The sequence below is a fragment of the Dromiciops gliroides genome, chromosome 1 (assembly GCF_019393635.1).
Source record: "Dromiciops gliroides isolate mDroGli1 chromosome 1, mDroGli1.pri, whole genome shotgun sequence".
NCBI classification, from domain to species: Eukaryota; Metazoa; Chordata; class Mammalia; order Microbiotheria; family Microbiotheriidae; genus Dromiciops; species Dromiciops gliroides.
In genome coordinates, this window is record NC_057861.1 from 71,469,838 (window position 1) to 71,539,752 (window position 69,915).

A 69,915-nucleotide genomic window follows, 5' to 3' on the forward strand; every position below is an offset into this window, starting at 1 on the left:
TTATAAATTGGTGGTGTAAGAAGAAGGCATGGCTGTGGGCTGGAAAGGGTTCTGAGGTCAGAGGGTAAAGAGAGAGAGAGAGAGAGAGAGAGAGAGAGAGAGAGAGAGAGAGAGAGAGAGAGAGAGAGAGAGAGAACACAGAGATGTCTGACTCCTACCATCTATCTCTTTGTTCTGCTTTTTATCTTTGCCACTGTCTTTATCTCTTGTCTCTTTGTGCCCTATCTCTGTCTCCCTTCTCTGTCTCTTCTTGGGAGGGACCTCAGGGGTCATACTGTCCAGCCTCTCTCGAACCTGCCTGTCAGTGATACCACACCTAGATCCTGATAAGAGAATTTCCACAGTCCATTCAGGTATATGTTGGGGATTCCTTTAGATCCCTGCATCGAAGTCTTCTCTCCTCCCACCCACCCCCCTCCACAATGCCCCGGTTGTGCCCAACACAGGAAGTGCCTCCTGCCCCAGCTCCAAAATTCAGCCTAGCCCTGAGGAGGAGAGGATCAGTGCTTGGGGAGGGAAGGGGGGAAATGGAGAGTAAGTCAATCCTGTCACTGAGGTGCGAGCGCCCTCTTGTGGGCCACTGTAGACACGCAGCCCCGGGGTATAAGCGCCTCCTTGTGGGCTACTGTAGACACGCAGCCGCAGGGGGTGTAAGCGCCTCCTCGTGGGCCCCAGTAGACACACTGGCCGCTTTGTAAATGCCCTGCGGCCGGTTGGACCCACAGGGGGTCCCAGGCAGACACTCCCTCTCGCTCCACCGGCCGCCGCCTTTGCGGTCTGGTGGGAAAAGTCCCTGGGTGTGAGCACCTCTTTTGGATCTCCATAAACACTCAGTTTTTAGGTCGTGGTTGTCCTGAGGCAGGAGAATAGCCAAGATGACCTTTCTCAAATGACTCCGGAGAGGCGAGAAAAGACAGGTGGCTCATCCTAAAGCTGTCAGACTGCCCGGCTCCAAGATGGCGGAGACAGGAGGCAGGGAGGGGTGGGGCTTAGTTGAATCTCGTGCTCCAGTCAGTCAACCGGCAGCGCGTGGGGGCGGGGCCAGGCCCCGCTGAGGGGGAGGCGGGGCAGCGGCGCTCTAGGATCGCCGAGCGAATGCGCCTCTCGCTGGTGGCGGACCCGGCGGCCGTGGCGGCAGCGACCGGGGCGGCCTGACCTCCTTGACCGGAGCCGGAGCCGGAGCCGGAGCCGGAGCCGGAACCGGAACCATGAGTGTGGACAAGGCCGAGCTGTGCGGGTCTCTACTCACCTGGGTAAGGGGCGGGGCGGTGAGGAACAGGTGTAGGACCCTCCTCCTTCTAGCCCCCCAGAGACCCTCCCCCAACAATCCCCTACTACCGCCCCCCACTTTCCCTCCCCCACATACCCCCAAACCCTTTGCCCAGAGACGCCTTCCCCCCAGAGACCCCCACATTCCCTTAACCTCCCCCCCAGAGACCCTCCCCCACTTACCCCCATACTCTTCCTTCAGAGATAACCCTCTCCCATGTAACCCACCAGAGAGACCCTCCCCCAGAGACCCCCCACAAGTCCTCAACCTCCCCCCAGAGACCCTCCCCCACATACCCCCAGACCCTTCCCCAGGGATATCTTCCTCCATGTAACCCCCAGACATCTCCCAGAGAGACCTTTCCCCAGAGATCCTCCCTTCACATACCCCGCCAGAGAACCTTCTTTTAGAGATCCTTCCCCCACATATCCTCCCAGAGGTCCTTCCCCCACATATCCCACCCAAGAATCCTTCCCCATACAGCCCCTCAGAAAAGCAGAGGTTTACAAATGCTTCCAAAGATCCTCCCCTCATTTATCTCCTACAGAGATCCTCCCCCAGAGACCCCCCCTCCCCTACCTCCACAAAGACCCTCCCCCGTCAGAGCTAGTCTCTAGGAGACCTTCCCTTTCCACCTGGGTGCTCCTCACAAAGAATATCACTCTTTCCCTCCCAGAATACTCCTAGAGCCACAGAGCCCCTTTTCATAAGGACGCTCACATCCAACCCTTTTTAACCCTGAGACTCAACCCTATGACTGAGACCTACCTATTCTGGTCCCAAGACCCATTCAGCAAACACTAACTGAATACCCATGATCCCTGTGCTCCTAGGTGGGGATACCATGGCGAAAGCAGATCAAGTTTTAAGTCCCCAGGGCTCTTACATTTGGGGAGGGGAGGGGGACAGCGGGAGAAAAGTTATGGCACATATATGAATTCATGAGGAGGCAGAGGGTTGTAACTGGGAGAGATTCAACCTAAAGGGGAGAGCTCTGCTGGACTTTCCCTGGGAGTGGCCAGGCTCCACCCTACCTGAGCTTCAGGAAGGGTGGTGGCACACAGGTAAAGGGCCTGGTTGGCACTGCCCTGCCACGTGGTATAAGGGGCTTAGAGAGGGCAAGATAGTAAAATGGCTTGGCCCTGGCTCGTGATGAAGGGCTGTCACATGAGCAGAGTAACCTGGGAGACTCCACCTTTCTAGGTGTGCTAGGAGGTTTGGTCCCACAGGTGAGAGGCCCCGCCTCTCAGTGGGAAGAGAGAGAGAAAGAGGAAACCAGCAGGTCCCACTCCTGGGAGTTGGGAGCTGGATCGGCCCCTTCTCGGCTGCCTACAGGTTGCAGCTGAAAGGGCCTTGAAGTTCTGACCTGCTGTTTCCCTCTCCTTCAGCTACAGACTTTCAGGGTGGCCCAGCCCTGTTCTTCCCCCCAGGACCTGAGCAGTGGACTGGCAGTGGCCCATGTGCTACATCAGATGTAAGTTGAGGGGGCCCTAGGACTCTTCAGCCTTCCTCAGAGAACCCAGACCATCTCCAATCCTCCTTGGCCCCCTCTTCCCTTCAGACAGCAGCCCCACCGAGGCTCCCTCAGCTCTTCTAGCTTCATTAAATGGCATAAACATTTACAGTCTACACCACTCCTTTGTCCCCACTGGCATTTCTTCTGACCCAGCTTCCCTAGCATCCTCCCCTACTCTAGCCTGTCACCCCCAATTTCTCTCCAGAGACCCTTCCTGGTTCAATGAGACCTGGCTTCTTCGAATCAGAGATGATTCTGACCACAACTGGCGACTGAAGGTGACTAGGCATCAGACACATGAGCTGCATGGGGGTTGGACTGACAGTTGAAAGCTATATGATGCATGCCAAGAAAGATAACTTGGACAGTTCACAATAGAAGGGTGGTGGTATGTCTGTACAGGTGCTCCCAGGACAGATGGATGCTGGGTGTGCTGGACAGAAGGCATCGGCCTGCCCAAAATGGGGGCCTGCAAAGAGGACAGGGCTGGCAGCTGGGTGATGCACTAGATAGGACATGAGACCTGGAGTCAGCAAGACCTCACTCTTGTCTCATACATTTACCAGTTGTGTGACCTTGGGCAAGTCACTTAAACTGTCAGGGCCTCTGTTTCCTTCTCTATAAAAAGGGGGCTGATAATAGCACTTACCTCCCAGGGTTGCTGAGAGGGTCAAATGAGACCACATCTGTGAAGGGCTTTGCTAAGTTTATTAAAGCACTATGTAAGTGGTAGCCATTAGAATGTAGAGAACCATTCTGGAGGAATCGGGGAATGATGGGACAGATCTGTTATGGTCCTGGAGTGGGGATGGTGGTAGGTAGCTGACTGGATGAGGAAGGGAGCCACATAGTGGTGGGGTAGACAGATGACCATGGGTGGGGATGGGCATGGGGAATGTGTGGAACGTTGTAGTAAAATGATGAGGCAAAACAGATAATCCACTGTCCCAGGCATGAACAGATGATTGGTGTAATGTGGACAGATGACGGGATGGATTTGTAACATGTGTCTGGGGAATGTGTGGGTCCAGGCCCACACAGATGATGGCAGAGGTCAAAAGGATGTCGGGGAAGAGAGATAGACAAATGATGAATGGACGGATGGTGTCTAGGGGAGGACCAGGGGGCTGGGTAGATGCTAACTTGGTACACAAGTGAAGAGAGTAGGGGCCAGACTGATGAGTAGGGGGTGGGGAGGTTGGGGGGATAAGGGTGGCAGGCTAGGCCAGAAGGAGGGTATCTGGGCCCTCAAATTCCACTTCCTTCCACAGGTCAGCAACCTGAAGAAAGTGTTGCAGGGCCTTGTGGAGTATTCTCAGGATGTGAGTAAGCATTAGTGGGCAAGGGAGGAAGAGTCCCTGGCAGTCACAGTCTGGGGATCAGACCATGGAAGAGGGGTGTTGGTGGAAATCCCTAAATTCCTGATGTACCCTACCCCTCCCAGATCCTTGGACACCAGGTATCCGACCAACACTTGCCAGATGTGAACCTGATCGGGGAATTCTCTGATCCCGCTGAGCTGGGGAAGCTGCTCCAGTTGGTGCTGAGCTGTGCCATCAGCTGTGAGAAGAAACAAGGTGTGGCCAGGACTTTGGAAGAGGAGCCTGGGGCTTGGGGGTTTGGGGGTGGGATTGAAAAGGGGGAGCTCGGATCACCCCTCCCAGGGGCTGCCAGGAATGGAGGGATGGTCTCAGCAGCCGAACCCCTGATCCACAGAACACATCCAGAGGATCATGACCTTGGAGGAATCGGTCCAGCACGTGGTTATGACAGCCATTCAGGAGGTGAGGAGGCCAGGGGGGGCAGGCGAGTACCCCGATATAGCCAACATCGCCTCAGTCTGCTGCCAGAGAAGTCTTAGGGACCATTTCCTAGGCTTATCCGTTTCCCTTTTGTTCCCCCCACCCCAGCTCATGAGCAAAGATCCTGCAGACCCCATGACGGCAGAGACCTATGGGAATTTTGACAGCCAGGTAGGGGATAGGGGAGGGAGACTCTTGCGTCCTTCCTTAGATCAGAAGCCCAAGTCCCTGCTCTTCCTGCTCTGACCTGACCTAACTGCTTCCAGTCCAGAAGATACTACTTCTTGAGTGAAGAGCCAGAGGAGGCTGAGCAGCTTCGGCAGCGTTGCCATGACCTGGAACAGCAGGTGGGAGCTAGCTCCGCTTGGGCTCCCAGCCCAGATCAGCCTTCTCCTGGGCAGCCTGGCAGTGGGAGGAGGGGGAGAGGAGTGGGGGGAGGGAGCAAGAAGGAAGGGAGGGAGGGAGGGTTAGGGAGGGTGGGTGGGAGGAAGCAAGGAGAGGGGGGGAGTGGGGAGAGGAGGGAGAAAGGCCATGCCGTCAGGAAGCCTGCGGCCAACCCAGACAGGCCCCCCACAGACTCCTCCTCTGGGGCCTCTCATGCATCTCTGGTCTGTGCTGTTCCCTTTCTTTGATCCCAGCTGACCCTTCTTGTGGAGGAGAAGCAGAGCCTGGCACAGGAGAACCGAGCCCTGAGGGACAGGGGGGCACAGCTGGAGGGACCAGAGGCGGCTGGGCTCACCTCCAAGAGGCTTTTGCTGCTTCAGTCACAGCTAGAACAACTACAGGAGGAAAATTTCAGGTGTGAAGGCCTTGGCACCAGGCCTCAGGGATGGGCCATGCCCCGGGCACCAGCAGGAAGAGCCACCAACCTGATTGCCTATGGTCTGAGGGGCATCAGAGGAAATTGATGGCTAGGTCATAGAAAGGAGCCTGGGAAAGGGCCATGTCAATCAGTGTCTTCGGTGTGCTGTGCTGGGCACCACATTAAGAGTTGTGGGTTCACAGAAAGGCCAGAGACAGACCCTGCCCCTGAGAAGCTCAGGTGGATGCCCATCCAAACAAGCTGCAGGCAGGACTGGTTGGAGATAATCAGCAGGGCAGAGGCATCGGCATGGAAGGGGTCTGCTCTAATGTGTCTGCCCCTCTGCCCACAGGCTTGAGAGCTTGAAGGAGGATGAGCGTCTGCGCTGTGTGGAGCTGGAGAGAGAGGTGGCTGAGCTCCAGCAGCGGAACCAGGCACTGACCAGCCTGGCCCAGGAGGCCCAGACCCTAAAGGATGAGATGGATGAGCTCAGGTAAGTAGCACCAGCTCAGGGGGTTGATCCTAAACCAGGTGGATCCCTATTTGCCACACACCTGACCTCTCCTGACTGGGCATAGCCCCATGAAAAGTGGCAATCAGGGCCTGCCCCTGGCCCTCGAGAGCCCCCTGGCATCTGGTGCTCCCAGCTGAACTGTGGCCCCATAGGCAGTCATCTGAACGAGCAAGCCGGCTGGAGGCCACACTGAGCGGGTGCCAACGTCGTCTCGGGGAGCTAGGGGAGCTTCGGCGGCAGGTGCGGCTACTGGAGGAGCGCAATGCGGGCCACGCCGATCGGACAAGGCAGCTGGAGGAGGAGCTGCGGCGGGCAGGGACCCTCAGAGCCCAGCTGGAGGGCCACCGGAGACAGGTGGGGACGGGGTGTGGGTCTGAAGGGAGCAGGTGGTGGCTATGGTCCAGGCCCAGCTCATTCATCACCCGTTTTGTTCCTGCTCTCCCACTGCCCCCACCTCCAGGTGCAAGAATTACAGAGTCAGCGACAGGAGGAGGCCCTGAAGGCTGAGAAATGGCTGTTTGAGTGCCGGACACTGGAAGAGAAATACGAGGCTGTGGTCAAAGAGAAAGAGGTGGGTGACTCTCCAGTGGGCCTGAGCCCAGGGCCCCTTCCCAGGTTGGGATGCAAAGGATGGAGTCAGGAAACCTTCCCCTCACTGCCTCCCTGTCCCTCTTCTGAGCCTCAATTTGGCCTTCCGAGATCTCTTCCAACTTTGTCAGCCTCTTCAGTCTTTGCAGTAGAGCTGACCCTGGCTCTTTGTTCCCTGACACCACCCCCCCCACTTCCAGCGGCTGATTGAGGAGCGGGACTCCCTGCGGGAGGCACATGAGGAGCTGTGCTGTGTCCAGGTGCAGCAGCGGGGCCTCAGCCAGGCAGGTAAGTGATCTCCAGGGCCTCGTTGGACCAGGGGGCTTGGGGCCATTGAAATGCCAACTCGACTTTGTATCTTTCCCCTCAGATGTCCAGCTGCAGCAGATGTCGTCGCCTGTGGAGAATCTGGCAGCAGAAATCCTTCCAGCTGAGCTCAGGTGCTGATAGCTCCTCCTTTGGCCTCTGGCCAACTGGGCCCACAATCCTTGGGCCGGTCACAGCCTCGTGTCTCTTCTATCTTCCTTTCTGTTCCAGCCCTGCACCCCCAGACTCCTTCCCAGCCATCCACATCTGCCCCCTCTCTCAAGCTCCCGGCCTTCTCTCACTGTCCTAAACCCTAGGGATCTCTGCCTCCCTTGATGGGGCTGAGCCAAAAGACAGGACCCCATCTGACCGACCTTTGGGGCCTGGCCCTGCAGGGAGACCGTCCTTCGCTTGCAGCGGGAAAACAGGCGACTATGCCAGCAGGAGGCCGCTGACCGTGGCCGCACCGAGGAGCTGCAGGGGCAGCTGGAGGAGGCCAACCGGGCCCGGCACAGGCTCGAGACCCAGCACAGGTGGGGGCGCCGAGACTGAAGACCGAGAGAGGTGAGGCCTAGCCAGGGCCGGGACGCCCTGAGTCCTGTGTCTCCTCACCCCCAGGCTGAATCAGCAACAGTTGGCAGAGCTTCGGGCACAAGTAGAAGAATTACAGAAGGCGTTACAGGAACAGGGGGGCAAAGCTGAGGATGTGAGTAGTCTGCCCCCACCACAGGAGCTCTGCCTTGAGGCAGGGGAGGGGAGGGAGCATCTGCAGGCTGGCAGCATGCACAGCCCAGCCTGCCAGGCCTTTACCCCTCTTCTAATCTTCCTTTCTCTCCTCCTGCTGCCTGTCTGCTCTCTAGGCTATTGTAAGTAGGGGGTAGGGGACAGAGAGGGTTGTGGGACTGGGTGCAGGAGACAAAGCACATAGCCCAGCCTCACCCCTCCTCTTGTCTCTGTCCTCAGTCCTCCCTGCTGAAGAGGAAGTTGGAGGAGCACCTGTAAGTCCCAGGACCAGGGTTGGGTGGGCTTGGAGGGACAAGCCAAGGGTGGAGGCCAAAGGTGGCAGTCAGGCTGGGGTGCAGGTAGAACAGGAATGTTGGGATGCTGGGGAGAAGGTTGGAGGGGCCTTAAATTCCAGGCCAAGAGACTGTATGCCAAGCAAGAAATCTAGGTCTGGAGCTCAGGAGACAGGTTACGATTGAAGAGCTGGGTCTGATGGGTGTAGGTAGGCGGCTAGGTGGTATAGTGGATAGAGCGTTGGACCTGGAGTCAGGAAGATCTGAATTCAGATCTGGTTTCAGACACGTAGTAGTCGTGTGACCTTGGGCAAGTCATTTAGCATCTATTTGCCTCAGTTTCCTCAATTGTAAAATGGGGACCATAATAGCTGTCTCCCTTGAAGGGTTATTGTGAGGCTCAAAGGAGATCATGTTTGTAACGTTCTTAACATGATGCCTGGCACATGGGCAGCCCTAGATAAATACTGTTGATGATGATCAGAGGGAGAAGCATGGCAGGCTAGATGGGCCAGGCCGGAGGGAGGGGGAGACCAGAAAGGCCAGTGCCAAGGCAAGGACGAGCATCTTGCTGGGGCCCAGCATGATTCCTGGGCCTGTGGCTAGGGAGAAGCTGCACGAGGCACACTCGGAGCTGCAGAGAAAGCGGGAATACATCGATGAATTGCAGCCGCCAGCAGACAGCAGCAGTAAGAAGGCCTGAGAGGGGGCTGAGGGAGGGGCCCAGGAGGGGGCCCGGCGGATCCCTGAGCTCCTGTATTTCTGCAGCAGCGAGGCGCATCGAGGAGCTACAGAGGAGCCTGCAGAAGAAGGAGGCCGACATGCGAGCCATGGAGGAGCGCTACCGGCGGTACATGGAAAAGGCTCGGACAGTGAGGACCCGGAGCCTGGCGAGGCCTCACCCCAACCCCATTTAGAATCACAGGCCCAAAGCTGACAGGGCCCTTAGCCCATCACCCTTCTCTTATAAAGGAAGAAACCAAGGGCCAGAGTGGGGGAAGTCCTATGCCCTGGCAGAGCCAAAGTTCAAGCCCAAGACTCCTAACGAAATTCGGAGATCTGAGCTCTCATGGCACTACCCTGCCTTTCCCCCAAGTCCCTCCCACCTAGGCTGGGCTCCCTGGGACAGTCCACAGTGTCTTTTCTCATCCCCCCTCCCAAGGTCATTCAGACACTGGAGCCTAAGCAGCGGCCCCCAGGGCCTCCTCCTCTGGAGATTCAAGCCCTGAGGACCCAGCTCCAGGAGAAAGACCTAAGGATCCGACACCTTGAGGTGGTTACCTTCCTGGAGCCTCCTGACATCCTCCTCCTCCTCTCCTGGGGTGTGGGTGGGGGCACCTGGTTACCATGACTGGGAATGAGCAGGAGACTGGGCCCTATCATTTCCCAACCAAACCTCTCCCTCAGACCGACTTTGAGAAGAGCCGGAGTCAGCGGGAACAGGAGGAAAAGCTGATCATCAGCGCCTGGTACAATATGGTGAGTGGACGCCCATCCGTCCATGCCCTGCTGCTTCCTGTCCTCTCCCCAGAGCTCCCATCTCTGCTTCTCCTTCCTCAAATGACCCCTGATCTCTTCTTTCTGCATTCCCCTTTCTTCCAGGGCATGGCCCTGCAGCAACGGGCTGTAGGGGAGGATCGACAGCCAGGCCCAGCCTATGCCCAATCCTTCCTGGCCCAGCAGCGACTGGCCACCAACACACGCCGGGGACCCTTGGCTCGTGCCCAGGCTGGCCCTGCCCGATCTGGAGACAAGCACTGACCTTTGCGTCGACACTCCTCCATTCTTCTGGGCAGCAGAGGTTTAAACCTGTGCTGTTCCCTTCTCCATGCACACACTACAAGGGGTTGCCCTTATTGCACATACCCATCTCTAGGGCAAGGGAACTCTAGCCCTGACCTGTGACCTCGGCCCTTTTCCTTAACCCAGGTTTTAGTTTTTAAGATGTTTTCCTAAGGATCCCTCCCCATTTTTAATGTCTGGTTCTCAGGGCAGAGAGGAGTTGGACTTCTGTGTTCCCAGTACTGCCAAGCTGGGCCCCACCTTCTCTTTTTAAAAATGTGATTTGGGAGGGGGATAAATCTTCTCAGTCTGAGATGAGGAATTAAAGCATTCAATCCTAAATCCACCAGACTGGCTACTTCCCTGTGTCAGTCAACTTGCATCGAAGGGAAGGTCCCCAGGGCTGGTTCCCATGAGCTCATTCCCCCTTAGGTGGAAGGGGTGGGGTGGGATTGGAGTTAGGGGATAGATTAGAGTCCTCTGCTTTTAGGATCCCAGGACTTGGCTGGGTCTAGAACTTAACAGATAAAGAAACACTCAGAGGCCTAAGTGATTGCCATAGGTAGCAGAGGTATTCAGTAGCATAGCTAGCATTCTGGGCCCAGGTGCTTCTGGGTGCTGAGAGGGAGAGTTTTTAGGTGTTGCCCTGGGGCATGGAGCATGGGGTGTGAAGGATGGTTCTTAGAGGTGTGGCCATTAGTGGCATTTTTTTTTAATCCTGCTCCAGAATGCAGGATAACATCTCCTGGGCTATTGTATTGGGGAAGGGGCGGGGTGACTGGTGTCTTGGGCCAATAGTCCCATCTCTCTGTGGCCGGCCATCCATTCGCCAATGCTTAGCATGCTGGTCAGTCAGTGAGCAACAAGGCTCAGGCCAAGCTCTCCTCCTCTTCTCCAATTGGGCTAGGCAGCCAGGGAGGCAATGGCGCAGGATTTGGGGTTGGGCCTCGGGCTGTGGGGACCACCACCGCAGAGGGAGGGGGCTCCAGCGAGGAAGAGGCAGGAGCAGCAGGTATGGCAAGCTCTGTGTCCGAGGGTGGGTCCAGGAGGGGACCGGTGACCAAGTCATCATGGCCACAGTCTGGGCAAGGACAGCCAGCTGAGGCTGAAGCCTCAGACACAACACTGTTCTTCCTCCGAAGTAAGGAGAGTCGTCTGCCCAAGATCGTGGAAGGGCCAGGACCAAGGCCCGGGCCAGAGCCGCCTGCCAGCAGTCGGTGCAAGAAGTCCGCTGGTACCGATGGGACTTCCCCCAGTTGTCCCTCCAAGCCATCTCGCTGGAATTGCATGTCCTCTTTAGCCAGCCTGCGAGGACCAGGGTGTGGGGTAAATGGTGGCCAGCAGATGGCTCCGAATAGCAAATGCCCTCTCTAGCTGCTTCTCCCCATCCAGATCTTCCCCCAGCCCAACCCTTCAATCTCTTACTCAAGCATACTCCCCTGCCCATTTCCCATTGGGGGGCGGGGGAGGAACTGAGCCCTAGAGAGCCATGAGGTCCATCCCACAAGCAGTAGGAACAGACAGGACTAGAATTGGGGTGTCCTGATGCCCATTATATACCCCTCTTTCCTCCCTACCATCCCCCCCAGCTCACGTGATGTCAAAGGTGGAGCCTTGGAAGGAGGGCTGGTGCATCATAAATGCAGTGGCTGCTGTGTAGGGCGCCCGGGCATCAGCTGCATCCCAGTACAGGTCCTTCTCTAACAGTGGCAGGTCATCATACATGTCATCCACTGCCAGCATTGAAACCTGGAGTGGGGAGGATGGGATACATCTGTGGGATCAGGGCAGGGGCCGCTGTCCATTCTGCAGAGGAAGAGGATCTTCCAGGAGGGATGGTCAAAGCTGGCCTGGGACAAGGGGGGAGTCAAGAATGATGAAGAGAGGGGCAGCTAGGTGGATTCAGGAGGACCTGAGTTCAAATCCGGATTCAGACCCTTGACACTTACCAGCTGTGTGACCCTGGGCAAGTCACTTAACCCCAATTGCCTCACCAAAAAAAAAAAAAAGAATGATGAAGAGGCTTTTGGATAAAATGGATGGGTGATCCCAGGGAATTAATTTTGGAGAGAGAATGGGGCCCCACCTGGAAATTCCTGTCGATTAAAAAGTTGGTCTCAAAGTCGTCATCGTCCTCCCCAAAGGGGTTTATGAGCTGCTCAGCCACCTGTGGAATGGAGGGTGGGCACTGGAAGTGAGGACTCTTCTGCAGAAGGGTCTGTCCAAGGCCCCTGGATTCCTGTGCTTTGAGTGGGTGCCTTCCTTCCGGCTCCCACCCCCAGCCAATTCCCCGAGACCTTGGTTCTTCCCAAGCCTTTCCCTGTTTCCTCTGTCTTGTAGGTTTTACCTTGAGCCAGCCAACATAGAAAAAGAATTGGAGCAGGGTGAAGACGGGAATGCACAGGTCCATGTCATGATTCTTGTATCCCTTGGTTGGGTCCAGGAACTGGCGTCCAATAAGACAAGCCAGAAAGAAGCTGTATACTGCAATTGTCACCACCTAGAGGCAGGGGAGCTCAGGTTGACAGGGGGTGGGGGGTGGAGGGGAGGCACATCATCAAGGGGCCATCAACTGAGCACGACTGAGCCTTGGAAGAGCCTTCCCACAGCCCTTACTCCTTCCCTCCAACTCTTTCTCACATTCCCAGTGCCTAAGAGGCTGCTCAACATCTCAATGAGTGAGAGGAAAAACTGGATCACAGGGGATACCTGAGTGTAGACAAGGGGCACGCTGATCCAGTCATAGTGAAACAGCATTCCACACTTGGCCCGGAACTGTTCCAGTTTCTGTGATAGAGGGTATAGAGTCAGGGAGCAGCCAGGGGGATCCCCTAAGGAGCCATGCTGAGAAAAACCTAGACTTTATGATGGTGGGATGGGGGAACAGTCCCTTGGGTGATCGACAACGCCTCTCTCCCAGTCTGGGGTGGAGGGACATGTGGCCCAACTCAGTCCCTGTTGCCCCCTACCTCCATAAGAAGCTTGAAAGTGCTGCTGTCTCGGATCCGACCCTCTTTGCGGGCTTGGGCAGCAAGGTTGGCAAACCAGATAAACGGTATCCAATATTTATTGTAGGATGAATTCAGGCTCTCAAATTTTTTCCGTTCCTCACGGGTCATAAACCCTGGAAGACCAGAAGATCACCTCTGAGCCAGGCTGCTAGGTTCCCCATCCCCCTCTTTTGCAAAATGAGGCAAAGGCTCGACCACCCAGGGCCAATGCCCTCCCCTAGAGACCCCAGTGTTCCTAGGAAAAAGCTCACCAGCCTCGACCACGTGGTCCATGGTGGGGAAGCGTTTGAAGACGGCAGTGCTGACAGATCGGAGGATGAGTACAGCAGACAGGCTTGCATACCGCATTAGTGTGCGCCGGTACAGTCGACCCCGCTCATCCCGTCCATGCACAGAGCCAGATATGGTACACATGAGGGCATCTGGTAGAGGCATACATGTATATTGGCTCCACCACCGATTCACTACCAGTGTCACATAAAACCCTGTGTGGGTGGGAAGAATAAGGTTAATGGTTGACTGGGTCATGGTTGGCAGTAGGTTATAAGGTTATGAAATCAAGGCTACCAGGGACAGGAGATAAATATGATGTGGAGGGCGAGTGTCGGGGAAGAAGGCAGGTATATCAAGGATTCCAGGTTTATACAGAGCTGAGGTTGAACTCTTAAGACATCCAGAGACATTCATAAAAGAAGCTCCAGTAACTCATGCCATCCCACCCTGCTTTCCAAGACCATCTCCTTGCTCTGGCCTCACTTTATTTATTTGTTTGTTTATTGATTTGGTAGGGAAATGAGGGTCAAGTGACTTGCCCAGGGTCACACGGCTAGTAAGTGTCAAGTGTCCTAGGCCGAATTTGAATTCAGGTCTTCCTGAATCCAAGGGCCCTCACTTTATCCACTGCACCACCTAGCTGCCCCCCTGGCCTCACTTTAAAACTGTGACCCTGGGGGCAGCTAGATGGCACAGTGGATAAAGCACTGGCCCTGGATTCAGGAGGACCTGAGTTCAAATCCGGCCTCAGACACTTGAGACTTACTAGCTGTGTGACCTTGGCCAAGTCATTTAACCCTCATTGCCCCCCAAAAAAGAAAAAAAATTTGTGACCCTCTACTCAAGTCCTTTGCCCCTTGTTCTGTGGTCCTTTGTTTCTTTCCAAACCCCCACCCTAGATTACTCCCACCATCTGATAGAGCCACTCCTAGAGGATGCTCTGTAATCTCAACTGGGCCTTTCACCTTTCCCTGATGTACTCTATTCTTCCCTTACAAATCTCTCCCTGGGGGGCAGCTAGGTGTTGCAGTGGATAGAGCACTGGCCCTGGAGTCAGGAGTACCTGAGTTCAAATCTGGCCTCAGACACTTAACAGTTACTAGCTGTGTGACCCTGGGCAAGTCACTTAACCCCAATTGCCTCACTAAAAAAAAAAAAAAAACAAATTTCTCCCTGGCACCTACCCTACCACCACTCCCCTTAGCTGCCTCTCCTCAACTCATACTTCCCAGAATAGACTTGGTTATCCATCCAGAGCTCTCTTCTCCCCACCTCTACACTTCAAATCACCAGAAAGGCTTACCATTCTCTCCTCCTTCGTTCCATTCTCAAAGGAGGAGGTGGACCTTTTCCTTACAAAGGACAAAGCCTCTCCTTGTGTCTTTAATCCTATCCACTCCCATCTATTGCAGGGAGTTTGTCTCTTCAATCAGCTAACTCCTCTCCCTAATTTTCAGTCACTTCATCCACTGATTGCTTTGTTGCCTACAAACATGCCTGGCTCTTTCCTATCTTAAAAAAACAAAACAAAACAAAACCCCCAAACCTTCACCTGATCCTACCATTCTTTCAGGCTAAAGCCCTGTCTCTCGCCTCCCTTTCACAACCTCTACTTTCTCTCTTCTCTGGCTCCATTAACCCTTTACAATCTACCTTCCTGCTCCCTTCCCTTCAAAGTCACCAATGGGTCTTGTTCTTTTTTTTTTTTTTTTGGTGGGGCAGTGGGGGTTAAGTGACTTGCCCAAGGTCACAACAGCTAGTAAGTGTCAAGTGTCTGAGGCCAGATTTGAACTCAGGAACTCCTGAACCCAGGGCTGGTGCTTTATCCACTGTGCCACCTAGCCGTCCCCATCAATGGGTCTTGTTAATTGCCAAATCCAGTGGCCTTTTTTCAATCCCCATTTTCCTTCAGCTGTTGCCAATTGATGATTACTCCCTCTTTTTTGACACTCTTCTCTCCAGGTTTTCGGGACACCCCCTCTCTCCTGATTCTCCTCCTACCTATCTGTGACCAATCTTTCTCAGTCTCCTTTGCTGGATCCTCAGCCAGATCGTGTCTTCTAACCATAATTGTCCACCAGGGTTCTGCCTGGATCCTCTTGCTCCCCGGTCATCTTATCAACTCCCATGAATTTAATTATCATCTTTGTGCTGACGATTCTCAAATCTACCTTTCCTGTCCCAATCTCCCTGCTGACCTCCAATTCCCCATCTCTAACTGTCCTTCAGACATTTTGAACCAGACCTCCTATAAACATCTTCAACTCAATATGTCCAAAATAGAACTCCTTATCTTTCCCCCTAATCTCCCACTCCACCACCTTTCCTATTACTGTTTTTTGTTTTTGGTGAGGCAATTGGGGTTAAGTGACTTGCCCAGGGTCACACAGCTAGCAAGTGTCAAGTGTCTGAAACTGGATTTGAACTCAGGTCCTTCTGAATCCAGGGCAGGTGCTCTATCCACTGCACCACCTAGCTGCCCTTCCCTATTACTGTTGAGAGTGACACCAACTTCCCAGTGCTCCAGGCATGAAGGCTAGGTGTCATCCTTGATTCCTCTCCTCTCCTCTGACACTGACACCATTCTGGTGCAAGCCCTCATTCCTTCACACGTGAACTATTGCAATAGCTTGTTGGGTCTTCCTGCCTCAAGTTTCTTCTCCCTTCAGTCCATCCTCCAATCAGCTATCAAACTGACCTTCCCAAATCTCAAGTCTGACCTTGTCACCCTTCTATTCAATAAACTCCAGTGGCTCCCTAACACATCAAGGATCAAATACAAAATGCTTGGTTTAGCATTCAAAGCCTCTCATAAGCTATTCTCTTCTTATCTTTCCAGTCTTCTTACACTTTCTCCAACATGTATTCTTGTATTGAGGGACAATGGCCTCCTGTAGTTAAATGAACAAGACTCCAAGCATTTTCTCTTACCACCCCCCATGCCTGAAATGCTCTCCCTAATCTCTTGTCTCCAGGCTTTCTTTAGATTCCAACTGAAATCTCACCTTTTGCAGGAAGCCTTCCCTAACCTCCCAATTCTAGCTAGACCCTTCCCTCTCAATTCTTTATCTATCCTGTATATGTCTTCTTTGTACATATTTGTTTGCTTGTTGTCTCCCCCATTAGATTGTAAACTCCTTGAGGGCAAGGGCTGTCTTTTGCTTCTTTTGGTATCCCTAACTCTTAGCATAGTGCCTGGCACACTGTAGGCTCTTAATTAATGTTTATTGACTGACAGTCAATCTCCTAGGGGAAAAAAATGATATCTGCTCTGTTCCCACTTCTCAAGATTATAAACCCTTTTAATTGCCACATACAATGACCTTTTCTTAGTCCTTATCTTGTTATTTTGGTTGATTTTTTTTTGCAGAGTAATGAGGGTTAAGTGACTAGCCCAGGGTCACACAGCTAGCAAGTGTCAAGTGTTTGAGGCTGGATTTGAACTCAGGTCCTCCTGAATCCAGGGCCGGTGCTTTATCTACTGAGCCACTTAGCTGCCCCTCTTAGTCCTTATCTTTCTTGACATCTCTCTACAATTTGAAAATATGAACCACCCTTTCCAGGCCAGAGATCTTTTTGATCTTCTATACCCCTTTTGTAGTTTAGTGAAACCTATGGTCCCCTTCTCAAATTAATGTTTGGGGAGCTGCTAGGTGGCATAGTGGATAAAGCACCGACCCTGGATTCAGGAGGACCTGAGTTCAAATCCGGTCTCAGATACTCATTTGACACTTACTAGCTGTGTGACCACTTAACCCTCATTAGCGCCCCCCCCAAAAAAAGTTTGCACCTTGAGTTTTCATGACAGTGCCCTCTCCTAGTTCTTTTCCTACCTTCCTGGCCACTTCAGAGTCTCCTTTGCTATTTCACATTCATGGTCCCTTATACCTGGGTGTACACTGCCCCAGAGCTCTGTGCTAGACTCTGCTTTCTCTACACTGTCTTGAGGTTCAACCACCATCTCTATGTAAATGTCTCCTCCATCTACCTGTCTATTAAAAGCCCAATTTCATGGGGCAGCTAGGTGTCATAGTGGATAAAACACCAGTCCTGGAATCAGGAGTACCTGAGTTCAAATCCAGCCTCAGACACTTAACACTTACTAGCTGTGTGACCCTGGGCAAGTCACTTAACCCCAATTGCCTCACTAAAAAAAAAAAAAGCCTAATTCTATGTTTTCCATAGGCATCTCAAGCTTAACAATTGCAAAAGAAAACAAATTTTCAAGCCCCCAAACCCCTCCTTCTATTTGTTGGTGACACCACCATCTTTCCGGGCACCCAGGTTCCCAAATTTAGAGTCATCCTAGAGTCTTCGCTATTCCTCATCTCTTATATTCAACCAGTTGCCAAATCTTTTTTTTCTTTTTTTGCAGGGCAATGAGGGTTAACTGACTTGCCCAGGGTCACACAGCTAGTAAGTATCAAGTGTCTGAGGCTGGATTTGAACTCAGGTCCTCCTGAATCCAGGGCCTGGGCTTTATCTACTATGCCACCTAGCTGCCCCCAAGTTAGCAAATCTTATTGCTTCTGCCTCCATGCTATATTTCTTTTTTGTTGTTTTGTTTTTTTGGGGGGGTTTTGGGTTTTTTTGCAAGGCAATGAGGTTTAAGTGACTTGCCCAGGGTCACACAGCTAGTAAGTGTCAAGTGTCTGAGGCTAGATTTGAACTCAGATCCTCCTGAATCCAGGACTGGTGTTTTATCCACTATGCCACCTAGCTGCCCCCCTCCATGATATATTTCACATTCATTCCCAGCTCTACTTATCTAGAAAGCCATTGTCATAATTGAAGACCTCATCATTCCTTGCCTGACTGCAATAGCTTCTCAATTACCAATTATATCATGCCTCCCCTCCTCTCCAGTCTATCCTCTTGCCAAATGGTCATTCCTAATGCACAGGTTCCCCACCACACACACACACACACACACACACACACACACGGGTTCTTTCTTGCCTCTGGAATAGAATATAAATTCCTCTGTTTGGCATTTAAAATCCTTCACCAGGGACAGCTAGGTGGTGCAGTGGGTAGAGCACCAGCCCTGGAGTCAGGAGGACCTGTGTTCAAATCCGGCCTCAGACACTTAACACTTACTAGCTGTGTGACCCTGGGCAAGTCACTTAACCCCAATTGCCTCACAAAAACAAAACAAACCCTTCACTGTCTGGGTTCCAGACTACTTTTCCAGGGATGTTTCACCTTGCTGTCTTTCAAGCACTTTGCAGTCCATGAAAACTGACCTATTTGTTGTTCTTTTGAGCAAGATACTCCATTTCCCATTTCTGGAGCTTACGCTGACTAGTTCCCTTGTGCTGATTATCTGCCTTGCCTAGAATGTCCTCCTTTCTCACCTTCAGCCTTTCAGACTCTCTGGCCCTCTTCAAAGCTCAGCCCAAGTGCATTATTGATCCATCCGGATGCTAGGGTTCTCCTCCCTATTATTTTTGTATCTACTTTATAAAGGTGGGTTTTTTCCTATTTATTTTGGTGTGTACATGTTCATCCCTTCCTCCAATAGAATGTGAGCCCCGTCAAGGCAGGGGTTGTTTCATTTTGGTATTTTTGCCTGGCAGAGTATCCATGCACTTGATAAATTCTTGTTGACTGAATGAATCTTGAGTCTGAATTGTGAAAAAGGGTTGGTTTGGGGGTTAGAGGTGTCTCTAGCACTGGCTGAGGGTTGTGAAAGGTCTAGGCTAGGACGGGGTTCAGCATAAATGATTAGGATGAGGTTGAGGGGCTGAAGTTAAGGGCTCCAGACTATAGAATGTGAAGATTCCAAGAGGAGCCATGTCCTGGATGGGACAAGTTGGGGGGCTTGGGGGAGGTCTAGGGATTGCCTAGGAATAGGGAATTTTTGAGTTCCAGGTATTAGAGGGTGGTTGGGCTGAGGTGTAAAGAAAGCTTTTGATTGGCCCTGAGGTTGGGGTTGAAATTAGAGGTAGGGAATTCATACCTAGCACAAAAGAGACAGGGATGAGGTTGGCATACTGGTCGCAGTATATGACCAGTCTCTCGAAGTACGGCCTCTGATTTTCAGTCAGGATAAAGCTGGGTGGGGTGAAGCATGGAAAGTTAGAGACGAATCGATCCCTGACGACCACTTTCCCTCCCAAGTGACCCTTTCTTCTCACCTGAGGCCCTCATCTCTCGGAGAGTTTCCACCTCCACTCCACTCCCCCACCCTACCGCTACCCCATCCCACCCCCTTGACCCAAGACCGGACCTCACCGGTAGATGGCGCTCAGTGCCAGGTACCCCCCGAGGAAAACCAGCACCTCTCGATAAAGCAGTTTGTAAATGCTTCCTCGCCAAAGCAGCAGCAGCTTGGAGAACCCCCCGAAGCGAGCATTTGCTACGCGGGCTGTGTATGTGACTGTCATGCCGGGAGTCGGGTTGGGGCTGAAGATCGAGAAAGGGGACGCGTGAGGGCCACTCAGCTGAATAGGTCATTCAGATCCCTAGACTCCCTGCCTTGAGTTCCTCCTCCCCAGTGATCCCACCCACAGTCAGGATTGCCTTCCTTGCTCTTCCAGCGTCCCACGGGTCGCTTCGCAGAAGTGAATTTCCTGAATCCCACCTGAGCCAAGAAGGAGGAAGACAGATAGTGCCCCCACCCCACCCCGCCCTGGCCAGGACCGTCCGATCCCGTCCCTTGGATGCCCATCCTTCGGACTCCGACCTTTTCTTTGTCCCCAGGGCTGGTCCTCGGGGCCAAGGTCTCCGTATCTCGTCCTCGTTCCCTGTTCCCGGCCTTCCAACCCACAGTGACACTAACCTCTTTGGTGTTCCTCAAATTAAACATGCCATTTCTCGATTCGGGGCATTTTCTGCTATCCCCCATGCCTGGGGGACTCTCTCCCTCCTTACCTCCTCTTCCTCCTAATTTCCCTGCTTTCCTTCAGGTCTCAGCTAAAATCCTGCCTGCCTTCTGGAAGCCTTTCCCGCCCCCGCCCCCGCCTTCCTTCAGTTGATTTTCTTCAGTTTATCTTTTAAATATATTGTCCGTCCATAGCTGTTTACATGTTGTCCCCCTCCAATTTACTGTAAGCTATTCGAGAACCGGAGTTTTTACTGTTCTTTGTGTCCCAGCGCTTAACCCTATACCTGACAAGTGCCGTCCGCAGAACTTGGACTTTCTAATGTGCAGCCGCTGGCAAAAACCTCCCAGGTCCCCGGGACCTATTCCCAGACCCCACCCCCCACCCCCACTCTTCCCGCCGTCCAGGTTTTCCTGCCTTGTTCTAGTTCTTCACTTCCAGGTGTCCCGCCCCTTCGGTTCCCGAGCCCCATCTCTCCTCGTGGGTTCCTGTTCTCAGGAAATCTAGGTCCCTGTTCGGCGACCCCACCTTCTCAGTCATTCACCGATTGTCAGGAGTCGCTGAAAGGCAGCGCAGTCAGAAGAAAGTCCAGGGCAAGAGAGCTGGGTTTCGGAACCGACCTGCCCTAAACTCGCCTATGGAGTGAGCGCGATGCAGCGGAGTCCGGAATTTGGCGTTAGCGGATCTGAGTTCTAATCCCAGTCCTGTAACTTACTTGACCTGCGTGACATTGAGCAAGTCATTTATCGTCTCTGTGACTCAGTTTACTCTTCTTTATAGCAAGCAGATTGGTCTAGAGGACTTCATGTCCTCTCTTCATGTCCTCAATCGCTCTGACCCTCATTGAAGCCTGTTTCCCGGTCTCACTGGGCGATAGAAGAACTAGCTAGTTAGTAGATAGCTATCCAAGACTCCAGTTCGTAACTGACTAAGCCTAACCTAAAAGATACCAGCCTCAAATGAGGCGTCCCGGGATCCCCAGTTCCCTGTTCGGAAGCCCCCGAATCTGCACCCCAGCTCACCAGTGGTAGGAACAAGAGCAGCGGAGAACTGAGCTAGGAGACAGGAGCACAGAAAGGACAGGGGTTGTGCCCCAGGCTAAGGCCTGGGGAGTGTGAGGGGGGCTCCTCCCTGTACCACCGGCCCCGCCTTGCCCCGCCCCTTGGCTACTGGGGGTGGGGAAGGGCACACAAACACACACACACACGCTCATCCACCCACCAAGGACATTACCTTCCTTCCCTTCCCCCTCCCTCACTCCACCTCCCCCCCAGCCCAGTCGTCCCAGGACTCGGACCCTCCCATCCGTCCCTCTCGTTGTGCTGGTAGACTCTCTACTTTCGGCATTCCTTTGGAGACGCTTCCTAGTGTGGCCCCCCCCAACCCTCCCACCCCTCAGCCCTCACCCCAGTGCATCCTTGGCGTCTCGTTTGCAATTAAATTCTAAGGGGTGGTGCGGGAGGCAATCCCTGTACAGATCCCGCCTCGTGTCCCAGCTGCTACGGGACCCCAGGGAGCAATGAGCCCCGCCTCCTCTTGCTTCCCTCCTTCCTTTTTCGATCTGGTCACCCAAGGAGAGGAAGGGGCTGACGCTGGGCTCGCAATTATCGCTACGTTCCATACGCAGACACAGAAAATCACACAATGCCGTAGGTAACAGCGCTCGCGTGCACTCTCTCTCTCTCTCTCTCTCTCTCTCTCTCTCTCTCTCTCTCACACACACACACACACACACACACACACACACACACACACCCCACACACACAGACATGGCGTAGAGCCGAGGTGGTCTGCTCCCGTCCCAGGTGAAACGGAGCTATGCTCTTCCATTGGTCTCTTCTCTTCTCCCCTGATCAAGTCCTTAATCAGCTTCTCCCACGACCCCTCGGTTTTTCCATCAATAAACATGGGTGGGTGGGAAACAGAATTGTTTCCCGGTTCACTGGGCAAGACGTGGCAGGGATTTCAGGATATCCCGTGTACTAAATAAGGCACACAGTCAATAAAGTGTACTGAATGGCTGGCTTCGAAGCCTTGCAGATGCTGCAGGTTCAGATACCTGAGCTATCTCAGCTGCAGGACCATGGGCAGGTCACACAACCTTATAGCTCTAGGCAAAGCAGACTTTAAATTACAAAGAAGGGGATGACCTGCATTAGGCGCGTTTTCTCACCTGGGAAGCTCCTTGTACCATTGAAATGTCCAGACCTGTTCCAGTCCTTATCGTAACTATTAGTGATATCTACAGAAGGACAACTTAGCTTTGACCCTAGGCCAGGGAGTGAAGATGGCATCATGCACAGCATCTCCTCCCTCAGGTGAGCCCGGGCTCAGCTTGGGGCCAGGATGGACAAGACGTCCCGTTCTGGTATCAGGGTGTGCTATCCTATCCTGGAATCACTAGGGTGTGCGTGTGAGGGGAAGGTACCGCCCACGACGTGGGGGGGGGGGCAATTGAAGAGCCAGAAAGAGCCAGCTACGGCTCCTTGTAAAGTGGCTGAGCATCCGCAAAGAGCAGGCTGGTCCATAAACGCTCCTGCCTCCCACTGTCCAGCTGCTGCTGAGTTCTCGGGGTGGAGCGCTGTTGGGTTGGGGTGTGCGGGTTAGATGCTTGCCAGCTGCACTTCGGGGCATAAAGGAGGGAGGAGCCCTTTAAGAAAGGCTGTTCTCCCTTCCCCCAACCTAGGCTGACCAACTGGCCAAACATTGGTCACCCCTGCTGGGGCAGACAGAGTGTTCCAGACAATAGCATAGACCCCTTCTTTCCCCTTGCCACCCCCCACTCCGAAGTCAAAACTGCTAGGTTCTAGTCTGAGGTCTATTGCAAGGCTTTAACCTTGTGTCCAAAAGTCAATAACCTCTTGGTCTGTTTCCTCATCCTGTTAAATGAAAAGGCTTGCAGAAGAATCTTGCTCGATGCACACAACTTTATGGGATATTATAGCCTGGTTAGACCCCTCTACATCCTCTGCCCCCCATCACTCTTTTTGTTGTTTTTTGGGGCACACAGCTAGTAAGTGTCAAGTGTCTGAGGCTGGATTTGAACTCAGGTACTCCTGAATCCAAGGCCAGTGCTTAATCCAATGTGCCACCTAGCTGCCCCGCCCCCATCACTCTTAACAGGGGCCCAGTAGGCTAAAGAAAACAATTGTTAGCCACAGTAAAGGTGCCCCAGCTGAAAGTTTCTTCCACCAGGGGTTCTGGGTGTCTTACCTTTGCTGTCCCCCACCCCTCACTTGGGAAGCAGGCAGAAGCTGAGGGGACAAGCCCAGCCAGTTTGGGGTCCTCCTCCCATTGATTCCTCTGTCTTGCCTTATTTCTGGACTGCCTAGGGTTGAGTCTTCTGGGGGCTCTTGTCCCTCTTGGAGAGGGTAGGGTAGGGTCCCTAAAGGACTGGACTGGGGGCAGCTAGGTGGCGCAATGGATAAAGCACTAGCCCAGGATTCAGGAGGACCTGAGTTCAAATCCAGCCTCAGACACTTGACACTAGCTGTGTGACCCTGGGCAAGTCACTTAACCCCCATTGTCCTGAGGGGAAAATAAAAGAAAGGACTGGACTGGTGCCTGGTCATGGAGTGCTCTCTCCCTTTCTCTGAGATTGAAACATCAAACCTGTCTCAAGCAATGTTCTGCCCTGGAGCTGAGGCTGTAGACACATACCTGGGAAGGGACATCTCCAGACTTAGGTTTCAAGGCGGAGGGAGTGAAGGGCATACCACAGCTGCTAATCCCCTGGCTGAGACCAGGACCCAGTATCCCCTTCCAAGAAAGGTGGGGCCTGCCCTCACCTCGGGCGACTGTTAATTCCCTAACCAAACAGCTGGCACTGCCTGGCCCCCCATAGTGCCAGCTAATCCTGCTCCTGTGTCCTGCGGTGCTCAGCTATCCGAGTGCTTGCGGCATAGGGAAATGGCCATCCATTCCCATGCCCCTTGACCTTTGTCATGTTCAGGAGGGAGAGGGAGGGAAGGAGAGAATGAGAGGGAGAGAGATGGAGGGAGGGACAGTCTGGGGTGGGGCCTGGAGGAGGAGCATCAAAAAACGACTTGGTTCCTAGCCAAAGGTGCTGGAGGAAGGGGGAGGGGTTCCCTATTCTTCTGATTCCCAGGGACAAGGCAGGTCCTATGCCTGGGAGGGGCTGGGAACATTGTAGTCTGCCCTGCCTAGCTAAGGGGCTGAGGCCCGATGTTTCCCACTGTCTGTGTCATGTCTGTCCCTTTCTGTCCTTTCCCACAGTTACCACCCCTTCTTTCTCGCTGAATTTCTTCAAAACCAAGAACAGCCTCTCCCCATCTCCATTCTTGAGCTCTTCCATACTCCACAGGCCTACAGATACTGTCACATTTCAAAAAGGTGTCTTAGGAGTTACAATGTGCTTTCCTCACAAGAGCCCTTCTAGAGTATTGTTGTTGTTTGTCCTTTGTTCTCAAAGAAGACCGTGACATCAGGGTGATGTCATGACCTGCAGTGAACTGGATTCAAGGGAGGAAGGGAGCACTGTGCAAGGTCATCAACCGCACTCTCTCCTCCAGAGCCACCTGGGTCCAGTGACAAGATATATATCAGGAGGACTGAAGATGGCCCAAGATGTTTAAAGCAATCGGGGTTAAGTGACTTGCCCAAGGTCACACAGCTAGCAAGTGTCTGAGGTGAGATTTTTAACTCAGGTCCTCCCAACTTTAGGGCCAGTGCTCTGTCTACTGAGCCACCTAGCTGCCCCTAGGGTACTATTAGGAGAGGGAGCATAAAGGGCTTGGGAGCCAGAAGCCCCTGGGTTCAAATTCTGTCGTTCAGCCTGTCTCAGGTTGTAAAATACATGTAATGTCACAGGGTGCTGGGAATCAGATGAGGCCTGTAAAGTGCCCAGTTTACAGATGAGGAAACCAAGGCTTGCAGTGACTGTTCCCAGGTCACACAACCAGTAAAAAACGAGGGTTTGCTCTGAAAGTTGAAGATCCTGCCCCTCCAGCTGTGTCTCCTACATCCCCTCCTCCATAACCTGTGCCCACTTACCGGGACCTCTGCCTCTATTGCCTCCCCACCCAGACACCAACTAAGCAGCCAGACATGGTTCTTAGAGATCATATTTATTGGGAGTGGGGGAGAGAAGTTATTGGACTGGAGGCAGGGCAGGGAGGGAACGTGGTCACTCAGTCAGTGCTGGGGGCCAGGCAGCAGGGTCCTGAGGGGCCAGATAGCAGCCTGGAGCCCCTGACACAGAGGCAGGCTGCCTGAGCAGCCTAACTGAATTTGGATTTCTCCCCCCCCACCCCAACCTGGCCCTTCTCAGCTCCCTGCCCCCAGGGAGAAAGAAATAAATACCTTCCTTTCCCTGCCCCTGCCTCCTTTCCTCCCCCAAACCAGCAGCTTCCCCTGGGAGCCATCAGGAACACCTGTGCAAACTGCCCTAGAGGCAGAGGACAGTTCCAGGGAAATGCATGGCAGAAGGAACCAGGGCCAAGGCTGGGCCATCGACCTTCCTGGGCTATTGAGCGCTGGGTGGTTTGTAGGGCTCCAACAGGAGGCTGGAGAAGGTGTTGACCTTGTCAGCCCCTCGTACTTCATGGGGCAGCAGCGGCAGCTTCACAATGTGGAAGTCTTCATAGAGGTCCTCCATCTGAGGGGGCCACATGGTGAGGTCAGAGCTCAACCCTGGGGAGGTCAGGGGTCAGCCCCCGGGTAAGTGAGGGTGGTGAGGGCAGGGGGAGGGGAGGTCCCAGGTCAGTGGCTGGGAGTGAAGGGGGCGGGGTGAGGAGGGGACATTTGGGCAGACCCACCTGGTCGAGGTATTTGGACTGTATCTTGTGCCGGGCCTCGCACATCTTGCAAGGCTTCTCGGGCTCGGGGAATACCAGCTGGTTGACAATTATGTTGTGGGTGTCTATCTTACACTTGGCCAACTCCTGGATGAGCCTTTCAGTCTCATACAGGGACAGAAACTCAGCAATGCAGACACAAATAAAGGTTGTCTGTTCCTGGGGGAGAAGAAAAACCAAGTTTTGTGTCATTTTCACAATAGGAGCCCCTCAGCTTTTCTTTTATTTTTTCAGGATCCTCTGTGTGTGTGTGTGTGTGTGTGTGTGTGTGTGTGTGTGTGTGTGTGTGCGCGCGCGCGCTCGTGTGCTCACTCATGCTCAAATGAGTGTATATCCCCAATTACATGTAAAAACAAATTCTAACATTCAGTTTTTGAAATTTTGAATTCCAAATCTTCTCCCTCCCTTCCTCCGGTACCCCCTTCTCAGAGACCCCAGAATTTGAGACTTTTCAAACTGCCCAAGACCCAGCCGAGAATTCTGCACCCAGTAAGTGATTCAAGACGGGGACAAGGACAGGGACAGGGATTGGGGCTGGGACTTCATGGCTATAAGGAAGTCCTTCTATGGATGCAGGTTGGTGCTTACATTCAGGAAGAGCAGAATAAAGCTCACAGATGAATATGCTATTAGAGACAAGAGAAGCCCAGGGAGAACATCTTGTCAGATAATCACAGTTTCAGGCCTGGGCCTACTTCAAACCTCTCACTGGACAGACGGATAAGAAACCAAGATTGGGGGCCCAAGGTCACAGGACTAGACTGCAGTCTGTAAACTCGATTGAGGGCGTCTTTAATAACAGGATGCCCACCTTCACCAATACCCCCAGGCCTGAAGGTCTTCTCCCTTCATTTCAATCGTTTGCTCCTTTCAAGACCAGATCAGACTGCTGCTTTCCTGAGCTCTCCCTCAGCCAACAGCCCAAACGATTTCTCCCTCTCTGAACCTTCCTATAGGACTTTGGCCCCATTGTATTTGTTTGTGGACACCCTGAGACCCCCTTCTTAGACTGTACACAACCTGAGGGCAGGGACAACAGCATCACTTCTCATCTTTCTGCAGCACCCAGCACAGTATATGCTGACTAAGCCATTTGCTGAACTGAATTGATCAGATCCAGTGCCCAGTGCTGCAGGGGGCCTTACAGGCCTGGTGGGACAACATGTTCATTTTACAGATAAGGAAGTTGAGGACCAGGGACCTGCCCAAGGTCACAAAGGTTCTAAGCAGCAGAAGTGGGGCTGGATCCCTGGGGCCTTGGACTCTAGAACAAGAATTCTTTCCTTTGGACCCCGCTGCCTCCCTTGATCAGAGCAGAAGCATTTCATAGCACCTGCCGGACCCTGCTAAAGGGATCTCAGTGCTCCTCTGGGGTGTGGGCCCCTGCCGTCCTCACCGGATCTTTAAACTGCTCGCTGACCGACCGGATGACAGGCAGGGTTTCCTCAAGCTTGGAGGCCAGCTGGTCAGCATTCATGTCACCCAGGCCCAGCATGTTGCACATCTAAGATGACATGGCAGGGGGTGTGGGGGGGTGTTACTGCCACTTAGCCATCTCCCTGGGGTTACCCACCACTTGCCTGTGCCCCCGACACATCACCTCCCTCCATCCCTCTGCACCACCCCGCCCCCGCCCCAGATGAGTCCCCTTCCTGCCTGTGAAATGAAGGGGCTGATTTGGTTCTTGATCTGCATAAGGCGGCCCAGGCCCCGCTCCACAATGGTGGGGAAATTGAGCAACCGAAGTGTGTGACCAGTAGGGGCCGTGTCAAACACAACCACCGAGAAGTTCATCCCTTTCACCAGCCTGTTGGAGAGGAGCCAGAGAAAGCCTATGAGATGGAGCTAGCCAGCCATGCCCTGCCGCCCGTTGCCACCAGGCTGGCCCCGCCGCTCACCTCATGACCTCTGCGTAGCTCATGGCCTCATCAATACCGGGGAAGGCACTCATGGCCTCCTGCATCATTTTTTTGCCCATGCTCAACATATTGTCCTCCTCAAAGAACTCGTCAGGCAGTTCTGCCACCCCCAGGCTGGGGTCAATCTCCTGCAGAAGACACAGGGCATGATAAAAATCGCTTTCTTTAGGTAGCTTTTGACACACATCATCTCACTGGGCCCTTGAAGGGGCAAGAGCACTGAGTCTAGAGTCCAAGGCTCCAAGCCTAAATTCGGACTCCACCTACACTGCCGCTACAGACACCACCTCATGGGACGAGTCACTGCTGAGGCTCTGTGTGTCCGCCTCTGTAAAGTGAAGACAGGTGCCCCATCAGCATTAGAGCTATGATGCTGTCAAGAAGGGCCCTGGCCAGGAGATGCCATGATCCCCATTTTAGAGATGAGGACAGTGTAGACCCAAAGAGGAAGCGACCAGCCTTAGGTCACCCAGATAGAGCGGGGATTGGAGAACATGTTTTCTCTCCTGCTCAGGCCTAGGACAGGAAACCAGACATGGGGCTCTACTCATTGAGGAGGTGATGAGGCACCAAGGTTGGGGTAGGCCTTCTGAAAAAAGGGAAGGTCCAGGGCAGAAGGGTCAAACACAGCTTGTGGTCCACAATATTCCCAAGTATAGCCCAAAGCAGAGGGAAATATAATTTGGAAATATTTAACAAAATAAGAATACAATAAAACATAGATAATATTACATTTTAAAACTAAGTTAAAGGGGCAACTAGGTGGTGCAGTGGATAAAGCACCTGAGTGGATAAAGACCCGAGTTCAAATCTGGCCTCAGACACTTGACACTTATTAGCTGCATGACCTGACTTAACCCTCACTGACCCAGCAAAAAGGAAAAACAAAAAAAGGAAAAGTAAAAAAACTAAATTAACATGCGACCTGCAGGGATCCTTATGTATGGATAAGTGGCCCCCTTTCCTATTTGAATTTGACACCACTGGTCTAGGGCATAAAACCCACTCAAAGTCTATCTAGAAATGTGTGTCCCAAATTTGGCCTTCCTAGTGGCAGGAAAGATATGGGAATACAAATCTCATCCTATGGGAAAGGGCTCCTGAGAGTCTGGAGGAGACACTGAAGTGCAGGCAAGGGAAGACAGATATGGCAGAGGAAGTCTAGAGCCCAGAATTCTGTCTGAGGAGAGTGAGAATATCAGGAGGGCAGGGCAGATCCCAGCCTGGGGAGAGATGAGGTGGATATCAGGTGGGGGTGGGGAGCTGGGGTTGGCTATGTGGTAGAATGGAGCCTGGACACCAGGATGGGGGAAGACAAAACCCTGGCCAGGAGGGAGGGGAAAAGTTACAGTTGGGATAAAGGAGGGGGCTGGACTAAATTATCTCTCTGGATCCTTCCCCACTTGAGAGTTTAAGAATTCTGGTTTATCATTTACCACCTGTGTGACCTTAAACAAGTTGTTAAACATTTCAATTCCTTAATACGGAAAGGGGAGACACTGGATCTGGAGTTAGCTCCCTGCCCTGGAACCCTGGCTCTGTTATTTGGGCATGATCTCTCAGTCATCGTAAGTCACCCCAGCCTCAGTTTCCTTAGCTGACATCCCTTCCAGTTTGAAAACCCATGATTCCATCCCATCAAACCCACAATCTCTTCTACTGCTCTACACTCTCTTGACACTGGCATTGTGGCTAGACAGAGGAATGAGCTTCCTGCCTCTGGAAGCCTAGGGTCCATCCCAGAGCAGGTGGGAAGAAAGAGAGGAGGGACCTGGGTCCCTGGGCCTCACCTCCCCAGAGCACCTTCATAGGCAGTAGCTCATTCAGTCCTCAGAAGAACCCTGGGAGAAAGGCTGGGAAGGCCACAAGGAAGAGGGAGACCCTAAAGGCCAAGGAGGGGAGTAATTGTGTTCCAGGGACATGGCCAGCCTCCGGATTCCCAGACCAGAGCAGAGTCTGTGCAGTGGGCCCACTGCAGTCTTTTGAGCAGGGGAAAGATGGCATCTGGGCTTGTTTGGGGAAGGTCAGTCTGGCAATTTGTGCTGGCTCGGCTAGGGAAGGGAGAGAGCAGTCAGGATGTTGCTGCAGTAGCCCAGGCCTGAGGTAGGGATGAGGGCCTGACTATGTAACGAAAGGTCATCTCAGGACAAAGAATCGACAGCAGGAAGGTGCTGGGGGGAATCAGAGAACACAGGGAGCTTTCCAATCTGGCACTGTGGCTTGAGGAGACCCGAGTTCCTATTCTTTTGCTTCCATTGGGCTCTGCCCCCTCCTCCCCTTCCCTGAGCTGAGTCAGTGCCAGGACAAGTAGGATTTTCTCATTTAAGTCAGAGCTGCGAGTGCTCAGAAAGCATCTTGTCAAATCCTCTTTGCACGAGGGTTACACAGGGAGGCTCAGACACCAAGGGCCCCGTCACCCAGGGTCTTCTCCCCCCATGGTAACCTCAATGTCTATGAGGCAGATGAGCCCTTCCCAGGAATCCCAAGGACTCTCCAGCACTCACCATAGCAAAGAGGTTGTCATAACCCCTCACTTTGGTGGGGACTTTGGAGAACTTCTGGTCAAAGGCGTCAGAGATGTTGTGGGCTGGGTCCGTGGAGATGATGAGGACGCTCTCTCTCCCTTTGGACAGTTGTACTGCCAGGCTGCAGCTGGGCAGAGTGAGAGCCAGGGGAGCCAGCTGGAGAGGGCAGGAGGGGCACAGCTCCCCCCCTCCCCTTCCCAGCTCTGGTCCCAAACAGGCTAGGGATGAATAAGCTCCAGAGGGAAAAGCAAAGATTTGGAAGTACATGGAGCCCCTAGGAGTGGCAAGGTATGCAGGAGGAGAGATGTGCAGAACCTAGGGGAAAGGAATACAGATCCGACCCCACGGAGAGGGCCTGCGGCTCTGGGGAGCAGGTGGGACCCCAGGAGAAAGAAGGTGAGATCTGGAGAAAGTGTGTAGGGAAGGATGGGAAAGAGGCATTTTTCTCATGCATACATATGCACGTATGATTTCAGGAAAGGAAGGGTGGCTCTAGGAAAGGAAGGGTGGCCCTGGGAAAAAAAGCATGCGGGACCAGGAGCAGAGGAGTTATACACAGGAAAGGTTATGCGGGCCTCCGGGAAAGGTGAGACACCCAGAGGGTTATGTGTGGGACTCAGGGCAAATAGATACAGGGCCTGGGAAGGGGAGGGAGGGAGGACCTAGTGAAAGGAAGCCAGCACCCCAAGGCAAGGAATGCTGGTCCGCAGGTGAGGGTGCTCAGGGCCCTGAGAGGGAGGATATGCCTCCCCGGGAAAGAGAATGTGCCACTTGGGGTGAGGATGCCTGACACCCAGAAAGAAGCTGCACCCTGGGGCTGTCAGGCGGGGCACGGGGAGTGAAGGAGCCCCGGGGTGCGCCAGACCTCGAGAAAGAAGCTGGACTCGGGCCAGCAACTAGCTGGGTGTTCCGTTCCAGCTCCCCGCCCCCTTTTCTCTCCTTCCCTGGGTCTAGTCCTGGCACCGTCCGAAGCCCCCCACCCGCGGGAAGAGGGAGTGGTACGACCCATTCGTTCGTGACCTCCCTCCTCCCCCCACGGGTTGGTATGACTCTACCCTTTCCCACCACCTGCCGCTTCCCCCGTCCCCCGACCGCGGTGGTACAGCCCACCGGTCCCCATCCCCGTGGCCCCGTCCCCTACCGCCGTGGTACTTCCCACCCGCCCCCACCTGCAAGTGGTCTTGCCCACGCCACCCTTGCCCCCGACGAAGATCCACTTGAGGCTGCGCTGCTCGATGATGTTGCTGAGTGTAGGCTCCAGGGGCTCCACATCGGGTGCATCCTCGAACTCCTCTGACTCCAGCCCCCACCCGGCCACCCCAGCCGCCATCTTGGAACCGGCTCACGTGACCCGACGGCTCCACAAACTATGGGCGTTCTCTTCGGAGTGGGGGAATTATTGATGGGGCGTTGTTGTTGCAAGGTCGCCTCTCTGGAAGAAAGGGTGACTACGCCTAGCGGTATATTGAGTAAACTGTCAGAAACGAGAAACTCGGTTTAAGATTATGTGCACTCCTGCTGTGCGTGGAAGGATCCTCGGTCGGGTCGTTTCCTCCCCCTGGCTTTTCCCAGTAATAGTACTACCCATCCTGTCCCTCCTTTTCGGATTGGAGCCCATGTCTAGAATCTCCCGTTTGATTGGCTGGCAGCACCGAACGTTCCTCCTCCAACCGCCAACAGCCTATTTTAGAAGCCAACCTCGCCTTAGCAACCAGACAAACTCATCCACGCCGCTATATGCGGGGGCGGGCTTCTGGCTTTCCTCTGCTCAGCCTATAGGGTAAACCCATTGTCCCCTCCGGAGATGGGAGCAGAGCCCGACCGCCCTCTCTCATGATTGGCTATTCGCCGTCAGGTCTGTGTTCTGTTTAAAAATACACGCTCCAGGAGCAAAGGTCTTTGCCGAATCTCAGAGGAGCTCTGAATGGTGGTGAAAAGAGCTCTCTTTTCTGTGGTGCTTTCGGGGAGCGGCATGGCAGACCTAGAGACGTTTGGGTCCAATCCCCATATGAACACATTGGAGAAATAGGTGCAGAGAGACTTGTCCAAATTGACGCTGGTTGTTAGTAGTGGAGCGCGGAACTCGAACCCAGGCCCTCCAGCTCCAAGCACCGTTGTCTCCTTCCTCCAGCTTCCCCCAGAAGCAGGCTCCCCTGTGAGGGACCCAGGGCAAGTACTCAACTCATTTTAAAGATAAGGAAAGGGGACAGCTAGGTGGTGCAGTGGATAAAGTGCCGGCCCTGGATTCAGGAGTACCTGAGTTCAAATCTGGCCTCAGACACTTGACACTTACTAGCTGTGTGACCCTGGGCAAGTTACTTAATCCCCATTGCCCCGCAAAAAAAAAAATAAATAAATAAAATAAAGATAAGGAAAACTGACTTTCCAAAGATCACATGGCAACTAAATGGTAAAACCTGGACCCCTGGAAGAGCCCAACACTCCGGGGCACCCAGGCCAGCCCCAGACCTGTTCAAAAAAATAATTACCTCCACAATGTTCCAAACCATCCTCTGCACAGATGCTAAATAAATAGTCCTAAGAGCCCATCCATCCCCCTACTCAGAAAGCTTCAATAGCTCTTATTACTCCTAAGTTAAAATACTCAGTAGAGAAGCATTTATTAAGATCCTAGGTACCAGACCCTTATTAAGCACTTCCTGTGTGCCTAGACTGGGCACTGAGAATACAAAAGCAAAAATGAAGTAGTCATTGCCTCCAAGGGTCTTGCATTTTATCCGGGAAGGTAACTGTGCATGTCTGTGTATGCTAAATAAGTACTTTACATTAATTATATGTATATCTAAATATACATGTGTATATACATAAATATCCCTATAACCGATATATGTATATACACACATGTGTATATACCGTTTCTTCTAAAAGCTCAGGTCATGGGGCACGTTCCTGAGATAATATGTACTGTAAGAAATATATATATATGTAAACACATTCTTATTTGTTGCTCAGTCATTTCAGCCATGTCAGACTCTTCATCATGGAATTTGGGGTTTTCTTGCCAGATACTGGAATGGTTTGCCATTTCCTTCTCCAGTTAATTTTACAGATGAGGAATCTGAGACAAACAGAGTTAAGTGACTTTTCCAGGGTCACACAGATAGTAAATGTCTGAGGCTGGATTTAAACCCAGATCTTCCTGACTCCAACCCTATCACTCTACCTACTTTGCCACATAGCTGCCCAACCAAATACACAGATATGTATGTGTATAGAATGTGACCATGACCTCTCTTGGTGTATGTAGTATTTGTGTATATATATATACACATGCACACACACATGACATGTATGCATGTATATATGGAATTCAGCCCATGATATTGAAGAAGGGACTGGTTTCCAGACAGAGAGAAAAATACTGCAAAGGGTTTTAGCATGAAGGTACTAATATTTAATAAAGGTGTAAAGATAATGTGGAACCAGGTTGTAAAGGGCTTTAAATTCCAAACAGGGGAGTTTATATTTGCTCCAACAAGTAATAGGGAACCCCTAAAGTTTATTGAGCAGGGCATGGCATGATCAGACCCACACTTTGGGAGTGGAGGATGGATTGAAGGAGTTAGGAGAATTGAGGCAGGGAGATGTATATATAACCTCTAAGAGGCTATCACAATAGTCCAGGAGAAAGGGGGGTAGCCCTATGATTAGAGAGAAAGGGATGATGCCAACGAGATTTAGTGGCTGATTAGATATGAGAAGCTTCATATGTCACTCAGAAATGAAGGTCATTCACTGAGAGCTCTGGCTTCTCTTCTCATTTCACAACTTCCTGACATTATCCTTCATTCTGTCCTCTTTTCCCCTAGTCTGTGACAGTGAGGTGGCCCTTCTCCTTGCCAAGACAAAGTCATTTTCTTGTGCCCTTGATCCCATCTCTTCCTATCTGTTCCAGCAGATTGCAACCTCAGTCATTCCTTACCTGGCCCCATCTTCCCTCCCTTCCTATTAGCTTCTTCCTTACTGCCTTCATACAAGTCTAATTTTTTCCCATGATTAAAAACCCTCAGCCAACTCTACTGTTCCCTCAAGATATACCACCAAAAGCTGTCTACCTTCACTGCCTCTAATTGCTCTTATTGGACTCGACTTACGGGACTGAAACTGCTCTCTCCAAAGTCACCAGTAATCTCTTAGCTGTCAGATCTGATGGTCATTTTTCAGTCCTCATGCTTCTCCTATCTGCTTCATTTGACACTCATAACTATCTATCCCTCCTTGATACTCTCTCATCTTTCAGCTTTTTATTTCATTTTTTCCACTTACATGTAAAAATAGTTGTCAGCATTGATTTTTGTGAGATTTTGAGTTTCCAATTTTCTCCCTCCTCCCTCCCCTCCTCCATCTCTATGAAGCAAGCAATATGATAAAGGTTATATGGTACAATTATGTTAAAACATATTTCCACATTACTCATGTTGTGAAAGAAGAATCAGAACAAAAGGGAAAAACCACCAGAAAGAAAAAACAAAACCCCAAACAAACAAAAAAGTGAAAATCATATGCCTCAATCTGCATTCAGATCCATAATTTCTTTTTCTGGATGTGAAGAGCATTTTCCATCATGAATCTTTTGGAATTCCAAAAGATAATTATCTTCAATCATTGAATTGTTGAGAAGAGCTAAGTCTATCATTACTTGATCATTGCACATTATTGCTGTTACTATGTACATTGTTCTCTGGTTCTGCTCACTTCACTCAGCATCGGTTATATAAATCCAGTTTTTTCTTTTTTTATCATAAAAGTATTTTATTATTTTCCAGTTACATGTAAAAATAGTTTTCAACATTTGTTTTCATAAGATTTTTAGTTCCAAATTTTTCTCCCACCTTCCTCTCCCTTCACATTAACACATTTCTGCATTGGTCATGTAGTGAAAGAAGAATCAGAACAAAAGAAAAAAAACTCAGAAAAGAGAAAAACAAAAACAAAGTAGAAACAGTATGGTTCAATCTGCAGTCAGAATCCACAGTTTTTTTCTGGATGTGGAGAACATTTTCCATCATGAGTTCTTTGGAATTGTGTTGGGTCATTGCACTGCTGAGAAGAGTTAAGTCTATCACAGTTGATCATCACACAATGCTGCTGTTACTATGAACAATGTTCTCCTGGTTCTGCTCACTTCACTCAACATTAGTCCACTTAGTCTTTCCAGGTTTGTCTGAAATCTGCCTGCTCATCTTTTCTTACGGCACAATAGTATTCCATTACATTATTATACCACAACTTGTTCAGCCATTCCCAATTGATGGACATTCATTCCCTCGATTTCCAATGCTTTGCCACCACAAAGAGAGCAGCTATAAATATTTTTGTACATATGGGTCCTTTCCCCTTTTTTATGATCTCTTTGGGATACAGACCTAGTAGTGGTATTACTGGGCCAAAGGGTATGCACATTCCCATAGCCCTTTGGGTATAGTTCCAAATTGCCCTTCAGAATGGTTAGTCAGTCACAACACCACCAACAACAATGCATAGTGTTCCAATTTTTTCACAGCTTCTCCAACATTATTTTCCTTTTTTGTCATATTAGTAATCTGATAGGTGTGAGGTGGTACCTCAGAGTTGTTTTAATTGCATTTCTCTAACAGTGATTTAGAGAATTTTTTCATATGGCAATAGATAGCTTTGATTTCTTCATCTGAAAACTTCCTGTTCATATCCTTTGACCATTTCTCAATTGGGGAATGACTTGAATTTTTACCAATTTGATTTAGTTCCCTATATATTTTAGAAATGAGACCTGTAAAAATTGTTGACCATCTTTCTGCTTCCCTTCTAATTTTGGCTGCATTTCTTCTGTTTGTACAAAAATTTTTTAATTTAATGTAATCAAAATCATTTTGCATTTCATAATATTATCTATCTCTTGTTTTCTCAAAAATTGTTCCTCTCTCCATAGATCAAAGAGGTAAACTATTCTTTCCTCTCCTAATTTACCTATGATATCACCCTTTATGTCTAAATCATGTGCCCATTTTGACCTTATTTAGTATATGGTATAAGATGTTGGTCTATGCCTAGTTTCTGCCACACTATCTTTCAGTTTTCCCAGCAGTTTTTGTCAAATACTGAATTCCTATCCCAGAAGCTGGAGTCTTTGGGTTTATCAAACAGTAGATTACTATAGTCATTTACTACTGTGTCTTCTGTGCCAACCTATTCCATTGATCCACACCCTATTTCTTAGCCAGTACAAATAGTTATGATGACTGCTGCTTTATAGTATAGCTTCATATTTGGTACAGTTAGCCCCACCTTCCTGTGCATTTTTTTTTTCATGAGTCCCTTGATAATCTATGGCCTTTTGTTCTTCCAGATGATTTTATATTTTTTTTCTAACTCTAAAAAAAATTTTTTTAGGTAGTCTGATTGGTATGGCACAGAATAAATAAATTAATTTAGGTAGAATTGTCATTTTTATTATATTAGCTCGGTCTATCCTTGAGCAATTGATATTTAGATCTGTAAAGTTGCTATGTAGCTATACTGTCTAAAATATCTAATGAGTGGTTGCCAATAAATTATAAGCTTTAGCAAGAGTTTAGACTTTTAAGCCTTTATTAAGGAGCATAAGAATTTGGTGAAGAGAGAGAGAGAGAAGCCTAGATTCAGCTATCTATTTCAGGGAGCCAGTGTCTCCAGCTCCTCTCCCCCATGAGGTCCTTGTGAAAAGAGAGCGAACCATCCCTTCTTCATCTCACAAGCCTCCTGTGAAAACTGGAAACGTCCTGTCCCCACACACACAGCTCCAAGCTAATTGGCTGATAGCTTTGATAGACAGTACCCACAAGCAAACATCACTTACTGACACCAAGGAACTGACCTCCCAAGCCACGTGGCTTGCCCTCAGATGCCTTCTCCTCATGGTAGAGCTTTCTTACAGTAACTCTCTAGCAGTTGGAGTCACTTCAGTTGTTACAGATCTGATTTTATTTGTGTGAAAAGTGTTTTGTAATTGTGTTCATAGAGTTCCTGGGTTTGTCTTGGCAGGTAGACTCCCAAGTATTTTATATTGTCTACAGTTACTTTAAATGGAATTTCTCTTTCTATCTCTTGCTGCTGAGCTTTGTTGGTCATGTATAGAAATGCTAAAGATTTATGTGGTTTTATTTTATATCCTGCTACTTTGCTAAAGTTAATTGTTTCAAGTGGTTTTTTAGTTGATTCTCTAGAATTCTCTAAGTATATCATCATATCATCTACAAAGAGTGATAGTTTTGTTTCCTCCTTGCCTATTCTAATTCCTTTAATTCCTTATTCTTCTCTTATTGCCAAACCTAACATCTCTAGTACAATATTAAATAATAGAGATGATAATGGACATCCCTGTTTCATGCCTGGTCTTATTGGGAATGCCTCTATCTTATCCCTATTACATATGTTTGCTGATAGTTTTTAGTTAGATACTGATTATTTTAAAGAAAAACTCCCACTTATTCTATGCTCTCTAGTGGTTTTTTTTGTTTGTTTGTTGGTTTTAGTGAGGCAATTGGGGTTAATGTGAACTTGCCAGGGATCACACAGCTAGTTAAGTATTAAGTGTCTGAGGCCGGATTTGAACTCAGGTACTCCTGACTCCAGGGCCAGTGCTCTATCCACTGCACCATCTAGCTGCCCCTCTCTAGTGTTTTTAATAGGAATAAGTGCTGTATTTGTCAAAAGCTTTCTCTGCCTCTATCAGATAATCATATCATTTTTGGTTGGTTTTTGTTATTGATGTGGTTAATTATGTTGATAGTTTTCCCTAATGTTGAACCGCCCTGTTATCCTGGGATGAATTGCTACAATCTCCTTGCTAATATTTTATTTAAGATTTTTGTATTGATATTCATTAAGGAAATTGGTCTATAATTTTCTCTGTTTTGTCTCTGTCTGGTTTAGGTATCAACACCATATTTGTGTCATAAAAGAAATTTGGTAGAACTCCTTCACCTATTTTTCCAAATAGTTTGTGTAGTATTGAAATTAATTGTTCTTTTTTGGCGGGGAAGGGCAATGAGGGTTAAGTGACTTGCTCAGGGTCACACAGCTAGTAAGTATCATGTAGCTGCCCTAGAATTAATTATTCTTTAAATGTATGGCAGAATTCACTTGTAAACCCATCTGGCCCTGGAGATCTTTTTCTTAAGGAGTTCATTGATGGCTTGTTCAATTTCTTTTTTCTGAAATGGGCTTATTTAAGGATTTTATTTCCTCTTCTGTTAATCTGGGCAGTTTATGTTTTTGTAAATATTCATCCATTTCATTTAGATTGTCAAATTTATTGCATATAGTTGGGCAAAATAGGTCCTAATTATTGTTTTAATTTCCTCTTCATTGGTGGTGAGTTCACCCTTTTTGTTTTTGATACTGATAATTTGGTTTTCTTCTTTCTTTTTTTTCAGATTAACCAAAGGTTTATCTATTTTATTGTTGTTTTTTTCATAGAACCAGCTCTTAGTTTTATTTATTAATTCTATAGTTTTCTTACTTTCAATTTTATTAACCTCCCCTTTAATTTTCAGAATTTTCAATTTGGTGTTTGATTGGGGATTTTTAATTTGTTCTTTTTGTAGCTTTTTTAGTTGTATGCCCAATTCATTGATCTCCTCTTTCTCTATTTTATTCATGTATGCATTTAGAGATATGAATACTATAGCCAAATTCCAGAGCTCTCAGGTCAAGGAGAATATATTGCAAGCTGCCAAAATGAAAGAATTCAATTACTGTGGAGTCCCAGTCAGGATAGCACAAGATCTAGCAGCTTCTACATTAAAGGACTGGAGAGCATGAAATATGATATTCCAAAGGGCAAAGGAAATGGACTTACAACCAAGAATCACCTACTAGCAAAACTCAGTATAATTTTCAGTGGAAAAAAATGGGACTTTAATGAAAAAGAAGACTTCAGATATTTGTGATGAAAGACCTGAACTGACTGGCAAAGTGACTTTCAAATACAAGACCTAGAGAACTGTAAAAATTGGGAGTTCAGGGACATACCTGGGGTCATACAGTGGGTGGACTGTCTTGTGTCTGAGGCTGGGTTTTGGCTCTGTCCCCCTGGGTCTAGGGGTGGTGCTTTGTCCACTGTGTCACCTAGACGCTCCATGATGACCTTCCTTAGGGTTAAATTGAGGAGTGAGGGGAATGCACTGGGGGAGGGGGAAGGACAGAGGTGAAATCCTACATGAAAGAAACAGGAAAAGGTTTATGGAGTGGGAGAAGAGATGGAAGAGGAGCAGGACATTAATGAATTTTACATCAACAGAAAAGGCTTAAAGACCTTAAACTCATCAGAGCTACCTCTAGGAGGGACTAACCACACGAACCCAACTGGATGGAGTAATCTATTTAATCTGGGACGCAAATGAGCCTAACACTCATCAGAATTGGCTCAAAGACTCAATCTCATTAGGATTGGCTCCAGGAGGGAATAATGTACACACTCAATTGGGTGGCGTACTTAACCCTGCAGGAAATAGGAGGGAAAGGGATAATGGAGAGGGACAAAAGAAGGAGGGCAGAGTAGGGGAGGGACAGACAGAAGCAAATCCCTTTTGAGAGTGATAGATGAAAGAAGATGGATCATAGAATAAATATCATGGGGAAGGGAATAGGATGGAAAGGAAACAATTAACAAATAGTAATCATGGAAAAGAGAAAAGGGAGAAATTGTACAAAAAAATATTTATTGCAACTCTTGGTGGAGGCTAAGAATTGAGAATCACGGGAATGTCCATCAATGAGGAATGATGGAAAAAGCTGTGCTATAGGGGCGGCTAGGTGGCGCAGTGGATAAAGCGCTGGCTTGGATTCAGGAGTACCTGAATTCAAATCCAGCCTCAGACACTTCTGACACTTACTAGCTGTGTGACCCTGGCAGTCACTTAAACCCTATTGCCCTGCAAAGGAAAAAAAAAAAGCTGTGTTATATGATTGTAGTAGAATGGTCTTGTGCTAACAGGAAATGACAAACAGGATGATCCCCAGAAAACCTGGAAAGACTAATGACATCGATGTGTAGTGCACGTGAGCAGAGCTGGGAGGACATTGTGCATAGTGACAGCAGTATTGTTCAATGAGAAAATTGTGAATGATCTTAACTACTCTCAGCAATGCAATGATCTAAGACAATCCCAAGTGTAATGATTGGAATGATGCCACCTACTGGAGACTTGCTGTGGGAAAGCTCCGCCATGAGGAAAATGCCTCAGAGGCATTGTGGCTTTTCCTTGGCGTCAGGAAATGACGTTTACTCATGGGTGCTGTCTGTCAAGGCTACCAGCCAATCAACTTGAGGAGCCTCCTGTTTTCTGGGAGGAGACAGGAAGGAGGAAAGGGAACCTGCGCAGAGAGCTCTTGCGCTTCTGGTTTCCTGACTTGATGGTGGTGGTGGTAGCAGAGGACTTCACAGGAAATTTGAGGAAAGATAGGAATGCCAGGCTGTTAGAATTCTGTTCTCGATCTTTTTCTTTCTATTTTCCAATAAACCCTTAAAAACCTAAACTCGTTTTATCAGTGATTTTAGTCAGTTTCCCCCAAAACTGGGGGAACAGATTAGAATCCACATTTAGAATCTTAAATTACACACAAGGAACTAATGAGGAAGCTTACTATGCACCCCTATAGAAAGAACTGATAAAAATAACACTTGTGGGGGGCGGCTAGGTGGCGCAGTGGATAAAGCACTGGCTTGGATTAGAGTACCTGAGTTCAAATCCAGCCTCGGACACTTGACACTTAATAGCTGTGTGACGCCTGGGAAGTCACTTAACCCTCATTGCCCTGCAAAAATTAAAAAATAAAATAACACTTGTGGATCGTACATATATAACCTGGTTGCAATCTTGTGGAGGGGGGAGATAGGGAGGGAGGGAGGAAGAAAAATTTGGAACTCTAATCTTATGAAAATGAATGCTGAAAATACCCTTACATGTAACTGAAAAAAAAATAAATGTATGTTGCTGAATTAAAATGGAAACAAGTTATACTACAAGACAGTTATCAAAAACATTAAAAAAAAATCTGGATTCCCTAGGCTAAAAACACTTAGCTTAAAGACACCACAAATAATAAACTAAAATAAATCATAAAATACATATGTGTATATGTGAGCATTAAATAGCATAGCATTTAAATACTTAAAAGTTAACCGTAGAGAGCAAATAGATGGTGACAGTTGTGACATTTAAAATTTAATATATGGTTGCCCTATTTCTGTTTCAAGTGTAGGGAAAATTAGCTGGGATTGATCATATATTTGTTACTTAAAATTAGAGGTACTGCACAGTCTGGGGCATTAAGCATTTATTAAAGTATATTAAATATTAGTAAGAGAGCACACATGGCTCTGTAAGATAGGAAAGCTAGAGAAGAGAGAAAATGAGGAACCCTAGAGGGCTGCATCTGTACTTACTGCTTTCTGGCACCTGAGAGAGAGTCTGTGCAAACTCACTGAGGGCAGAACAGAGCCGACCATAACATTATTAAAAGCTCATTGACTGGGGCAGCTAGGTGGCGCAGTGGATAAAGCACCAGCCCTGGAGTCAGGAGTACCTGAGTTCAAATCTGGCCTCAGACACTTAACACTTACTAGCTGTGTGACCCTGGGCAAGTCATTAACCCCAATTGCCCTTACCAGAAAAAAAAAAAAAGCTCATTGGCAGGGGCAGCTAGGTAGGTGCAGTGGATAGAGAACCAGCCCTGGATTCAGGAGGACTGAGTTCAAATCCAGCTCAGACATTTGACACTTACTAGCTGTGTGACTCTGGGCAAGTCAACTTAAACCCAATTACCTCAGCAAAAAAAAAAAAAAAACTCATTGGCTAGCATCATTCAAATCTATTAGTTCACTGGGTTTGAGAGCAGTTTGGCACAGTCATGCTAATGCCATGTGAGGGAAAACAATCCTTTTCTCAATAATTCTTGGGAACTCAGTAGCAATGTGACAGACTCATTTATTTCCTTCTCACAAGAAAGGGGCACCCTTGTGTGCAGTTAATGGGTGCCAAGAATGGGGGCTCAAAGGCACTGTTTTTAAACCCTAGTCCCTAGCGTGAATGGAACCTCCCCCTTTTCATCATTGGCCTGATTACTCAAGGGTTACAATCTACGGGCAAAAACTAGCTAATCCAAAGGCAGTATTCCCATCCCTAATCAATTCTTCCTTATATGGACACAACTCAGGAGTGGACCTTATTGAGACCAACTCAGTGCTCCTTGAACCATGTGATTCTGTTAGCCAGAGGGGGAGGAGGGGATCTGAGACCTTTGTCCTAAAAACAGGTCAGGAGGAGTATGATTGACTGTTATATCCTCATTGAGAGGAAACAATTACCCATTTTCTCACATGTCAGAGCTCAGATCTTCTGGTGGAACAAAGCTTTCAAGGTAGGTGTGTTTTCCGTCCTCAGACACTTGACACTTACTAGCTGTGTGACCCTGGGCAAGTCATTTCACCCTCATTGCCCCCCCCCAAAAAAAAATAATAAAAATAAAAAAGCCATTGATAGGGGGCAGCTAGGTGGCACAGTGGATAAAGCACTGGCCCTGGAGTCAGGAGGACCTGAGTTCAAATCTGGCCTCAGACACTTAACACTTACTAGCTGTGTGACCCTGGGCAAGTCACTTAACCCCAATTGCCTCACCAAAAATAAAAACAAAATCAACAACAAAAGGCCATTGATGAAGGTAGGTATGGTTTTGGGGCCTCTGGAAGTCCCCAAACCCCCATTATTTTCTCACACAGTATAACAATTAAAATAATATCAGCTAAATATTTAGGTGGTTGTTTTAAGGTTTGCGAATTGTCTTTACATATGTTATCTTGTTTAATCATTACAGTAATCCTGTGAGTTTGGTGTTATTCCCATTTTGTAGATTAGGAAACTGAGGCTGAGGTTAAATGAATTTGGACTCAGGACATATAATAGCTACATGAGTCTCATCAAATCACTTAACCTCAGTTTCCGTAATCGTGAAAAGGGGATAATAACAGTATATACCTCACAGGGTTGTTATGAGGATCAATGAGGTAGTATTTCTAAATGCTTAGCACAATGCCAGCCATCCGTAGGTATATAGGGGGTCATTGAAACAATTTAAATGTACAGAAAAGAAGAGAAGGAAGGCCAGAAAAGCAAGATATCTTTGAAAGAAACTCTTCAATATACTTCATGCTTAAAAAAGAGAAGTAAGCTGTACATAATATAGATGCACAACCTCTATTCTACTGGGTATAGAGAAATGCCCATTTTAGTTGATTTTTGTTAAGTTCGTTGTGGCCCATATAATCTCTGAAGATCCTTACCCCAGCTTCTACTCATACTGAGGAGTCGGGTCCCAGACCTGGGCATTATTTCTCCCTCAGGGGTTCTAGGGTAATTTCAACTCCCACTCTCCAAAGCCCCTTTAGACCCATTATCTGTTAGGAATTAATTAGTTAGCCATCTTGAACCAAGCTTTACAGAAAGTGGTATTTACTAGGTGGTAAAATCTTTGGCACACTATCCCAAAAGTGCATCATAGCTAGTATTCACACAGTCTTTGTTTTCAAAGTGCCTTATGTACTCGCTTGATTCCACAACAATCCCAGGAGATAGAGGCTGTTATTATCACTGTTTTACAGATAGAAAGCTGAAGCTTTCAAAGGTAAGTGGTTTTTTTTTAGGGTGCTACAAACTAGGAAGTTTTGGAGGCAGGATTTGAACCAGGTCTTCCTGACTCCAGGCCCCAACACTATCCACTGTGCCACCTGGCTGCCTAGGGGAATATAGGGAAAGTGGGCTCAAGCTTAGAGGATATGCATGGAACAAGAGAGGTAACTCACAGCTCCGGGTTCCTGAAAGCCCTTTATTCCCATTTATGGGATACACAAGAAGATGCCCTGAAGTGTGGTGAATTTGTGTCCAATTTGTCCTTAACTCCTGGTGCATTGAGGCACTTCTACCACTGATTCAGGGACACCATTCATGACACTGATAGAAAGATGAGAATACCCATATCTTCAGGATCCATCAGAACGGGAAGGTCATCCTCTGGTCAGAGTCAGCAGGGAGGTGACCTAGCCAGGGCTGAAACAACGGACTTTTCCTCTCTATCCAGGGAGTTCCTTCACAGGGACATACTAGAAAGTGATGCACCCCAATTTCTGGAAAATCCTTCCATGCCACCTAATGTGATGCCAGACACAGAGAATTCAATGAAATACCACGGCCAAATGCAGTAGATTTTTGTCATCATTTTACTTCACCCAATTGCATTCAAGACATGAACTTGGTCTAAAGTGTTCTAATGATCCAACCACTCTGGAGACAATTTCGAACTATGCCCAAAGGGCTATGGAACTGTTCATACCCTTTGACCCAGTGGTACCACTACTAGGTCTATATCCCAAAGAGATCATAGAAGAGGTAAAAGGACCCACATATACAAAAATAATTATAGCAGCTCTCTTTGTGGTGGCAAAGCATTGGAAATCAAGGCAATGCCCATCAATTGGGAATGGCTGAACAAGTTGTGGTATATGAATGTAATGGAATACTATTGTGCTGTAAGAAATGATGAGCAGGAAGATTTCAGAGAAACCTGGAAGGACTTACATGAACTGATGCTGACTGAGAGGAGCAGAACCAGGAGAACATTGTACACTGTAACAGCAACATTCTGTGATGAACAACTGTGATAGACTTGGCTCTTCTAAGCAGTGCAATGATCCAAAATAATTTCAAAGGACTCATGATAAAAAATGTTCTTAACATCCAGAAAAAAGAACTGTGGATTCTGAATGCAGATTGAACCATACTGTTTCTACTTTTGGGCTGGGTTCCCCCCCTCCTTTTTTTGAGGTTTTCCCCTTGTGCTCTGATTCTTCTTTCACAATATAACTAGGGCAGAAATATGTTTAATTTGATTGTACATATACAATCTATATCAAATTGCTTTCTGTCTTGGGGAGGGGGGAGGGAAGGGAGGGTGGGAGAAAAATTTGGAACTAAAAATCCTATGAAAACAAATGTTGAAAACTATCCTTACATGTAAGTGGAAAATAATAAAATACTTTTATAAAAAAAATTAAAATAAAGTGTTCCAATGGACTGAGACATATTCTTAGTCAATCCATCAGGCTGAAATGGGATAGAGTAGTTTTTTTTTTTAAATAGAATTTTATTTTCCAAAATATATGTAAAAACAAAATTTTAACATCATTCCCACCCCCCACCCAACAAGAACTCAAGCAATTCAAAATAAGTTATACATGAGTAGTCATGGAAGAATTCCCATAATAGCTAGTTGTGAGAGAAAACAGTCAAAAAACCCAAAACTTCAGATTAAGGAATTGTCAAAGAGGAAATGAAAAAAAAATTTTAAAACATGTTTCCATCTGTTTTCAGATACTATCAGTTCTTTCTCTGCAGATGAGCTGCAATCTTCATAAGTCTTTCAGGGTTATATTGGATCATTGCCTTGCTGAAAATAACCACATGCTTCCCAGCAGATCATCTCCAACTATTGCTATTATTTTGTATGCAGTACATTTCACTCTGCTTCAGTTCATGTAGGTCTTTCCAGGTTTTTCTGATAGTATCCTGTTCATCATAACCTGTATATAGTACCTTAAGCTTGACAGAGAATTTTCTTCATAAAAGCCCAGCAAAGTAGGTACCATACATTTTGCCATTATAATCAATCATCATAACTATTTCCCTCTGTTTCACTCCCCATGACATTTACTCTATCTTCTTTTTACCTATTCCTCCTCAGAGGTGTCTTACTTCTGACTATCCTCTCCCTCGATCTGCACTCCCTTTTTCCACCCTTCCTTCCTTATCCTCTTCCCCTCCTATTTTCCTGCAGGGTTAAATAGATTGCTCCTCCCAATTGGGTATGAAAGCTATTCCCTCCATGAGCCCACTCCAATGAGATCAGGGTCCCTGAGCTAATTCTGTGTTCTAAATTTTTCTTCCTCCCTCCCTCCTCAACCCTCCCTATGAGATCAAGCAATTCAATCTGTCATACTGGTGCACTAATGCAGAACATCTTCATCTTCTTGAAAGTGTTTTGCTTTTTTACGGCTCTCTTCCCCAATCTGACCTTTCCTCCTTCCCTCCCCCCCCTTTTCTCCCTCCCCCCCACCCAGGGCAAAAATATATTACTATACCTACTTGAGAATGTATGTTAGTCCTTCTTTGAGCCAATTCTGATGACATTAAGGTTCACTCACCCCACCAACTCCTTCCCCCTCTTCTACTCTCTTCCATAAACTTTCTTCTTGTTTCCTTCATGTGAACTACCTCTCCCCAGATGATCTCTCCCCTTCTCCATCCCCCAGTTTATTCCTCCTACACCCCAACCTTATATTAATGATGTCATCATGGATTAGTTAGGTGGCACAGTGGACAAAGCACCAGCCCTGGACCCATGAGGCCCCAAGCCCAAATCCAGCCCCAGACATAAGACACCCTACCCTGTCTGCCCTACAAAGAACAAAACATAAATGCTTTACAGATATCATCCCTTCATATTCAGTTCAGCCCTGTCTTCTGTGAATTTCTTACTGAGATAGTTCTTATGATTTCAAAGTATTATCTTCCCATGTAAGAATGTAAACAGTTTGATCTTTTAATATCCCTCATGAAGCCTTTTTCCTGTTTACCTTTTTATGCTTCTCCAGGATCTTGTATTTGAAAGTCACATTTTATAATCAGTTCAGGTCTTTTCGTCACAAATGCTTGAAAGACCTCTTTCTCATTGAAATCCTATTTTTGCCTCTGAAAAATTATACTCAGTTTTGCTGGGTATGTGATTTTTGGCTGAAGTCCCAGTTCCTTTGCCCTCTGGAATATCATAATCCATGCCCTTTGGTCCTTCAATGTAGGAGCTGCTAGATCTTGCTTTATTCTTATTGGGGCTCCACAGTATTTGAATTCCTTTTTTCTAGCTGCTTGCAATATTTTCTCCTTGACCTGGGAGTTCTGGAATTTGGCTATAATATTCCTGGAGGTTTTCCTTTTGGGATCTCTTTCAGGAGGTGATCAGTGGATTCTTTCAATTTCTATTTTAGCTTCTGCTTCTAGAATATCAGGGCAATTTTCCCTCACAATCTCTTGGAGGATGGTGTCTAAGCTTTTGTTTTGGTCATGGTTTTCAGGTAGTCCAATGATTTTCAAATGATCTCTCCTAGATTTATTTTCTAGGTCAGCTGTTTTTCCAAGGAGATATTTCACATTGCCCTCGATTTTTTCATTCAATTGGATTTGCTTTACTGTGTCTTGGTTTCTCATAAGGTCACTAGCTTCCATTTGTTCAATCCTAATTCTTAGGCAGTTATTTTCATCAGACAGTTTTTTAATCTCCTTTTCCATTTGGCTTTTCAAACTGTTGACTTTTTTCTCATGACTCTCCTGCATTGCTCTCATTTCCCTTTCCATTCTTTCCTCCTTTTCTCTACATCTTCTTTCTATTTCTCCTACCTTCTCTTCAAAGTCCCTTCTGAGAGCTTCCATGGCCTGAGACCAGTTCATATTTTTCTTGGAAGCTTTGGATGTTAGAGCTTTGACCCTGTTATTATCTTCTTCTTCTGAGGTTGTATTGTGGTCTACCTTACCCCCAAAGAAGCTTTCGGTGGTCTTCTGCTTTCTCTGCCTACTCATCCTGGCTTACTATTTCTTAGCTTTTAACTCCTTCTTAAAGTGTGGCTCTGCTTCCAAGACACACTGTTCAAGCTACAGCATGGCTGGGGTGATCTTTGGGCTTCTTCTCAGCCTGCCTGGCCTCACTTTCATTTGATTTTAAACTCTCCACTGGGGGTGGTGGGGGTGGTGGGGCTGCTTCTTGGCTCTGCTCCTGTTCTCAGCTTCAGAGGGTCCCAGGTGTTTGTGGTTGAGGGGTGGGGGGGGGGCAGGTTTTAATTTCACCTGGCCTGTTCTCAGGTCCAGAGATAACCTCAGGCCTACTTTACTAAGCAACCAACCAGCAAAGCTTGCTGTGGTGTGGTTCTCAGCTTCTGATGAGACTGCTCCCCTGCTCCCCTCCCCCACCTGGGTCTCCCACTGCTCAGGATTTCTTCCTGGTTGCCCGCTGGGGTGGGACAGTCAAATCCTTCCCCCCAGTCCACTGGTACCCCTGCACTTATCACCCCCCCACACCCCCACACCCCCAGCCGCTCAGTCCAACCTCGCCCTGGGTTCCAGAAGACACCGGTGCTGCAGCCAATTCAGAGGCACTGGGGCAAATTTCTCAGGCGGGTGTCTGGTGTCGGACCAATTGCGGGGTTAGGCTTTATTCGTGGCCCAGCACAGCCCCCTGAGATCTATCTATAGCTGGAGAAAACTCTCAGCCTGTATTTTTGTGTGTTTTTCTGCCCCAAGGGTTCTTTTATTGCTATTTTGGGGGTGGTTATATCAGGAGCCCTGTGCATTTAATGTCTTTCCTCCACTATCTTGGCTCCCTCTGGGATAGAGTAGTTTTGACACCACCCTTAGATGGTGTCCTTAAATGGGAAAAATACAAGGAATGAAACAATCGATCCATTGATAAAAATGAAAACTATCCACCAACAACACATTTATATTGTAACAAGGGAGACAAGTACATAAAAAGAATAAATATTAACCCAATAAATACAAAGTAATTAAATACAATGTAGCCTGAGATGGAGGTCATCTCAAGCCTCCATCTTAGTCAGGAAAGGCTTCATATAGAAAGTGGTGTTTAAGCTGCATCTGGAGATAAAGAGGGATTCTGTGAGGTAGAGGTGAAGAGGAAGTGCATACCAAGCACAGGGTCTGCAAAGGCCAGGAGATGGGAGATAATGTTAGGTGAGCAACAGAGAGCCCAGTTTGTCTAGACAGCTAGATGCAGGATGGAGCAATGTATAAAGAAAGAGGCTTGAAAATTAGGTTGGGGCTGACTTGTGAAATGCTTAGCCAAGTGGAATTTATGATTTTGGAGGCAACAGGAGCCTCAAGGTTTATCTAGTAGGGGAGTGATAGTCAGATAATCACTTAAGGAAAATCACTTTGGCAGCAATGTGGAGTATGAAGTAAAGTGTATATATATATATATATGTGTGTGTGTGTGTGTGTGTATTAATCATAAAAGTACTTTATTATTTTCCAATTATATGTAAAGATAGTTTTCAACATTTATTTTTATAAGATTTTGAGTTCCAAATTTTTCTCCCTCCCTCCCTTCCCTTCCCCCTTCCCAAGACAGAAAGCAATATGATATATATATATATATATATATATATATATATATATAATCACATTAAACATATTTCTGCATTAGTCATGTGAAAAAAGAATCAGAACAAAAGGGAAAAGCCTCAAAAAAGAAAAAAACAACAAAGTGGAAACAGTATGGTTCAATCTGCATTCAGATTCCACAGTTCTTTTTTCTGGATATGGAGAACATTTTCCATCATGAGTCCTTTGGAATTATTGGATCATTGTATTTCTGAGAAAAGCTAAGTGTATCACAGTTGATCATCACACAATGTTGCTGTTACTTACTGTGTACAATGTTCTCCTGGTTCTGCTCACTTCATTCAGCATTAGTCCACTTAAGTCTTTCCAGGTTTTTCTGAAATCTGCCTGCTCATCATTTCTTATAGCACAATAGTATCCCATTACATTCATATGCTACAACTTGTTCAGCCATTCCCCAATTAATGGGCATTCCCTCAATTTCCAATTCTTTGCCAGCACAAAGAGAGCTGCTATATTTTTGTATGTGTGGATCTCTTTCCCTTTTTTATGATCTCTTTGGGATACAGATCTAGTAGTGGTATTACTGGGTCAAAGGGTATGCATAGCCCCATAGCCTTTTGGGCATAGTTTCAAATTGCCCTCCAGAATGGTTGGATCATTTCACAACTAAATGGAAAGATACTTGAGGAAGAGACCAATTAGGCCACTGAAATAATTTAAGTGAGGGGAGATGAGGGCCTGAAGTAAGCAGGTGACTGTGTGTGTGAGTAGAGAGACAGGGATAGGTTCAAGAAATATTGCAGGGTTAGGAATGGAAACTTTGGGCAACTAATTGAGCATGTGGGGTGAGGGAGAGAAAAATTGAGGATGATGATACAGATGTGTGGTTGTCAAGACTGGGTCACAGGAAAGTTGGTGGTATCTAATAAAGAGATAAATTCAGAAGAGTGGGTTTGGGGAGAAATGAGTTCTCTTTTGGACATATTCAGTGTGAGATGCCCAGAGAACATTCAGGGATCTGGGTTTGGATCTCTAGAGAAAACACTAGGGCTGGATATATAGATCTAGAAGTCATCTGCATAGAGATTATCATTAACCTCATGGAAGCTGATGATGTCACCAAGTGAAAGGATGGCAGGGGAGAAGAGGGTCCAGGACAGAGCCTTGGGGAATACCCACAGGGAACATGATGTGAATAACGATCCAGTAGAGGAGTCCAGGAACTGGTGGCCAGCCAGGTAGGAGAACCAAGAAAGAACAGTGTCACAAAACCCGAAAGATACGGGAGAATGGAGAAGATGGTTGTGAGAAATGTGTAGTTGTATCCTCTCAATGTGGATATAACAGTCAGTCATACTCCCCCGACCTGTTTGTAGGACAAAGGTCTCAGATCCCCTCCTCCCCCTCAGGTTAGCAAGGTCACATGGTTCAAGGAGCCCCGTCTCAATAAGGTTGTGTCCAGAGTTGTGTCCATATAAGGAAGTATAAGGTCCACTCCTGAGTTATGCCCATATAAGGAAGAGGGGTGGGAATACTGCGTTCTGATTAGCTAGTTTTTGCACATAGATTGTAACCCCACCAGTGATGAAAAAGGGGAGGGTCCATTCGTGTTAGGGACTAGGGTATAAAACAGGGCCTGCAAGTCCCCTTTCAGGGCATCCACTAGCTGCACATTAGGGTGGCTCCTTCTCATGAGAAGAAAATAAAGAGCCTTTGCCACACCCCTGTTGAGTTCTTGAGAATTATTGAGAAGAGGATGGATTTTTCCCTCACAATGGTCAACAATGTCAAATGCAACAGATAGGTGGGAAAGGGTGGGGACTGAAAAAAGACCATCAGCTCTGACAAGAGACCACTGGTAACTTTGAAGAGAGCAGTTTCAATTTATGGGGTTGGAAGCCAGATTACAAAGGGTTGAGGGGGGCAGCTAGGTAGAGCAGTGGATAAAGCACCAATCCTGGATTCAGGAGGACCTGAGTTCAAATCCGACCTCAGACACTTGACACTATCTGTGTGAATCTGGGCAAGTCACTTAACTTTCATTGCCCTACAAAAGAAAAAAAAAGACAAAGGGTTGAGGGGAGAATGAGATAAAAGCAAGTGATGAAAGTGAATGTAGACAGCTTTTTTTCCTAGGAGTATGGCTAAGAAAGGGAGGAGGAGGATAATATATCTTGATAGAATAGTAGGGTCTTTTGAGGATTTTTAAGCATGGGAGAGAATTGGGTTTGAAGGCAGTAGGGGAGGAGCTAGTGGATAGGGAGAGTTTGGAGATTTTTAAAAAAGGGGTGATTAAGGCTGCAATCTTCTGGAATAGATGGGAAGGGACGGGATCAAGGGCACATGAAAAGGACTTTGCCTTGGCAAGGAGAGGGGCCACCTCACTGTCAAGACTAGGAGAAAGAGGGGCAGCTAGATGGCACAGTGGTTAAAGCACTGGCCCTGAATTCAGGAGTACCTGAGTTCAAATCCAGCCTCAGACACTTGACACTTACTAGCTGTGTGACTGTGGGCAAGTCACTTAACCCCCATTGCCTAAAAAAAAAAAAAAACAAAAAAAAAAGACTAGGGGAGGAGAGAATGAGGGATGATGTCAGGGGAGTTGTGAAATGAGAAGAAGGGGAGGGAAGAAAGAGCTTCATTTTCTGAGTGAATATGAACCTTTTCATATCTAATCAATTGCCAATCTTTGTTGATTACTACTAGCAGTCATCCCCTTCTTTTTACTAACAGGGCCACCCCCTTAGCTTGTACCTGAATCCTCTTTCTCCTGGACTATTGTAATAGCCTCCTAGAACATGTGTGTGTGTGTGTGTGTGTGTGTGTGTGTGTGTGTGTGTGTGTGTATCCATGCCTCAATTCTCCCACTACTTCAATTGATGGCTGGCATTCCTAAAGTGTGGGTCAGACCATGCCATGCCCCACTCAATAAACTTTAGGGGTTCCCTATTATTGGAGCAACTATAGACTCTCCGGTTTGGAATTTAAAGTCCTTTACAAACTGGTTCCACATTATCTTTCTAGCCTTATTAATCATTAGCCCCTTCACACTTAGGCCCTTACAACTAGCTATCTCCCATATCTTGAAAGGGCTCGGCCTTACAAAGAAAAGGGCCAGCTCTTTGTCAGGGAAAGGAGAAGAAAATGGACAATGATGTCAAGAGTTTGTGAGACTGGGAGAGAATAGGAGGGGGAGCTCATTGTGAATGGCTTTCATTTTCTCATCTAGAGGCAAAATCCTTTCCCTTAAGGGAAAGTATAGGAAGCATAATGAGAGAAGGTTTAGAAAAACTTTTGTGAGGAGTGAGTTTGGGAAAACCACTCTGGGCATGAAGAAGCTTTTATTGATTCCCACAGATACTAATGCCTCCCCCAAACATATATGTGTGGGTATTTATATTTCTATATACCTTCATATGAACATGGTCTGATCTCTTTAGGGGAAATGGCTCTTGCCCTCAAGAAGCCCTCAAGGGCCATTTCCCTTTTGTCTTTGTGTCTCCATTGATGTGGGAAGGAATTAGGGTGATCAAATTGACTGTGAGTCATCCCAAAAGAATTATAAGACTCATTGACTCAGTTTCCCAAGTTTTATTGAAAGACTGTTGACCACAGGGAGAGTACCAGAAAAATGGAAAGGTATCTTTTGAATAGGGAAAAAGAAAGACAGTTATATTTATAGTATGGATAAATTGATTATTAGTCTCATTATAATAATCTCCACCTTGGGGAGGTACAGGGGAGGGCCTATCCTAATTTGGACTTCCTGGGGTCCTAAGCCAAACCACCCTAGGCGGGTACCTTTTTCTGTGGAAGTATGTTTTTGGGGTTTACATGTCATAAGGTGAACTAGGGACAAATTTGACCTTTTCTATGTATGTTACCTCAACTTGCCAAGGTCAGAATGTCCCTGTGTTTTTCATTCTCAGGCCTAGTTTCTGGGTATTAACGTTTATCAATTAGGATTTCTATAGCCTGTCTCTTAGTTAAGGTCTCTTTGACCTGCCTCTTTATGTTTTTGTTGTGGGTGGTGATTAATGGGGTAATTAATAGGAACCAGACTTCAGGTACAGTTAACAAGAACCTAGGCCCTGATTTTGATGAGGGCCCAAGTCTTAAGTTATCCATTAATCCCTTCAGAACTGGGGTCTAAGTCTATAGCTCCTCATGGAGCTCAGGTCTAAATCAGAGCTTGGGTCTTAGGTTTGTCTATTAACCCCTTTTAGGTACTATTGATAGGTTATCTGTTAACCCCTTTTGGTCTCCTCCATCACATTGTCTAGTTGGAACTTTTAAATCCTAGTTCACTCGTTGATTGGGGAACTTAATGAATGTTGGATGTTGAATGTTGACTCTCAGATTTTGAACCTGGGTGATTGTCAGAATGGCAGAGCCTTAACAGAAATAGGATAATTCAGAAGAGTAGTTTTGGAAAGAAAGGTTGTTTTTTTTTACTTTTTGAGGACAAGGGATGCATTAAATTTGAGTCTGTGGTATAACCAATTTGACACAGTTTATAGAAAAATACAAAAAATTTGAAGTGGGGCTTCCCAGTCCATCCATGAGGAGGACTGCCTGGGGAGAAAAGAGCTACCTTGCCTTGGCCTTTGGCAGGTTTCTTCACTCTACACTCCTTTGAATGGAAGATCTTCCAGCTTGAAAAGGGTCTGTAGGGGCAGCTAGGTGGCGCAGTGGATAAAGCACTGGCCTTGGATTCAGGAGGACCTGAGTTCAAATCCAGTCTCAGACACTTGACACTTAACTAGCTGTGTGACCCTTGGCAAGTCACTTAACCCCTGCAAAAATGAAAAAGAAAAAAAAAGAAAAAGAAAAAGAAAAGGGTCTGTAGGACATTGGATTTCCCATCAGCATCCTAAATAGCATTCTCAGACCAGCTGGTTAGCGACACCTGCGTCATCAGAAGCTAAGGATTTCTTAAACTCTTCAAGGAGAGGAGAGGATTTCTAGTAATCAGGAGTTCCACTAGAGACCAAGAAGCCCAAGGAAGAACAGTGAGAGCCTGTTGTTGGACTTGGAGAGATTCCAGAAGCAGCATGATGGAAAGAGCCCAGGAAAGCTTCCCCCTTCCCCACCCCACCCCCAGGAGGAAAAGCTTGGAAACTACCTTCTGGTTAGACAGAACTGTTATACCCCCTGGGCACCCCAGAAGTTTTCTGGTGATAATTCTTTTCCTTTTTTTTTTTTTTACTGGGCAATGGGAGTTAAGTGACTTGCCCAGGGTCACATAGCTAGTAAGTGTTAAGTGTCTGAGGCCACATTTGAACTCAGGTACTCCTGAGTCCAGGGCTAGTGCTCTATCCACTGTGCCACCTAGCTGCCCCTCTGGTGGTAATTCAAAGAACCTTTTCCTTGAGAAACTAAACCAAAGGACTGACACACCTAAAGAGATTAGTGGCACCAGATCAGGACTGAGTTAGCTCCAGGACCACCACCACCCTTCATTCCAGTCTTCCCCACCCCTCAGGGAGGAGATAAGATTAGGTGTGGCTACTGCCTTTGTGGCTTGAGAGGAAGAGAGATGGCTTGAGAGATCAGGAGCTGCCCCTCACCCAACTTCCCCTAGCCACCACCAGTGGGGGATGGTCCTCTCCCAATAAGGGAACTTTCCACAGTCAGATAATCACCTCATCAGACCACCACCATAGGTGCTCTATAAAAGTATCTGCCTGTCTACTGCTCTAGGAGATAGGTATCTCAGAGCCATGCCTCTGTGCTATGCCTTTCCCCCATGAGAAGTCCAAAGATTTCTCTCTTGGTTTCCTTTCCCTAGCACCTAAATAAATTTTTATTTTATTCTACTTGGATTTGTGTGCAAGAGGGTATAATTCTTCAGAGAGGAATTCCTAAGAACCCCTACCTCAAACCCCCACCTATTTCCTCCCCCATCTCCCTATCAACATTCAAATGGTTGTAATTCTGGACCCTCCTATTCCTGTCCCTCCAAATTTCCCAGTGCTTTGAATCCCACTGTCCTGGGCTCCTGGAAAATTTACTTTCTGCATGTCAAACAAGGACAAGCATGAGAGGCTAATACAACATATCCTTTTTTCCCCCCGGGGCAATGAGGGTTAAGTGACTTGCAAAGGGTCACACAGCTAGTGTCAAGTGTCTGAGGCCAGATTTGAACTCAGGTACTCCTGACTCCAGGGCCAGTGCTCTATCCACTGCGCCACCTAGCTGCCCCTATTAATTGGCTTTTTAAAAAGTATGTTATGAGGCAAGTCACAGCTTCAATTGCCTCACTTTAAAAAAAAGCCAATTAATAGTTTCAGTAAAGTTGCAGCTTGTTATGGGGAAAATAGGTGGGGGGTTGGGGTAAGGGTTCTTAGGAATTCCTCTCTAAAGAATTACACCCTCTTGCACACAAATCCAATTAGAATAAAATAAAAATTTATTTAGGTGCTAGGGAAAGGAAACCAAGAGAGAAATCTTTGGACTTCTCATGGGGAGAAGGCATAGCACAGAGGTATGGCTCTGAGATACCTATCTCCTAGAGCAATAGACAGGCAGATACTTTTATAGAGCATCTATGGTGGTGGTCTGATGAGGTGATTATCTGACTGTGGAAAGTTCCCTTATTGGGAGAGGATCATCCCCCACTGGTGGTGGCTGGGGGAAGTTGGGTGAGGGGCAGCTCCTGATCTCTCAAGCCATCTCTCTTCCTCTCAAGCCACAAAGGCAGCAGCCACACCTAATCTTATCTCCTCCCTGAGGGGTGGGGGAGACTGGAATGAAGGGTGGTGGTGGTCCTGGAGCTAACTCAGTCCAGATCTGGTGCCACTTATCTCTTTAGGTGTGTCTCTCCTTTGGTTTAGTTTCTCGAGGAGAAGGTTCTTTGAATTACCACCAGAAAACTTCTGGGGTACCCAGAGGCCCATAACACAGCCTATGAAATAAGAATACAAAAACCATTAGCATTTCTATATAACAATAATAAAATTCAGGAGAAAATAATAGAAAGGGAAACCCATTCAAATAAACACAAAAGTGAAGAAAATATCTGGGAGTTAATCTACCAAAGCACACTCAATACCCATAAACATAGAATTACAAAATGCTCTTTAAAGAAATAAAGAGGACAGCTAGGTGGCACAGTGGATAAAACACTGGCCCTGGACTCAGGAGGACCTGAGCAAGTCAACTTAAACTTAATTGCCTCACCAAAAAAAGAAATAAAAAACAACTTAAATAACTGAGGGGAAATTCAGTGCTCCCGGATGGACTGTGCTAATATATAAAAATGATAATACTGAAATTAATGTACAGCTACAGTGCTATACTTAGCAAACTACCAAAGGTACATTTTATTTTTTAAAAATTTGATCATAAAAGCATATTATTATTTTCCACTTACATGTAAGGATAGTTTTCATCATTTGTTTTCATAAGATTTTTTGTTCCAAATTTTTCTCCCACCCTCCCTCCCCTCCCTCCTCTCCAAGACAGAAAGTAATCTGATATAGGCTATACATGTACAATCACATTAAACACATTTCTGCATTAGTCATGTTGTGAAAGAAGAATCAGAACAAAAGGGAAAAACCTTGAAAAAGAGAAAAAAAAAGTAGAAACAGTATGGTTCAATCTGCTTTCACATTCCACAGTTCTTTTTTCTGGATGTAGAGAACATTTTCCATCATGAGTTCTTTGGAATTGTGTTGGGTCATTGCACTGCTGAGAAGAGTTAAGTCTCACAGTTGATCATTACACAATGTTGCTGTTACTGTGTACAATGTTCTCCTGGTTCTGCTCACTTCACTCAGCATCAGTCCACTTAAGTCTTTCCAGTCTTTTCTGAAATCTGCCTGCCCATCATTTCTTTTTTTTCTTTTTTTAGTGAGGCAATTGGGGTTAAGTGACTTGCCCAGGGTCACACAGCTAGTAAGTGTCAAGTGTCCAAGGCTGGATTTGAACTCAGGTACTTCTAAATCCAGGGCCGGTGCTTTATCCACTGCGCCACCTAGCTGCCCCCCCTTTTCCCTTTTTTATGATCTCTTTGGGATACAGACCTAGTAGTGGTATTACTGGGTTAAAGAGTATGCACAGCCCCATAGCCCTTTGGGCATAGTTAAAGGTACTTTTTTTTTCTTTTTTTTTGCAGGGCAATGAGGGTTAAGTGACTTGTCCAGGGTCACACAGCTAGTTAAGTGTCAAGTGTTTGAAGCTGGATTTGAACTCAGGTCCTCCTGAATTCAAGGCCAGTGCTTTATCCACTGTACCACCTAGCTGCCCTAAAGGTACATTTTAAAGAGCAATCCAAAATAATTACAAAATTCATCTGGAGCAACAAAAGATCTAGGATATTGAGGGAAATAAAGGGGAAAAAATAGGAATGAAGGAAATGGGGAATAGTACTTCCAGACCTAAAAGTATATAAATCAGTAATCATCAAATAGTTCAAAGTCTCCACAAAAGCATGATTCCATTGCCTCACTGTGGCATGGAAATAACCCTAGGTTCTCCAAGATTATGTCAGTAGAACACAAGCTCAGGCAGAGAATTCTGTTTTCTGGGGAGCAGTGTAGCTAATCAAGGAGAGGCACATCATTAGCAGGCTAGGCTCGTGGTGATAGAACCTTTTTAATCACAGCAACCCATATAACTGCGGAAAATAAACAATGGACCTCAGTTCTGTGAGGTCCCCTTTTCTGCTTCTGCATTGACAGTGGCAAAGTGGTAGGAAATGGGGAAAGGGGGTAAAGAATTACACTATTTTAGGGGCAGCTAGGTGGCACAGTCGATAAAGTACTGGTCCTGGGTTCAGGAAGTATCTGGTCTAAGACACTTCACACTAGTTGTGTGAACCTGTGCAAGTCACTTAACCCTCATTGCCCCCCCCCCCCAAAATTAGAAAACGATTACACCATTTTTAGACCAGCAGTAAACTTTATACTGTTAATACTGTATGAGCCTTATTCAGTGACCATAAAGTTCATATATTGCTGGAGAAGATGAATCATATCAATCATGACATTCCTTTTATAAATGAAACCCAAAGAGAGTTTCTGGTAAATAGTTGAGAGCTCATTGGTATTCCTTGGATAAGGCAAAGAAAGAAATTGGTATAGTAGTTGCTGAGGACTAAGTAGTTGAGAAATTCTATGGAAAAACTTCCCAAGACTCTCCATATCAAACCAATATACTCTGATGCTTAGTACCTTCAATTAAAAGGTAGGGAGAAATATATGGGAAAGTATGGTTCAGTAAAAAGAAATGACAGGGGCCAATGACTTGTAGATTATACAGAACCTTCATACCTCTATAAAGTATGAACATTTCAAAAATAGAATTTGTAGGTTTTACTGGGCAATGGGAGTTAAGTCACTTTGCAAGTGACGTGGTGAGCATCAAATAACATCACGTAGAATGAAATTGACTACATTTTAACAGACAAGAAAAGACTTGTGTACATGTGAGTTATCCCTGAATCAGCTCTCTATGACTCAGAATCAGACCCTTGACCAGAATTTATACCAAACAAAAATAAATAATGATGAAGAAAATGTATGTATGATGTACAGTCAAAAGGTTTTAGCCCTGATTTATTTAAATAAGCTATTGAAATACTTTTATGATAAAAAAAAATTAGCTATTGAAAATAGAAAGTGGGAAATGGACAACAGAAATGACATTGATACCAACTATAATTTCCTCCACAAGTTAAATCCATGTAAATTAACTGCTATGACAAAGAGATGAAAATTGCCCAGAAGGTGCCTTACTCAGCAAACATTTGAATTATGTGCCAAAAGGAGAAAGAAGACTACACTAGTTTAGAACATGGGAAGGTAGGTGGCATTGTGGTTGGAGAGCTGAATTTGGAATCAAGAGGACCTAAGTTCAAATCCTGCCTAAGACAGTTAGTAGCTGTGTGACTCTAGGCTGGTTATTTATGTATTCATTTATTCATTCATTCGTTTGTTTGTTTATATTGAGGGTCAATGAGGGTTAAGTGACTTGCCCAGAATCACACAGCTAGTAAGTGTCAAGTGTCTGAGGCCAGATTTGAACTCAGGTGCTCCTGAATCCAGGGCCAGTGCTTTATCCACTGTATCACCTGTCCCCTAGGCTGGTTATTTAAACTCTCAATCTGAGTTTCCCCTTTGCTCAGATGTGAACAACAATACCTCATAAGGCCATTGTGAGGATCAAATGAGATGACATATTTTAGCTATGTTATTTATAAAATCTTACAAAGAAGGATGATTGGACAACTAGGAACCATATCCTGTGAAAAAGTAGAGAGAAAGAGTGGAAGGCAAAAATCAGTCAAGAAACTTGGCAAAATATCCAACTAAGCATTGTCATCTTAGGAACACTCAAGGAAGAAGAGAAAAAGGACTACAATAAGAAGGAAAATGGGAGAGATTAGCAAAAATTATCATAAACTTCTCCACTAAGGTTATTGGAACCACTACACTCAGACCCTATTATTACAGTCCCTGAGGTGCTTTCAGAGAAAGTAGAAATGGCACTAAAGAAAATAAAAAACAAGAAAACCAGCCAGATTGGGTGAAGTATATATACAGGAGATCCCTGGGTGCAATGCTGTGGGGAGGGCATTGAGGAGACAATTTAAAAAATCTCTAAAAGAAGGAAATAAGCATCTATTAAGCACTTACTCTGTGCCAGGCACTGTGCTAAGCACTTTACAAATATTTAACTTTATTCTCACAACTATCCCTGTGAACTAGGTAATATTATTATCTCCATTTTACAGTTGAGAAAACTGAGGCAGAGATTAAGTAATTTGCCCAAGGTCACATCACTAGTAAGGGTCTGAGGCTGGATTTGAACTCAGGTCTTCCTGACTTCAGGACCAGTGCTCTATCCATTGTGGCTAGCTACCTAGATGCCTTCTATAGGAGGGTGAAGATATCCAAATTATGAGGAAACCCCCCCCCAATCTTCAGACTTAGAAGATGCCCCCCAAAAAGTTGAATAAAAAAGCATCCAAAATTACCAATATGCCTACTTTCTCATCTATACCAAATCTTGGGGGGGTGGGAGTGGACTCATCTCTACACAAATTGAAGATGCCCTCAATGAAGGCATTAATACAAAATAAACATGCTTTCAAAAAAATCAATGTCCACCGATGGACTACATCTTTACCATCTCACAAGTGACTAAATGATATAAGAAACATAAGACCACATTGTGCCTACTATTAATTATGAAAACAACATTACGCTCTAAAACAAAACGCCATCTTACAGGCTCTTTATAAAAGCTGTATCCTGGGGGCAGCTAGGTGGCATAGTGGATAAAGCATTGGCCCTGGATTCAGGAGTACCTGAGTTCAAATCTAGCCTCAGACACTTGACACTTACTAGCTGTGTGATTCTGGGCAAGTCACTTAACCCTCATTGCCCTGCCTAAAAAAAATAAAATTAAAAAAAAAAAGCTGTATCCCATCCATGTATCAGTGTCATTCAAAATTCTTTGGAAGATATAACAATAGGAATAACCCTGTTCAATGGTCCTCTGATTGAAAAAAGAAAAAATTAGGTGAGGCATGAAACAAGGAGAGGTATTCTCACCAAAAGTATTTGCTACAATGATGGGGCAGATTCCATGCTGTGTCCAGGTCAGGAAGGGGATCACCTATGGATTATGAGGTCATCTAGATGTTCCTATTTATAGATGGCATATTGGTTGCCTCATTCCCTGAGCCATTGTAGAACTTTCTGGAAGAGATCTATAATCACAAAGTTTGGCCTCTTCATCCACAGGAGAAATATCAAATGGATGTAGAATGTAGATTTCAATAGGTGTCTGAATAGACCTTAGAGAGCTTGTCTAACAGTATATCAGGGACATACAATGCAGCAGAGCTTAGAATTAAAAAGGACAGCAATCTAGACTGCTTTCTAGAAATTACAATCTCAAGTTTCCTTTAACAGCAAAAGCCCATTTTTTTCTAACAAACATTTTTCAGTGTTGATCTGTAACAAAATTATTTCTGAAGAATTAAAGATATGTATCACTTAGAGGGGAATGGGAAGGTGCATGATGTGTGTGAGATGGATGTAGCATATAACCAGTGAGGACTTTAAAGAAGAAAAATAAAAAAGGATGTCATTAAGAATTTGTATGACTTAAAGAGAAGATGGGCTGCTTGCATGGTGAGTGTAAGAGATGACAGGTGGATGGTCAGAGTCCTCTACTTGTAGTCTTGCAATAACAGGAGGAATTAAGGAAAGTCTCCAGCTTGTTGTGTGGACTCCCGTGTCAAACGTGGGAAGACATGAACAAGCATCACATGGGATGGGCAGGAACAGAAGAATTCCATGTTATGTCCCAAGTCAGTGAGATCACAGATTCATTTGAGTAGTCATCAAAACCACTTGCAACAGAATAGATGAGGGAGAATCAGAAATAATTGAACTCAATAATCTAGTGTTCAATAAACCTCCAAACATAAATTACTTAGGGAAAAAATTGCTTATTTGACAAAAATTGATGAGAAAACATTAAAGCAGTCTGACATAAATTAAGTGTATACAAATATCTAAGTCATATATGAACAAATTTCAAATGAATATGTATCATGAATATTAAGGATTGTATCATATTAGAACCAGCTATGAGTAGGAGGTGAATTCTCAACCAAAGGATAAGAGACAATTACACAAGATAAAAATAATGTCTATTACATGAAATTTAAAAGCTTTCCCCCCATTTATTTAGATTTTTTTCCCAAATTATATGTAAAACCAAATTTTAACATCAATTTTTAAAACTTTGTGTTCCAAATTTTCTTCCTCCCTCCCTATACACACTCCCTTAAGAATTCAAGCAATTCAATTTGTTATACATGTGTAGTCATGCAAAACATTTTTACATTAATCAGGTTGTGAAAAACAAAAAAAAAACTTTAGAAAAAGGAACTAAAAAAATTATGCTTCAGTCTGTATTCAGACACCATCAGTTCTTTCTCTGGAGATGGATGGCATTTTTCATAAGACCTTCAGAGTTGTCTTGGATCATTCACAGTAGATCATCTTACACTATTGCTGTTATGGGGTGGCTAGGTGGCACAGTGGATAGAGCATCAGCCCTGGAGTCAGGAGGACCTGAGTTCAAATCAGGCTTCGGACACTTAACACTTACTAGCTGTGTGACCCTAGGCAAGTCACTTAACCTCAATTGCCTCACCAAAAAATAAATAAATAAAATTAAAAAAATATATTGCTGTTATTTTGTATACAGTACAGTTCACTAAAAACTTTTACATAAAGAAAATTAATTGAAGTAGGATAAAGAAAGTGATCAACTTTGGGGGAAATAAAACCTTGGATCAGATATCTCTGATAAAGGTATTGTATGGGCCAAATTCAGTATGGGGAAAGTTCATTGAACGGCTTGCCGTAGTATTGGGGTTCAGAAAATAGTGGGAGACCTCTAGGTCCAGAGTTTTCTTTCTTCCAAACTGCCTTTTCTTTAGTTATTTCTCTCAGACTGATAAGAAAGGAGGTTAACAGCCTCGTTTCCACAAAGAAATCAGATTTTATTAATGGGAACAAAATTTACAACACAAGTGAAGTTAATAGAGCCAGGGACAATGAGAAAGGAGATAGAGAAAGGGAAAAATATGACCCACTTCCCAGATGCTTAGAATCGCTCTGCTTCCTCAGCTACTCAGAACAGTTTGGCTCGAACAAAAACTGCTTCCAGTTCGGCCTCACTTAAACAACACAAACTTGCCACCACCTGGAACCTGTATTTCCACGGAGATCTCTCTGTCTGTCAGTCTGTGTCTGTGTCTGTCTCTTTCTGTCTCTGTCTGTCTGTCTCTCTCATTCCTCTTGGAGTTTTCTCTTCCCCTTCCTGCCTCTCCCCCAGGAAGGGAGGTTCTTAGCCATGCTGAGTCCCCAATTGGTTCAACATACCCCCTGGGCTATCCCTATTATAATTTGGTCAGGCCCATGTGGGCCTGGGGGAACTCCTAGGTTGGGCTTAGGTACTTTATTGGATACTTTGACTCAATAAAAGTTAGTTGTGTTATTCAGTCCCACCTAAAATACATGACAAATCTGATCAGAGTTCCTTTTGTTTGTTCTATAATCTCTTCAAGTACACACCCATCTTCTCTTAAGGCCTTTTCAAGATTACATTGTTTCAGTCTGACCATAATGAAGCAAAGATGGGGTCATGGAAACCCCAAATCACAATTAATTCCTTACAGTATGATATCTAAAATAGACAACCAACAAATAGATAAGAACAAAAGCTATTTTCCAATAGACAAATAGTCATAGAATACATGCAAACAGTTCTCGAAAGAATTGGAAATTATTAATAACTATGAAAGGATGTTCCAACTCCTTAAAAAGAAAGGAAAAGGAAAAAAAAACCCTGAGTTTTCACATTACCTCTAGAAAATTGACAAAGATGAAACAAAGTGAGAATAGTCCTTGTTGAGAGGTTGAGGGGAAAATGGGTATGTTAATGCATTGTTGGTGGATCTGCGAATTAATTTAGCCAAATTGTATAGCAAGTTTTTATGAATGAGAATCACTTACCTGTCTATGTCCTTTGACCCAGAAATTCTAATGCTTAATATAAACCTCATGGAGGTCAATGACAAAAAAGAAAGCCCTGTGAACACCAAAATATTTATAGCAGCACTTTTTCATGATTAGCAGAGAACTGGAAACAAAATAGATGCCCATCATTTGGGAACTGACTTAAATTGCAGTGCATTAATGTAATGAAATGTTACTATGCTATAAGGATGAATACAATGAATACAAAGAAGCATTGGAAAGAATTATATGAACTGATACAAAGTGAAGTAAGCATTACCAGGAAAAACATGTACCCAATGATGACAATAATGTATATGGAAGGAGGCAATAACAAGCCAAAAAAATTGAAACTCAATACTTCCACATTAAAATGACCAAGATTTTTTTAAAAATGAAAAAGAAAAAAGAAAATGACTGAGATTGACTTCAGCAAAAAAAATGAAAATATATTTTCCTCTGCTTCTTTGTAGAAGAAGATCGCAGGTGTGAAATACTACATAAAATATCAACATTAAAAAAATTTTTTCTTAGTTTTGCTAAACTTTCCCCCCTCTTTTTAAATTCTATCATTTAAACATAGTTCCCTGAGGAGTGGGAAGAAAAGATACAATGGGAAATGTCAGTTCTATAAAAGCAAATTTTTTTAAAGTTGGCAAACATTTATTAATAAAGCTTAAGATGATCCTGTTGCTCACCTCCAACTTATCTGCACCCCCCCCCACACACCAGAAAAAGGAGAGACTTATAGGTGTAGTTTAGTTTTTATTTCATAATCATAAACTTAACTCTGTTTAGCCAACTTGTGGAAGGAAAAAGGAAATGAAATCCAAAGAGAATTGCAGCAAGTGAGAGCACAAGGATTATAAGGTATAAGAGTAGATGGGGTTCAGGGGTGCTCTCTCCAGCTACAGAGGAATGATTTGATGACAAGACAGAAAGCAAAACAAAAAAAACTTATGAGAGTTGTCCACAGTCGGCAATGGTGATCTTCTTGCTGGTCTTGCCATCTCGAGAACCGAAATGCTCCGTGGCCTCCATAATAGTCACGCCTTCTTTCACTTGGCCAAAGACATGCTTGCCACCCAACCAATCAGTCTCAGCAGTACAGATGAAAAGCTGGGAGCCATGTGTTTGTGTTGGGTCCAGCATTTGCCATGGACAAGATGCCAGGGCCAGCGTGCTTCAGGATGAAGTTCTCTTCAGCAAATTTCTCCCCATAGATGGACCTGCCAGCAGTGCCATTATGGCATGTGAAGTCACCACCCTGGCACATGAACCCAGGAATGATTCCACGAAAGCAGGACCCCTTGCAACCAAATCCCTTCTCTCCAGTGCTCAGAGCACAGAAGTTTTCTGCTGTCTTTGGAAACTTGTCTGCAAAGAGCTCGAAAGTAACCTGGCCCAGGGGCTCGTTATTGACGGTGATGTCGAAATACATGATGGGACTGACCATGGTCACAGATGCCTGAGCCGGGGCGATGGTGGAGGCAGAGGTGGTGGGGATCAGCATCCAGCAGGTGGAACCAAGATGAGGATTCCCAGTGGCAGCATCTGCAAAGCCGCAGAAGATTTTTTTTTAAAATAAAACTTAATTTAAAGAAGAGTTGGTAATATCACAATGAAACTCAGGAGACTGAGTTTGATATAGTCTTGTGAGTCATCTGCATAGAGATCATAATTAAATCTAAGTGAGTTGATGATGTCACCAAAACAGGATAGAGAGAAAAGAGGGGGGGCAGCTAGGTGGTACAGTGGATAACCCACTGGTCCTGGATTCAGGAGGACCTGAGTTCAAATCCGGTCTCAGACACTTGACACTTACTAGCTGTGTGACCCTGGGCAAGTCACTTAACCCCAATTGCCTCACTAAAAAAAAAAAAAAAAAAGAAAATCAATGAGAGGGGCAGCTAGGTGGCGCAGTGGATAGAGCACTGGCCCTGGAGTCAGGAGTACCTGAGTTCAAATCCAGCCTCAGACACTTAACACTCACTAGCTGTGTGTGACCCTGGGCGAGTCACTTAACCCCAATTGCCTCACTAAAAAAAAAAGAAAAAAGAAAATCAATGAGAGAGCAATGTCTTAAAAACCTAGAGAGGTGAGAATATCTAGGATGAGATGGTGGTCAACATTTTCCAGTGCTGTGAGTCTGGATGATTGGGAGGAGTATAGTGCCTTTGACAGTAATAGCAAAGTTTGGAAAGGGGTAGGGTTTTGGAGGAAAAATAACGAGCTTGGTTTTGGACGTGCTGAGTTTAAGACATCTACTGGACTTCTATCTAGCTTGACACATCTACTAGGCAGTTGGAGATGCAAGTCTGGAGGTTAGGAGAGAGGTTAAGTATGCATGAATGGATCTGAGAATCATCAGCATAGTGTTGATGGGAGCTGAGGAGATCACCAAGTGAAATAGTATAGAAGGAGAATAGAAGAGGTACCAGGGCAGAGCCCCTGGGACATCCACAATTAGCAGGCATGAACTAGATGAAGATTGTGGGGACCAATTTTTAATTGGGGAGGGCTAGCTGTGTGCGCTGAGGCATAAAACCTCAAATAACAATTCTTTACAAGATCCAGCAAAAGAGATTGAGAAGGAATGGTCATACAGGGTGAGGAGAAACAGGATAGGGTAGTGTCACGGAAGTCTGGAGGGAGTTGAGATTTGGCAATAAAGAAGCCATTAGTAACTTGGGAAAGAGCAGTTTTAGTTGAATGATGAGGTCAGAAACCAGATTGTAAGGGTTGAGAAGTCAATGAGTTGAGACAAAGTGGAGGTAACTAGTGTAGACAGCTTTCCCCCCCCCCCCCCTTTAAGGAGTTTTATTGAGAAAGGGAAGAGATATACAGGATGATGACTCAAAGGGATGTGGTGAAGGTTTTAAAAATGTAACACCCTGTTAGACTTACTAGCTCATTTTAAGTTTAGGGGATAATGGAATGGCCCCTGAGGTCCTCTTGCTTCCCCCCTTTCACTTTTAGGGAATTTATTTTAGATGAAACGTTCTGAATTCAGTCCCAATCACTCTGAACTTCCAGTTAGGAAAATTCTTAACACCTTAGCACAGATTGGGCTCTCTGTCTAACCATACATTTATATGTCTCTAGTTAACCCTTGACGTCTTCATCTTTCTTTTTTTTTTGGCGCAGCAATGGGGGTTAAGTGACTTGCCCAGAGTCACACAGCTAGTAAATGTCAAGTATCTGAGGCCAGATTTGAACTCAGGTACTCCTGAATCCAGGGCTGGTGCTTTATCCACTGCACCACCTAGTTGCCCCGACCCTTGACTTCTTTTGCTTTTGTTTTTTTTTTGTTGTTGTTGAGGCAGTTGGGGTTAAGTGACTTGCTCAGGGTCACACAGCTAGTAAGTGTTAAGTGTCTGAGACTGGATTTGAACTCAGGTCCTTCTGAATCCAGGGCCAGTGCTCTATCCACTGCACCACCTAGCTGCCCCGACCCTTGACTTCTTAATGGCTGAGGCTAAATTCAGTTTAGGGGAAACATTTAGGTAACAGAACAGTAGATTATATTATATTATCTGTGGATAGACAGACATCAGCACAGAAAGCTGGGAAAAGAGTTGACCTAGGTCCTCCTTTCCAAGATGCCTGGAAAGCCAATGACACTTCTGGACATCTCTGCCACAGGTCAGTTCTCCCAACTACTTTCCAGCTCTGCCCCAGCAGCCCTCTCAGGCTGGACACAACTTTACACCCAGGGTCCTCCTGATTCTGATGAGGGAGATATTCCTCAGATCCTCCACTTGAGAAAATACTCATGCCAGTCATGCTCACTTTCATTTTATTTAATTTTTGCAGGACAATGAGGGTTAAGTGACTTGCCCAGGGTCACACAGCTAGTGTCAAGTGTCCGAGGTCGGATTTGAACTCAGGTCCTCCTGAATCCAGGACAGGTGCTTTACCCACTGTGTCACCTAGCTGCCCTCCCATGCTCACTGATTCTCTAGACTACTTTTCCACCTGGCACTTAGCACCCCCTCTCTTTTCAATTCCCTTTTTTTGTACTATAACCATAAGAAAGTAGGGTCCTTGAGGGCAGGGGCCATCTTTGTGTTTATAATAGCAAGTGCTTGGGGCTGCTAGGTGCTGCAGTGGATAGAGCACCGGCCCTGGAGTCAGGAGGACCTAAATTCAAATCAGGCCTCAGACACTTAACACTTACTAGCTGTGTGATCCTGGGCAAGTCATTTAACCCCAATTGCCTCACTACAAAAGAAAAAGTAAGTGCTTAATAAATGTTTTGTCTAATCTAATTATAAGATCCCTTTGTTCCTCCAGGGTGCTTGGAAATGCTGTGCTTGCTTCATCCTTTCAAATCCAGACCTTCACAGATCTCTCCCCAGTTCCGAGATGGCTTTTTCCTTTTATAGAAATTATTTCTGGCTGACTCAGTCTCTGACATAATGGCTTTGATATATAAGCACCCTTCACTGCTCAGTCCAGATAGTTTGATTCAATCAAAAGTGTTCTTATCTAGTTAAGGTATCAAGGCTGAAATGGGGAGGGGTTCCAATCCCATCACATAAAGATAAGGGGGACTTGAGTTTGGTGGCACCAGGAAACTCCAGCTTGACATTTAAAAGTCCTTCACAAAGTAGCTCCAGCCACTTGCTACAGATTTCTTTCCCCTTACTCTTCAATAAGTATTCTAGGCTTCAGCCAAATTGACCTGCTGGTTTTCCCCCACACCCCCGCCCCCACTCCTAATTGTTCATTTTCTGTCTTTGTTCCTTAGAACAGATTATAACTGTTGCAGGAATGTTCTTCTCCCTCCTTAGTCTGCCTTTTAGAATCCTGAGGTTCCTATGAGCCCCAGCTCTTTTCTTTCTACTTACAAGTACTAATCCTAGCAGTGGTCACCTCTAGCCTTTTAATTGTTCTCTGTGTATGTGATCTCTCTCCCTGTAAAGTGTCTGGTTCATAATGTCAGGAAACTGTTTTGCATTTAATCTTTGAATTCCTAAGGAACCAGCATAGTCTGCACATAGTAAGGGTGTAAATCAATGCTTGCTGGAACAGTTTAGTCTCCTCCTCCTTCTTCTCCTTCTTCTTTTTTTGGTGGGGTAATGGGGGTTAAGTGATTTGCCAGGGTCACACAGCTAGTAAGTGTCAAGTGTCTTAGGACAGATTTGAACTCAGGTCCTCCTGCATCCAGGGCCCGTGCTTTATCCACTGTGCCACTTAGCTGCCCTTCCATTCTCTTCCCCTGACATTCTGTTCTCGACAGCTACTAAAATAATTTAAAGGCATGTATCTGTCCATATGAATCCTCTACTCAAAATTTTTCAATGGCTTCTGATTGTGTTTAGAGTAAAAGACAAAATTCTCAGTGGAGATTCACTCCACATTGTAGGTAATCTAGACAATAAACTATTTCCCTTTGCTTGGAATTAACTAACTCCTCATCTCTGCCTCTCAGAATTTAGCTTCCTTCAAGGTTCAGCCAATTCCTCCAAGAAGCCTTCTCAGACTCCTTTACTTATTATTAGTAGTACTTTGTCCTTCCCAACCTTCCTAACATTAGTGTCTTGTATTTACTTATCTATGTACAATATCCCTATTTCCTTCCTCTCCCACCCAGTGGAATGTAAGCTCTTTGAGGGCAGAGCTGGTCTAGTGTTTGCTTTTCTATCTGTGCCTTCCACAGTGTATGCTTAATAAATGTTTGTTTGTTTTTTTAATTGAAATCTTCTTCTGCAAGTTTTACCCACGACATTCCTTATATCCAGAACTCCTGACTCTTGAGTCCTGTGCCCCTTCCACTGCCCTTCAGATCACCTAGGCAGATGCCAAAAGGACCAGTGACCCAGGACTCCCAACTCTCACCCTCATGTCATGCCCATATTGCTCAAGTGGTAGGGTTGGTTTCTAGGTTTGGTCGACATGTTTGTGGGGGGTGTTCTTTGTAGACTCCAAGATCTATATGAGTACTCACTGTAGCTTCTACATACATCTAGGATTTGCCCTACTTTTCCAACCTTTCCAGGCTTGTCTCACCTTAACATTCCCTTTCATTTACTCTACCAGCAAAACTGGATTATTTATATAAACAATTTACACTCGCCTGCCTTTCCTTACTGTGTGTTCCACCTCAGATGTTCCTCCCCACCCCCATTTTCATGTTTTGAGATCTAGCCCATCTTCCAAGTCCAAG

At 46.4% G+C, this 69,915-nt stretch overlaps 3 protein-coding genes and 1 pseudogene across 10 annotated transcripts; 1 reads left to right on the forward strand and 3 right to left on the reverse strand.

Moving 5' to 3' along the window:
- The first annotated feature begins 1,091 nt into the window (after positions 1–1,091).
- HOOK2 (hook microtubule tethering protein 2) lies at positions 1,092–9,923 on the forward strand. Of its 8 annotated transcripts, none has more exons than XM_043979663.1 (23): positions 1,092–1,253; positions 2,659–2,744; positions 2,992–3,064; positions 4,058–4,108; positions 4,231–4,363; positions 4,503–4,570; positions 4,697–4,759; positions 4,855–4,935; positions 5,227–5,387; positions 5,743–5,883; positions 6,057–6,258; positions 6,365–6,475; positions 6,693–6,780; positions 6,863–6,932; positions 7,194–7,331; positions 7,417–7,504; positions 7,659–7,664; positions 7,762–7,796; positions 8,397–8,503; positions 8,583–8,686; positions 8,977–9,087; positions 9,222–9,293; positions 9,417–9,923. In XM_043979663.1, exons 1-23 carry the CDS (start codon positions 1,209–1,211, stop codon positions 9,573–9,575), a joined length of 2,193 nt encoding a protein of 730 aa, XP_043835598.1. In that variant the 5' UTR covers positions 1,092–1,208; the 3' UTR covers positions 9,576–9,923. The 8 variants fall into 8 exon arrangements, with proteins under 8 accessions (XP_043835598.1, XP_043835599.1, XP_043835601.1 ...); XM_043979664.1 differs by having other exon boundaries at positions 8,586–8,686; XM_043979666.1 differs by having other exon boundaries at positions 8,421–8,503.
- A 542-nt stretch (positions 9,924–10,465) lies between these two features.
- On the reverse strand, positions 10,466–21,921 carry BEST2 (bestrophin 2). The gene is made up of 10 exons (XM_043977819.1): positions 21,882–21,921; positions 19,118–19,288; positions 18,843–18,937; positions 12,859–13,092; positions 12,566–12,720; positions 12,306–12,383; positions 11,944–12,096; positions 11,683–11,763; positions 11,191–11,345; positions 10,466–10,901 (listed from the first exon to the last, which is right to left on the reverse strand). Exons 2-10 carry the CDS (start codon positions 19,267–19,269, stop codon positions 10,466–10,468), a joined length of 1,539 nt encoding a protein of 512 aa, XP_043833754.1. The 5' UTR covers positions 19,270–19,288; positions 21,882–21,921.
- Positions 21,922–24,776: 2,855 nt separating this feature from the next.
- Positions 24,777–31,521, reverse strand: GET3 (guided entry of tail-anchored proteins factor 3, ATPase). The gene is made up of 7 exons (XM_043978634.1): positions 31,138–31,521; positions 29,948–30,095; positions 27,423–27,571; positions 27,181–27,331; positions 26,921–27,028; positions 25,486–25,683; positions 24,777–25,325 (listed from the first exon to the last, which is right to left on the reverse strand). Exons 1-7 carry the CDS (start codon positions 31,296–31,298, stop codon positions 25,194–25,196), a joined length of 1,047 nt encoding a protein of 348 aa, XP_043834569.1. The 5' UTR covers positions 31,299–31,521; the 3' UTR covers positions 24,777–25,193.
- Positions 31,522–64,700: 33,179 nt separating this feature from the next.
- LOC122736033 lies at positions 64,701–65,199 on the reverse strand (annotated as a pseudogene).
- Between the last annotated feature and the right edge of the window lie 4,716 nt (positions 65,200–69,915).

Coding starts and splice junctions, on each gene's coding strand:
- BEST2 (XM_043977819.1), bottom strand. CDS start 19,269: ATGACAGTCACATACACAGCCCGCGTAGCAAATGCTCGCTTCGGGGGG. Junction 18,938..19,117: donor GCACTGAGCGCCATCTACCG/GTGAGGTCCGGT, acceptor CACCCCACCCAG/CTTTATCCTGACTGAAAATC. Junction 11,764..11,943: donor TCTATGTTGGCTGGCTCAAG/GTAAAACCTACA, acceptor TCCATTCCACAG/GTGGCTGAGCAGCTCATAAA.
- GET3 (XM_043978634.1), bottom strand. CDS start 31,298: ATGGCGGCTGGGGTGGCCGGGTGGGGGCTGGAGTCAGAGGAGTTCGAG. Junction 27,029..27,180: donor TCAGCCCCTTCATTTCACAG/GCAGGAAGGGGA, acceptor ATGTCATCTTAG/ATGTGCAACATGCTGGGCCT. Junction 25,326..25,485: donor AGTCCAAATACCTCGACCAG/GTGGGTCTGCCC, acceptor TGGCCCCCTCAG/ATGGAGGACCTCTATGAAGA.
- HOOK2 (XM_043979663.1), top strand. CDS start 1,209: ATGAGTGTGGACAAGGCCGAGCTGTGCGGGTCTCTACTCACCTGG. Junction 4,364..4,502: donor CAGCTGTGAGAAGAAACAAG/GTGTGGCCAGGA, acceptor CCTGATCCACAG/AACACATCCAGAGGATCATG. Junction 7,797..8,396: donor AGGAAGTTGGAGGAGCACCT/GTAAGTCCCAGG, acceptor GCTGGGGCCCAG/CATGATTCCTGGGCCTGTGG.